The sequence below is a fragment of the Trematomus bernacchii genome, unplaced genomic scaffold (genome assembly GCF_902827165.1).
Source record: "Trematomus bernacchii unplaced genomic scaffold, fTreBer1.1, whole genome shotgun sequence".
Classification (NCBI taxonomy): Eukaryota; Metazoa; Chordata; class Actinopteri; order Perciformes; family Nototheniidae; genus Trematomus; species Trematomus bernacchii.
In genome coordinates, this window is record NW_022987567.1 from 1,665,569 (window position 1) to 1,737,657 (window position 72,089).

The following is a 72,089-nucleotide window of genomic DNA, read 5'->3' on the forward strand; positions in this document are numbered from 1 at the left end:
AGGACATATACTGTAATACAGAAAAAAAGAGAAACACATGATTTAAGGAAGTCAGTGCAGGATAGAATACCGTGAAACAAAACAGAATGAAATGGAAGGCAAACCAACCTCATTTCATTTTCATTTCATTTCAATCTTTATTTCGAACAGATTAAAAAAAAATTTTTTTTTTAAAATAACAAATGTGAAAAACAGAATACCGTATTGTTAAAATACAGTATTTATCCACATTCACGATAATATTTATATAAAATATACCTCCTATACATTATATTTATTACACAACTCATTCAAAACATGTTTGAAAGATATGCAATAAGCCTACAATACTTCTGTAATTGCAATTGTAATCTATGTTCTTTGGAAATGTACTTTGTTCATGCAGTGAATCATTATAGGGATGGAAGACCACATTAACTGTTCATCATATTACTAGATACTGATTTAGGAGACCTTTGGTGGTGTCAGTTAGTTGGTAATCTCAGCCATGAAGCTATGGATGGCCTGCTGAATGCTTTAATACATTGCTGACTTTAACTTTTTGGGCTTTTTGTCATTTTTGATGGACACAACAAAGAAGTGTTGCTACAGGCTTTGTTTGCTTCAAAAATGCCTTGGGGCTTCTGAAAAACAGCATGGTGCAAAACCAGGCAAAAGTGTGGTAAGTGGAAACAAATGTCGTTTCTCTCTCTTTGTCTTTCAAGGACATCAGCTTACATGACACTATCAGGGCATGAAGTATGAATTATACCTTCCCTTTCACACACTTCCACAGCAAACAAGCCTCCTCACATTCAAACGGCCAACAAGCTAGCTACCCCTCCAATATTTACCATTGTTGAGACAGGAAAAAAGTGGTTAAGAAGCAAATCATGCCTCTTGCTTGATTTGAATTGCTGCCTTGACCAATTCTGACATCAAACTGGTTGATTTTGTTCCTTGCACTGAAAGGTTGGTCATGTTTTAACCTCTTTGCGCTTTTTCAAATCGCTGGAAATATACGACGAGTGGCACAGGAGGAGAGCGCATGCCAGACGAACGGTACCGTATGATAACAATGGCTATGCTAACAGAACAGAACGGAGTGTACGACAAAGTAGGATTTGCGGTAAGCGAGGTAACTTCAGGTTTTCGGTCCTACGATGCTGGTTAATTCTTACCGGGGTAGATCTCCATGTTAACTTATGCTGAACACTTAACCTGCTCCGGAGCATAGCCGGTCAGAGAAACCCTTGGTTGATTTGCCAAGTTCATAACCAGTGTCGTAGGATCGCTTAGCAAGGTTGCATTTGTTAGGGTTAGTTAAGCCAGATAACTCAAACATATCCAGGGTTTGTTGAACTGGCTTCATCGTAAAAGCCACTTAGCTTCACTAAAAACAGCAATTCTACAATGGCTAAAGGGAAAAGCAGGACTTTTCCGGTAACAACCTTGCCTGTTGATGAAGTCAGAGTAAGTGTTCAATTGAAGTCGGTGCAATGGCATTGAGTTGTTTCCTTCTAAAATGTTTGCTGATTTAAATTGTTTGTCATGGACAAACGTCAGTCAAGGCTAGATTAATATTTGGTTGTGCTTATTGCATCTGCGATTAAGGTAAGGCTTGTGCAAATATTATGTATCCCTCTGGATTTACTAAAGCTGCTTTAATCAATAATTTGTATTTAACAAACAACTTTGTTTATGTCACAGGGTCAGAAAGACCAACTCACATATAATCAACATTACATAACAATGGAGCAATGGTTATTAATGAACACAACATGTGATCATTGGAAATAGTAAACAGGTTCTGCATCTTATGTTGATGTTAGCTACTGTACTCTTCTTTCTTTTGAGAAGGCTTTTACCCTGAGTGTTTGCATTTAACTCAGTATTGACATCAGTCATGTCAACACCCTCCCCACCTCCACCTGACCCTGTCTCAGCCGCTCAACCTGCTCCTCCATCCCTCTCTCAAAAATCAATAAAAACTCACAATGCACATTTTTGCTAACCCATTTAGTAAATCCTGATGGTGTGTATATCCATTTCTTTGTTGACCTTTCTACTATATGTCAGATAGTTGGGAGTGTAACTAAATATATTGTGATTGAATTGTCAATCCAAGAATCCAATATGTTTGGAGAACATCAAAACCATTGCAAATACAGAACAATGCTGGAAGTCTGCCATTATCTGTATGTAAAGCAGAAAAGAGGAACAATGTAACAATACAGGTCACGTTCTTCCTTCCATCTGAAAAAAAACTATCATAATCCAAGGATTTAAGTAAATTGGCACATTTTTGATTTTTACTTAGAGCAGCAGCAATACACATACAACTGTTAAGAAACTATTATGCTTGTTGGGGTTTTCACTTTCCTGTAATGTGTTATATAGCTTTTTGTGCATCTAAATGTTCTGCAAAGGCTAAAATCCCAAAGTTCCCACCAGAGGGAGTTTCTCTCCCAAACACTCCGCCCCTGAAACGCCTCCATTGGACTCCATGGCTGTATAACGAGAATTGGATACAGTGTGTGAGGCGGGACCCCGTTCATTCCTAGTTAAGTTGCTCAGTGGGGCATAAAGCAAAAATGGCCTGACTCTCGAGAGCAAAAGTACCGCACTTGAGTGGTCCTGAAGCTCCGCCTACGATCAGGGTTCAGCTTTTAGACCCTAATGATTCAAATAAGGGTTATACATTGTAAGTGGGTATTAGATTTAATTCGAAAAAATATCCACTGATTTACAGATGTCTTTTTCCCAATTTAAATGAATGGGAGAAAGGTATTTTTGGGCCCCTTGACGTCACAGACTAACACAGAAGTTGTAGCACCGCTGGCCACTACGAAAACATACAGCAAACTTCCTTGGGGCTTGTTGTTTACTTATTTACTTACTTATATAATGACATATATACAAATACATTTCATTTACCTGACGCTTTTATCCAAAGGGACTTATAATAAGTGCATTCAACCATGAGGAAACAAACTCAGGAATCCTGCAGGTACATTTCCTATCCATAATCCCAAACACATTAGTGCAACTGCATTAGCTCCACTTCAAGCCAAACCTTTATAAGTGCTAGGTACAGAAGAGTTTTTTCATTTTTCATTTCTCTAACAAAGATGCAGTCGAAACAGGTGAGTTTTCAGTCTGCACTATTTTGGAGCCAGGAGAGCAAACGGGCGTGTTTTTGTTGAGCAGTACAAGCCGGCCAGCTACCAATCAGAGTGGGCTCTGGTTTCAGACAGAGGGTGAAAAGAGGTGCTGCAGTACAGGCAGTATGAGAAAAATAAAGACATGTTGAACATTGAAACATGTCACAGTAGAAGCACAAATATGAAACCCGAAAATTAGCATGATAGGGCCCCTTTAACTAAATGAACCTGCAAGCAAATTTCCCTTTTTGTCATTTATAATGCTTACTGAGGCAGAAACTTCTATTACATGGAATCCGTTACTCCTCAAGCCTGCCTATGAGCCTACACCAATCTCCAACCACTAAAGCGTGTGATCAGCTCTAAAAATAATCACTATGCTTTTTTCTTTCAACGGCCCCTGAATGATACAAAATAATGGGAATATATTTTTTGTTGTGGAGACCTTAGGGAATCAATAGAATGGAATTCAAATCTGAAGCAAACATCCCTTAAAAACAGCATGTAAGTTGGAAGCATCGATCCCATTCCCCCATGCTATGAAGTAAAACTTGAGCAGGTTTCCGATCCTATTTTCATCTCAGACGATGAACTGAGCTGAGGACAAAGAGCAACAAATCGATACCTCCTGCATTTACAACATGAACATTACCTGTGAGGAGAAAAAGAGAGAAGGGGGGAGGGTTTCGAAAAACAAACCAATATTCTTCCCACTGTCATTCCCCTTATGCAAGAGAAAATCAATCACTAGTTTAATTTTATACGATTTGCACCTTTGGAAATCACAATAATACATCACAAAATGTACATTCCAGAAGTGGAGCATGATGGAAACACACGAGCAACAACAGCGGACACACAATCATTTTATTTTTGTTATTTTGTTCGGTATTGACTTTCTGAAAACGTGACTTGGAGAGAAACACCTGCACATTCCTGCTGTCATGAAAACGCTGTTCATCTTAATAAAAATGAACAGATATTTCTTATTTTGAACAACAACGAGATGGATTGTTCGGAGTTTATTACTGTTTGTATTTAATATGAAAATAGGCCCAAATCTAATAAAAAGGATTTGATATGGAAATGTACTTGAAAGTTTGATATTAAAAATAACATTTCTCACTATCAGATGAATATTACGCAGCTTATTTGAACCCTCTCTGCATATCTTTCTCCTGCTTTTTATTATGCAAGGCCAGTACCTGCACTTTCTGAGCTCAAACTGAACCCTTCCAATAAAACGTATTCCAACAAGACTGAATTCAAAGGCTTTATTTGCCTCATGCCCAATAGCCACAGTGTCTCAGTCTCTTACAACAATGCAATATACAATACACTTAACATACAAGACAAATACATAAAATAGTGCAATAAACATAACTGTTTCATTAGTTGTAGGAATAAGACCATTTTATACATATAAAAAACGAGATAAAATAGAAATTAAAATTAAAAACTACATTAGAATAAATACTGAATTATGTCATAACAGAGGTGGGGACTCGAGTCACATGACTTGACTCGAGTCAGACTCAAGTCGCATATTTTTGGACTTGAGACTTGCTTGACTAACATTGATAAAAGACTTGACTTGACTTTGACTTGGTATTCATGACTTGAGACTTGACTTAAGCTTGAGACAGATGACTTGAAAGGACTTGACTGTTTAAAATTAAATATTTGCGTTTGTTTTTGTAGTGAGATATTACGTTTAGTTTTTTCGAAAAACGTGATTGGGTGATTATAGCGCCGTGCGCGCAAACCTGGCAACCCACTAGACGGCAGGAACCCTTCAAAACCTCTCTTAAAGAGCACCTTCGGGGGAGAGCATTGCAAAACTGGCCCCGGTAATGGTACAAATCTCAACCTGTCGTACAATGGACAGCTTCCCCCCCCCATCTATGTATATACTCGCATTTTAGACTCTGTTACTAACTGTATATCTGTAGACTTGGTATGTCTTAAATGTCCGGTTAGGATGTATTAGAATGAAATCTAAAATGAAAATTGTAAATAAGCCATCTGTATGTAAAAAACCAACTGTATGTAAATTGTAAATAAGCCATCTGTATGTAAAATATGTCTTATATGTCTTAAATGATATGATGAATTGGAAATGGGGGACCCTGATGTAAACAAGACGAAAGTCTTTCTCTGGTCTGCATCCCCTTAACAATTGTATGTTTTGAGCTGTACTGTACTGTACCCAATATACAAGCTGTTAATAAACTTTTCAATCAATCAATCAAACACGACCACCACAACATCCAACTTCATTCGTCACTACAAAAAAACCCACAGAGAAAGGTGCGTGAATGTGTTGTGTTAGCTAGAAAGCTAACGTTAAGTTTGAGCTACGTTAGACTTGGTTTCAAATCGATTAAGCATTGCAAAGAGAAGACAAAACGGTAAATGAACACTAGAACCGCCAAGGGATTCATTTGTACTAACCCTGATACTGACGGGCTGTGGAGAGAGAGAGAGAGAGAGAGAGATGAGAGAGAGGAGAGAGAGGAGAGGGCGAGAGTGAGAGAGAGAGGAGAGAGAGAGAGAGAGGAGAGGGGAGAGAGAGAGGGGACGAGAGATGAGGGACGAGAGAGAGAGAGAGAGAGAGAGAGAGGAAAGAGAGAGAGAGAAGAGAGAGAAGAGGGCGAGAAGGGAGAGAGAGGAGAGAGAGAGGGAGAGAGGAGGCGAGAGAGAGAGAGAGAGGGAGAAGAGAGAGAGAGAGAGAGAAGAGAGGAGAGAGAGAGAGAGAGAGAGAGAGAGGGGAGAGAGGAGAGAGAGAGAGAGAGGGAGAGAGAGAGAGAGGAGAGAGAGAGAGAGAGAGAGAGAGAGAGGAGAGAAGAGAGAGAGAGAAGAGAGAGAGAGAGAGAGAGAGAAGGAGAGAGGAGAGAGAGAGAGAGAGAAAAGAGATGCCTCGTTATTTCCCCTTATTATCAGAAGTTACTGTAAACTGTTGAGTAATGTAGTTCATCTACTTTTAGTAGTTTGTTTAAATGTTTTAATTATGATGTTTTTGTTTGTAGAAGTGCATCATTCCTTGATTTATTGTAAAATGAATCTGAACTTTTTGATCTGTTATGATGATAAACTGAAGCAATTTCTAAATTAACCCAATTAAGTGAGTTTTAAATCGTCCTACTTAGTTTATAAGGAAATTATGAAGAGGAACAAATTAAACGATTTGAAAATGATATCTATGTAGGTGCTGATGCTGTTGGCGGTTCTAGTGTTAACAGACATTTAAATTAAATATGTGTAATGGCAAATGCCATATATGATTTTCTTACCTGGAATTCTGCCTTTTTGAACAGACTGTTTGATTGAGTCCTAGCTTTATTGTCTGCAGTTCTAGGGTTAATATGAATCTAATATGATTGTCATCGGTCTAAATTAGATTTCAAATGATTAACTGTGTATGTAATGAAGATCATAGTGTGGGTTGAATCCATTTTCATAACCACTGTCTTTTAACTGATTTAAATGCGGAAACTGGGCTTATTCATCAGAATTTCGTATGACTTGACTTGACTTGCTTGACCTGAGCAATGACTTGACTTGACTTGCTTGACTCTCATCACAGTGACTTGGGACTTGCTTGATACTTGTAGGTCAAGACTTGAGACTTGCTCATGACTTGCACATGTAGGACTTACTCCCACCTCTGTGTCATAATAATAATAATAATAATAATAATAATAATAATAATAATAATAATAATAATAATAATAATAATAATAATAATAATAATAATAATAATAATAATGATAATGATAATGATAATAATCACAACAATATTAATAATAGTAATAATACAAATAAAAAAATAACAACAATAAAAAAGAATTGGGACCCAAATGCCAATAAAAAGAAAATAAGTCTGCATTTTTGCAAATGTTACAATGAACAGAAAGAAGGAAAAGACCCTGCACACATAATTAAACCACCATATTTCCTTGCTTCGTGTTCGGAGGTGTTTGTATGAGTGAGTGTGTGTGTGTGTGTATGAGATCTCATCTCACTGTCGCCCTTTGCACCATGACTCAGAGTCATCCAGTGTCAAGACTTTGCCTCTGGGCCCGATGTCATGTGCAGAGCCAGAAGAATAGATGTGGCACTCCAGCATCATGCACCTCCCACTCATCATGCTTCACTGCTATCTCATCTTAGCTTCCCCCTACGGATAATAACCGTGCCGTGTGTATGTTTCTATATGTGTATGTGCCCACACACACAGGAGGAGACGGAGAGAAAATGAGACAGCAAAGTAGCAGGAAGGCCATATAGTCTGCGCTGTGTCTTTAAGAAGTGATACAGATCAGTCAGATGCAGGAGCCAATCGCTTTTACGACTCACAAAAAAAGCTTTATTCATTACGTCCAAAGTTCAGTAACTCGTCCTTATCCCATACCTGTTAGTAATTCTCATTTTAGGGAGAAAAAAAATAAAGGTAATGAAATCATTGAAGTCCCTGAGAAGATTGCAGGATATAAAATGACAGTGCTAGTGGGATTTGTGACACTTCTAGTTGTTTGCTCATAATTTATACAATGGTAAGGCACATAAAAAATGTAGTAACATTAAAACAGATATACCAAAAACAAATGGTGTGGTTGAATAGTATTTTTATTCTGCCAAGAAAGGTTCCTAACTGAGTTAAATTACCAGGATGTATATAAGCGGCAGCCTTGATCTGATCGATTTAGCTAAATGCTAACGAAAGGTTCTTCATTGATTCCTTTGTTATCTCTTTTAGCACATGCTCCACTGGACTAGCCTTGAGGAACGGAGATAATGCCGTCCCACAATTCTTTGCGCAAGCAACAGCGATTCGCACCAATGACATCCATTGCTATTGTTTGAACTAATTAGCACTGCTGTTGTATTTTCCTAAGCCCTTATGAATTATTTTTCACATGTTAAAGACCCATGGTGAGGCGTCTTTTTATTGTTATGGTTCTCGATGGTGGATAAGTCTCCAAGACCTGGCGGCACAGGGCATTCAAATTACGCGTCTTTCTTATAATTACATTTTAATATACAGTAATACTTGTTTTTCATTTTTATTATATAATATATATTTATTTGTATTCCCTGTTACTTGGTTTTTATTGTTTGGAAAGGGGGGGTTAGTATTATTTTTATTTCATTTTTTGGTTGGTAAAGCACTTGTGTAACCTTTTGTGTATAAACATGCTATTTAAATAACGTTTGATTGATGGATTTCCTTGAAATCATGCATATGTTATTTATTCCAGTTTTTTAAAAAGTGGTATGGAAATGATATACAAAAATATTTTTGTTGGAGAATTCGATCACTCAGAAGGATGAATAAAACAACCAAATAACTCAGTATGCTTTTTAATTCCAACCGCAGCTTCTTTAAAAAAAAACCTACAACCTGTTTATTCTTGTAACAAGCACAATGAAAATAGTAATTGCAACACAAACCACAAAATTCCCCATTTACAGCAAAGTGCTAATTGGAACCAAAACCGTGTAATTTAACAGATGACATCCACCGGCTGATTGGGGTGTCAGAGAGCATATAAATCTATCTGTGTGTGCCTTGTTCTTACCTTTTCCTTTCTGCTGTTTCACATCCTGTCAGCGTCTCCTCTGCACAAACAGGAATCTCTCTCTGATGGTATTTGCTGAACAAACACAGTGACTCTGACACTCAGCCTTTCTGTGGCCTGCCCTCTATTTTGTGTTTAACAAGGCAAGTTTGAGATATCCACTCCCCGCTGCGCTCGGAAAGCCGCGCCGAGGAAGCGGTTCACGGGGGCTGGCGAAGATAAGATGACACGCGGGGCTGGCAAAACAGATGACAACGGAGATAGCGTGTGGTGTGAAAATGAATAATTGCATACAAAGAGTTGTCAGAGCCTTCACAAAACTAGGTTGCTTGTGTCTGTTATGGCCATTTGTGCTTTTATGGGATGAGATTATCAACAAGAACGTTATGGATAGAGAGGAAATGATTTTGTTTTTATTGTAACGTTTCCAAAGATCAGCGTCAGGAAGATAAATCTGACTTGACATTTAGATGACATTTCAAGTTATTATGATATCATTATACAGTATGGTTATATTTCATCCTCCCTAGAGAATAATGCGAAATTGCAAGAGCAGTGCAGAGTCAGGCCTAATCATTCATTGGATGTATATTTGTAACTCCAGTTGAATATTCCAATCAATCTTCTTCTTTGTTGTACACTTCTATGCCCACATATTTAAAATCTTGACTACATGTTTTCATATAAAGCTTTAGTTGTTTAGCTTGTTGCTAATGTCTTCATCTCATGACCAACATACTGTAATGTATAACACCCTCTCGTGTCACTTCTGGTTGCTAAAACCAAGTTGCTGACGGCCAAAGACGAAAATGGTGACTACCAAAATGTCCAAAGACTTCAAAGCCATTGTCCATAAACCATTGGGTGATATCAAATGACAATATGTTCTTATTTAATACAATCTATATGGTTGGCATCCCTGTTTCACACTACTCCTCTTATCAACAGCTGACAATAACACGGGAAAAGCAGCTGGAGAAGACAGCTAGGTTGTAAACAATGTTGGATGTAAGATACTATTACATAGTGTTAGGGATAAAGGATACACAACATGTCTTTTAATTAAGTTAGTTCCATCTGTTTAAACTTCTTGTAAAACATCATATCCCTTCTTTTACGAAAAACAGCAGGAATATAACCTCCAGGTAAGCACTGTACTCTCCATTCCTGCGCGGATCACATTTCATCCCCTTACATCCCCGCTAAGCCTTTTTTCCACCTGGAGTTCCCCATCGAGCTAACTTAAAATGTCAAACAGAGTAAACTCTCACTTGGAAATGAGAACTTCCTTGAGAGTGACAGTAGAACATGATTTTTGAAACTCAGGGGAGCTAAATGTCATGATGCATATCTAAAGACTGCCTGACTGCCTTTATCATTCCATCAATCTCCCGCTTCCTTTGATTTGCAACAAAATTCCTTTTGTCAAAACTATAATCCCTCTATGGCTTGTCAATTTTAACTCCTAGAAATGCTACGATTACTTTCACCCCCTGGTTTTAAGCCTAAAGAAAATACATTGAAATGAATGTAATTAAAGGAGTCAGCCCAGGAGTTTTCATGTGTGGCAAACCAATTATTCATACAGCGTGTTCTTGCTTTCATCAGCAAAGTGAAATAAACACACATTAACTTATGTTAAGTTACCATTTTATGTGACATTTTCTTGTTTTTTCATATGCTAATTGTTTTTAACCCATGGAATCGCTCATTAAATACTTTAATTTACCAACTGGAGTACATCCCCCCCCCCCCCCTCTCATCAAAAATCATTAATCCTAAGTTTATGTTTATGCCGTTACCTCGTTTCTGCTTGCTGTGCTGGACAGTGGACATGGTGAGAGGGCTGAAACAAATCAGCTTTACAGTGTCCTGTAACTCACACAAGTATGCAGCACACCATGTAGCGGCTTAAGAGATTTTTGGTCCAATACACTGAAATTAGAATTTGCAAGATGCTTGCTTGCACTTACACTTCAATTTATAGTGTCATATCAAGCCAAACCGCTGCCCCCGCTGTTGTACTTAGCCCATCTGAAGACTTTTAAAGCCTTAAATGGAGAGGGATGCGAGAGTTAATCATGTTCATTAAGTCTGCTTGAATTCTTGTGCGGAATCGTGCTCTGCGGCGGCCTACAGGAATGGTGTGGCGTGAAGCTGAGTAGATGTGAAATGTGGGCACAAGCTGTGGGCGAGATCCACTTCCTCTGTCTCCATAGAGATGACAGGGAGACAGGAAGGCCTTCTGCACGCTAAGCCGTCACTAATTCAAGACGGCAGCCACAGTCAGAGGAGCTAGCATCTAATGATAATGTGTCTGAGGAGGTCATTGCTGGTGACAACGGAGCAAAACATCTGTTTGTAGCGACTATGTGAAATACCTTGTATCATTTTCCGCTTGATGGAACTTTGTCCGCTGCCATCTGCCTGCAATGTAACATTTATCAGTGGCATAGATTTATAAAAAAAGGCACCATCTGCTTATGAGGGTAGGTCATTTTCCTATATTTGTTCTGTGTGACAATGCAGTCTCGCTGCATTAGTCTACCGAATCTGTTCCCACGGCGGATGGCCATGTAATACGTTCGAAAGCTCCAGAACTAATGGGCTAGAATGGTGGTATTATTTGGTCACGATCTAGGTTCATATTCAAATAAAACCAAAATCTTGTGGTGTGCAGTTGGTAAAGGACGAAGTGAAAGTGCTTGTCGGATCATCGAACAGTGTGAGTAACCACATATCCACTTTCAAATGTTGGAACTGGGAGGCTGTGTTCAACATTTTGAATTTGTACAAACTGTTAGCAGTGCACTGTTCCCCGTTTAATGTTTGATTGGTTACGAGTTTAGCGATATAATGCTGTGTTCAGATCCGATTTAACTGCTATCAGTCTAATATTAGGGTAAGGGCTAGGTTTAGGGTTAGGGTTAGGGTGAAATGGTCGTTATCAGCCCCATAGTTGTGGGTCAGAAGGGGCCTGCTATATACAATGTGTTATCATTCATTCAAATGGTTGGTCACCAAAACAAAGAATTAAAGAAGATGATAATGACTTCTAGGGACCGTAGTTATTACAGGAGCAAGGCAGAAATCAGCGGACAGAGGAGTTCAACAAGGATTGAAGTTCGGGGACAATGGATGGAAAGCAAAGCACATGAAACTCAGGAATTGGTTTGCATTCTTTGGGAGACCAATTCAATATTGTTGATTTGTGTTTCACTTCCACAGTACAAACATTTTAATTTGAAACCACAATTGTTTGCCTGTTTAACACAATAGAATGACAACTACTGATAACATTCATTTAAACACCTGATACATTTTAAAATGGTTGTCATGTTTGAAAGTTAGATACAGAAGATTTCTGTCTTTGCTGTTTGTTCAAAGTCCATGGCTCATTTGTGGAAAATATAAATGTGTCCCTTTTAGTGGCTGGATTTTGGACATGGAACACATTTCTAAGAAAACTGCAGTCTCTGAAGTGAGAACACATCATTAGTATACAGTAGCTTTTAACTTATACTTCAACGTTTTTTTATGTACAATCTGAAATGTCCGACCACCCACTCACACACCCACCTCTGAAGTCCACCATGAATCTGTCTTGGGGAACACTAAGACCGCAACACATATACTGCACAGATTTTCACTTAGATGTATCATGAATCATTGCAAATATGCTCATATGGGCCATTCTGAAAGGCACTGACGAGATGACCTATTTTCAGTATGACAGCTTCATGTCTAATCTTACCCTAAACCTCTTTTTCTGGTTGAATTAACAGCGCAAATCCAATGCGATGTAACCTGGATGGAGCTAATAAAAAAGGTTATGCAGTATACCATTTTTATACTGCAGGTCTGTGAATATCTTGCAGATACCGCCTAGGATTGGAACTAATTCAGGAAATGTGAAAGCAAGTTTCAATCACACGGCAGCTGTTTGACTCAGAGGCAAAGTGCGACATTGAGAGGCGGACACCCTGCAGTGAACCTCACTCATTGCGAACCTGTGTTGAATGATTGGCTGTATGTTTTTATAAATTGGCTTATCCACTCTCACATTTGCACTGCCAACTGTTCTCACTAAGCTCTACTAGTCTTTGTCTCCAAACATCAATTGGGTACAGTTGTCTCTATATGACAACATCAGTCCGCGCATGAGTTGCTTTGATCTTATTGTGATTCCAGCAGGGAATAAAGCCTGTCGCTCACATTGCCTATCACCATGTCAGAGAAGTATATATTTATGTGCTTGACCTTAATAGCTGTGATTGGCTAACCTCCATTTAGCCCTCTTCCAGCACCCTGTCGATAAGTCAAGAGTCAAAAAAGATAATGGTTTGACTGTTCTCGTCCAAAGTGATCCGCAACGAGGGAATAGAGGAATGGAAATGCTCTGTGAGTGACACATCTTTTTACAAATCCTTTTAGTCAAAAAAGCGCTTTAACGTGAGTCAACAGAGTGCGTGACGGATTCAGTCGATAGTGAGCCAACATCACTGCGAACTGGATGAGCCATGTTTTCAACGCTGCTGTCACTATCATGAAAGAACAAATTCGGGGGCACATGGATGGGAACAGAAAATACGAGTGAGACGACAGAAAAAGTACAAGAGTACGGGAACAAAGTAGGAAAGAAAGTAGAATAGAGACCCAGAAAAGCGGCTGATGATGCTCGTTTTGAACTCAAATCCACCTCTGTTAATCTAATAAAAAGGACAGACAAGGGATGATTAAATCAACTCCTCAGTTATATCACAAACTGAATCAAGGCTGAGGGTCTCTTATTCCCTTTCTTTTAAAACTCAACAGTGTGAATTTAATGAACTTTTTAATTGCGTTGGTGGTCTTTGGGACGTCTCAAAGAAGTGTACAAGCTTCAATAGCTGTTCAATGCCAACATGCTTCTCCTTTTCTTGTACCATCTTTGCTTTCTGGTTCAAATGCTTGGTAAATACCCTTTTATTATGTTTTGTGAAAAAATGAAAAAGGTTTCTAAGAACTAAAGTTACAAGGACATCATATTGTGACACCCAACAGCTTCATAACACAAACTAATTTATAACTGATGTTTCTGACATGAGCTCTGGGGCTATGAGCTTATTACATTTTTAGTTAGTCTTGAGACTATTGTGTCTTTTAGATTGCCAGCTCCATCAGAATAGTTTAATATTAGTATGTTTATGTACATTTTAGCTACTTTGATCTTGATGCGTGACGAAATGGGTTCCTTTACATCCTTTGTGGGCTTTTTTACTTAAATTGCATTCATTTCCACATATAGACCTCAAATGGAGGGGTATATTGTTTTTTAACAGCAGATACTTGCAATATAAAATGTATACCTGGTAATAATATAGATGATTATTTCAGCACACAAGGCCAAAACAATGTTATTTTTCTATGATTAGAACTTGTATTTATTATATGTTTGTCAGGTAACATATCAAATGAAACCCCAGTTTTAACAGTTAAAGGAAGGGTAGGTAAGTTTGAGAAACCGGCTCGAGATCGCTAGAATTTGAAAATACACAACCGGAGAAAATCTGCCACTTCCTTACAGAGCCCCTCCTCCTCCAACACACATGAACGCGCACATGACCAATGAGGGCACGAGATAAGTTTGTGCACAGATGGAAGGCTGACAGGCAGGTAGGCCATCCAGTTATTTTAGCCGGGCCGGCTAAAATGATTGGTCGTGCTTTTTACAGTACTACGGCTTCCACAGATGACATTTTTTTATGGATTTTTTGTCAAAGCACTTAATATATTCATTGCTATCGGGATGTTAAGAGCATTCCATGGAATATAACAAAAAGTGTATCTCGAGCCGGTTTCTCAAACTTACCTACCCTACCTTTAAACCAGAAGTATTATTATCTTTTAACCGTAGTTTTGGAAAAAGTACTACTGGTTTTTTAACCATTTGTCACAGTGAAATGCAGTTCAAATGTAGTTGTATTTGAACATTTTGTAAAATGTACAAAAGACCAATCCTAAAATATGTTTAATCCTCATGAAATCATAGAAGAGTGGGCCAGTTTTTCGGAGGGTTGCATTGTTTAATCCTGAAGGCAAAGCTATGGTTCTGCTTCTTAATTATACAAAATATTTTTTCGTCTAAACCATTAATCAAAATTTGGAGAAACTGAAAAAGGTTTATTCCTTTTTACTCCTTGTGTTATCTTTTCATGGCCTTTATTATGCTGTAAAAAAAATGAAAACACACCAACCATAAAAGAGAAAAGATCTTTCGCCAAAGAGCTTCTGCAAAGTGAATGCAATTGTCAGACAAAATGTGGCGTAGCTCATGTTGAGACCTTTAAATTACCGAGTGTAACCGTCAAAATATAAGGTTCACTGTCATCTAAATTCCATTACTGCCGCATGCCCGAGTTTGTGGAAAATATTGACAAAGAAAATTGGAAATGCAATTGAATGCCAGGACCCAGTTTTGCAGATGTTCTTTTCCACGATGATTTGCAACAGGATCTTCGAGAGAAAGAGAGACGGAGCGAGTGTGTCCCATAAGGATAGCCTTTTCTGTTCTCTTTCCCTTTGTCTCTGTCTTCTATTCCCACACATCTCTCTTCTTCTAACAAACTCCCCTTTGCGCCACAGAGAAGAAGTGGAAGAGAAAAGCACAGAGAGGATGCCACACAGCGACATTTCTATCTGTGTTCTGCTGACTCGGCTGAACTCTCCCTCTGAGAGGCTGATGGGGAGGAATGGCCTTGTGGATGAACCAACCGAGTGCATCCGTAGCTGTCATCATCATCTGACTCCAGGACTGCTGAGTCTGCAGCTTTGGCCCCCTACATGGATGGGAAATGACCTGTCTGTGCGCGCCTGACATGCTCTCTGTCTAAAAACCTCCGAAACCCCTCCCAACGCTACAACGAGCTCAACACTGTCAACACGGGTCAACAAGTTCTTTTTTTAACGTATAGACTGACGGGGTTTCTGCTTTAAACTTGTGACTTCATTTGTCATCGATGTGTGAAAGAAGGGAGGAATACATATATGTCTGTGTTTCTTCACTGGCTATTTATTCTTTTCTGGGGACTTATAATACCCCCTTCATGCTGGATAGAAGTAGATGAGTATTTGTACTAAGGGCCAGAAATCCGTGTTTTTTCAAGATCTTTTAGTTATCTGAATGCTGAGCACCATAAAGCCAAGAACAGATGTATCATAGGCACACCTTAAAAGACAAGACCAAAGAGAAAAGCAACACTCTGCAACACATATTTTACAAATAGTCCTTGCTGGAGGTTTTTACAGCCCAGTTAACTATAAATACTGGTGTGGAAATTGGCCTTCTCCTTGTCAGGCACCCTGCCACACAGTGCAGAGCACGGTTTGCCTTTGGCTTTCTCACTGGCAAAACCTCTAACCAGCTTAGAGATTAAGCCTTTCACCTGGCTATTAGCCTACGCTCCTGAGTCGGCTTAATGAGCCAAAACACATCTGCATACCTGACATTGAAACCCGGATGGCGTTGCAAGAACTTTCACAATTTATAGCTATCAGAGAATGGAATTACCATTTATCTCCAGCTCTATTTATCTTTCAGCAGCTGCTGAGTTTGCGTTAAATCAGCGAATATTACACATATAACACTGTTGTATTTAACAGAGATACATATCTTATTTCAATGTTTTATTTGATTTTAAGCTGACTTACAGAATGCTTAAGATTTGTCCAATACATTCTGCATCATAGAATTAGTGATTCATATTTGGAAGGCGCAGGGGGCAGAATGCATTGCCGATATGAGTCAGATTTCCATTGTCAGCTTCTAGCTGTCATCACTCTTGAAAGCGGGGATACAACTGTTGGTTAGCCTGAGAAGAGTCTACTTGCAGTCTGCAGATCTGCATTGCAGTTTCAATCATGTCACTAGACATTGTCAGACATGGCCCAAGTCCAGGTTCTGTAAGCCTGGTTAGTTGCTAGATAAGGTTTGAGACTCAAAAAAGTCTCCTAGAATCATGGGAATCCAAACTAGCCCCGTTGAAATTACAGTTATATAAGGCTTAATTGTTTTGCCAATACTTTTTTTAAAGAAAAGTTTGAAGGAAAAGGAAATGGTCCTTTATCATTCTTTACTCTTTTACCAAATGTGGTGTAAGCCTTAACGTAACACTAACAGAGTTCAATCATTAGGAATGTCACAACTTTGATTCCAAATTGAAAATCCATTGAGGGGAGTCTTCAATGTCGACTGCAAAACAAAAGCAGGATCATATTCTCCCAAAAAAATGTGTTTTTCTCCTCCCCGCCAAAGACAACAAAGTAAAATCTGAGGTTTAATCAAATCATCTATATATCTAGAAATCCCTTTTAATAATGCCTGAGTTGCTGAATTGGGAATTTGTTTTGCATATTTTGGGAATATCGTAAATCGTGGCTGGTTGCAAATCAGTAGTGTTGTCCAGCAGAGGACATCAAAGATCTGCCATTACGCAAATGACTGTCATTAGTTGTAATGAGGATACACATGGGATCAGTTTGTGAGTCCAAGCCAAAACAACAAACAATCATCTGTCCAATCGAAGCTTAGGGGCGGGACGATGGTTGGACAATCCCTCTAAGTGTCTCTTTGTATAGCTTACTGCTGCACAATGCACACAGTCAATCAGAAACGTAACTAAATGTACAATCAATACAGTGTCCCTCAGGCTGGCTAGCTCACACTTAACTGACCTTATGTGAAAAGGCTGTCAAACCATGCTCCTGTCCCTCAACTCGGATTGGACAGTCAATCGTTTCTTTCAATTGGAAACAGTGATAACCAACATAAAATGGAAATAAACAAAAGGTGTGTTTGTTTTTATTTGGGCATTCTTTATCTTCCATAGAAGACAGCAAGTTATCTGATAACACTTGCATGTGTTATATAACATTAAATATATTTAATTTGAATTTGCATGACACTCCATGATCATACTACTAACTATAACTAAGTAGTTTGTTGCCTTTGTTCCACTTGCACTACTTGCACAAATTAATCCAATACCATAATATCATACCACTTGATACCACTTGACTTCTGACCTCAGTAGACACTTTCTTTTCAAAATGTATTTTCTAAATCACAAAAGCAATCACTGCTTATGCTTCAGGGTGGGGTTACCTTGTGATTGGCATGTCGCTACCCTGTGATCCTGGGACTGGGTGCTTTTAGTGTTTTAGTGTTTTAAAATTGTAACATTATTGTCACCACATATCTATTTTGGCGTTCAGTTGTACTTTGTTCCAGCCTTTTATCTCCTTTCTGTTTCCAAAAAAACAAGATGGCAATGGGCAAAAGCCAAGATGGCGAAAAGCTGAACTTAACCGTTTAACACTGTAGTCCATATACTAATGGTTGAGGCCATGGTGACTACATCTACTCCTTTATATAGTCTCCGGTTTCTCAATGATATCCACATGACAGAAACTTTTTCCCACAATTATTGTGTGACCGCAACTTTGAAAATGTTTTTGTACCAATTCATTACCCAAAAGGCTGCCAAATGTTGATTTCTGCCGACGCAGCACCAAATGATAAGGAGGGATTAGATAATGTCATGCACAAACAAGTGTGTTTCATCTTTTCTGACTAAGGTACATGTTAGTCGTGCAAGTTTCTAGCACTTCCGGCTCTGAATTACAGGCTGTGAGCAAAACTTTCAAACTTATCGTTGAGATATTTAGCACACTGTCTGTTCGGAAAAACTCCTCGCTCCATTGCTGCAAATCTCGAGGGTTACACCCAATTGAACTCATTGTTTCCCCCTCTGTAGTCATTCATCTTTCATAGCCATATTCAAGGATCATGCTCTTGCTTTTGAATGCTTTGTCTTGTTTACTACATTTGATTTGAAAAGCTTGCTGCAGGCAGCTTTGTTACTAGCTGACATCGCTTGTGTGCTGCGGTGCTTTCATTTGCTCTTTGAAAAACGAGTTTCCAGGACTTGAGGGTTGGTTGCTGAATGGCAACTTTTTTAAATTAAGGAAGCTAAAAATCCTCGGAGTCTTTGTCATCACATTACAATAAGTTTTTGCTTCTTGTCTCCCAAGTTTGACACTCAGAAGCCGACAGAAGCAAAATGTCTGTTACTCAAAAAAATCTCCACTGCAAGGGCTTTGCATTTGATATCAATCTGAATACGACACGTTCAACTCAGTCCGACACTTGCGGTATTATCTGCTTATTTAAATACTTTATTTCCTTTTTCTGCTTGCACAGGTATCCCCAGACTTCTGCTTTTGATCCATGGAGCTTTCATAAACCCAGTTGGACTGAGCCTGTCGAAGCCTTCCATCTGCTGTGGGCCGCCGAGCTGGCATCGACCTGACATCCGTGGCAAAGCAGGAGGAAGAGGAGGTGGCTGCTTTCTCACCTTCATAAGTGTGTGTGTGTGTGTGTGTGCATGTGTGTTTGTGTGTGTATTGCAGAGAGAAGACATGCATATATAGTGATATCTATGAATGCGTCTTCTGTGCCAGCTCTCAAATGTGTGTCTGGGTGATGATATAACAGCTTATTTTGCAGAAAAATGAAAAGCGTTGGACTAAAAGCAGACTTTTTAAACCACAGATAAAAATCTAAAGCTCATGGCCTTTCAACTGGTCTGAAAGACTTTGAGAAGTAAAATTCCGTGAAGTCTTGCATATACATCGTGCACATATGTATTGACAGCAGGAAAATATAAATCTATGATTTGTGAAACCTTTGATTGCGGTTTGAGTGCCCTATCCATATTTATGGGTAGCTGTCAGCACTCCCTGCCTTCAGTACTTTCTGCAGAACTGTAAATCAAATCCTGTCATGTTGGCGCTCTTTGACAGAAAGCTAAGTAAGTGAAAGGCTCTACATTTCATTGAACTGTGCTTCAATGATTGCAGAGAATTATGAATATGAATGCATAGTCAGCGGCTGGCTCTATTAAAGCCACACCAAGTATATCTTTGTCAGGATAATAAAGCTCCACAATGAACTTTTTTTTCCCTCGATGTCAATTTAAGGTTAGTAGTTTATTATCCATAAGAAAATAGGTTTCCACCCAGAACATGTTTTTGAAGAAATCTTTTTTTTTTTCAACTTCTCACACAGTTTTTAATTATGAGCTTCTAAAAAACTCTAAAGAATCTTTATGGTGGTACATTTCCAATTGCAGTACATTTTTAACAAATTGCACTAGTATTTTTCTATTACACTTAAATAAATTGCCTTCTCCAGTTCCACTCTTGTTTTATGGACATGCAAAAGCAATATCTAAAACCCAATAAATACACATCTCTAAAAAATAAACATTGCTTTTTTTTAAAGGAGGATAAAAAGAAAATTAATATACAACATCAATATGAAACTTATTTCTAATTGAATGGACAAATATAGCTTTAAATCATATTTATACACCGAAACAGTGGGTACATATACATATTATATCACACCCACTCACTACTTGAGTTTTCATTTACAAGATTGTTTTAATCGGTATAATTATAAATAATTATGCCAATGTGTTTTACTGGGTGTAACTGATGACTGTATTTTAATTGAAAGTCTAAGAATCTTGGTGGCCTGATAACTGCAATCAATAAACAATGCAATGATCTGTCAGCACTATTATGGAGAAATAAATGCTGGTAAGATTTGTACAACACTTGAGGGGAAGAAGAAGCCAGGAAAGGACATACTAACTAGATGTTGGTGCTACATGCAATACTTTATACTATTGTTAGTATTGTGATATAAGACATTGCCTTGGCAGAATTTGGCGGAGATCCTATGAAAACTCCACCACAATGCAAAGAGTGAAATTGCTGTCATGACTTCCTGGTAGGAAACCATCTCATAAGGTTTGTTTAAAAAAAAGAATCACATTACCAATACTTATCCTAGTCTAACTTATTTGATGGACAGGTTTGGCATCACTAATTAAATTGGATAACAAACACAGACGGTCTCTCTTTTTTATTTAAATAAGATATTCTACTACTTAACCAAATTAGCATTTCATATCAAAATTGCATTTTAATAATGTGAGTTAATGAGCTCTTGAATGCCATTCATAATCAAAATCATGTTATGAGAACATCAATACCATTTAAATATTTGATTTACCTTTCACCTCACACTATTTGTATTTATTAAAGTTGTAACGGCGCTGTAGAATGATAATAATCTATTTAAAATATCACTGCACTGAGTCACTGTTTTTTCTCTGTAAATGGCAACACATCTTTGAATTCCAAATATAGAGCACAATTCATAAACTGAAAGAAAACAGGAATCTGTAACTGAGTAACAAAGCAATTATGAGTTTCCCATACCCACAAAAATGACCAAAGATTTTCTGTCATCACTAAGTTTTATTCCTCTTTCTTACTATAGATCGATTTACAATTAAGATAAATTATTCAGAGCTTTGCTTGAAGCAATAATTGAAGAGCTGGAAATGAGCTGGAAATGATATTGATCTCAGACTTCCACATGAATCCTTATCAATCCCTTCAATTACTCAGCAAATCCTTTCATAGCTGAAAAAAGACTTGCGTCATCATGTGCAAAATATCATTTGGGCTGAGAAGACAGGTGTTATGCAAATTCAAATGTAGAATGAGGTCAAATGAATAAAACATAGCTATCCAATTGTTGTTTTATTTCGGAAAATACACAAAAGGAGTTGTTTTTGCATGCGCTGTTCATTTTTCTTAGAGTTGAACATAGTCCATAGCTGGTGTTCTTTTAGACCAATGAAAGTTCCACATTTAGGTGTTAATATAACTACCCTTTTTTATTTGTGTCTACAATTCTCTGCAAAAATACCAATGCTTCATTGGCATAGTATAACACATGATTTTGGAAAAAAACGGTTTTATGGTGATATCTATATCAAAGTGGTTCCAGGGCCGGTTGGGGCCGATGCCCGGTTGTGATCCAGCTTTATCTGTTTGCACTGCAGTGGTGCTGGCTCTAGGCAGGAGCGTGTCAAGACCCTCTGGGGGCCCCACGCAGAAGAGACCTGCCCCCCCAACATATCCACCACCAATATCATCAATAACTGGAGTGCATTGGGAGCCAACAAATGCTGCTCTGCAACCGAGAACAGTAAGAGGGAAGCGTCACGAGGCTGGGGCGTGATTGACCTGAGCAATACAGTTCATGGTGAGCACGGTGAAGAGAAGACATTTAGTTAATAAACTGGTTCGCCATTGGCTCAACATTTCAAACCAATTGCGAACCAAACTAGCATCAGCAAGGAATTAGATAGAAACTAATTTCAGTGAAAAAGGGGTATTCCCCTGTGGTTTCATGCAAAATGTCTGGACACAAAATGATATTTGTAATCCTTCTCTTAACTTTCCTACACCAAATGTTCTAGATCAGACGTGTCAAACTCAAGGCCCGCGGGCCAAATGTGGCCCGCCACGTCATTTTATGTGGCCCGCGAGAGCTTAAAAGGTCTGATTGTCTCAAAATAAATAAGTCAAATGCGTGCAGTGACCAAAAACTACATTTCCCACAATACATGCCGATTATGTTACCCGCGAAGTGACGGCATCCCGCCACTAGACTGCAGTGTTTCCACATGCGATTTTCCCAACAAGTGGAATTGAGAAATACAAATAATGATCCCAAAATGTCCAGGAAGAGAAAAATTGATGCAGATGGAAGGGTGTTTCAAGAAAGATGGGAAGGCGAATACATGTTTGTGCTTCAAGGAGAAAAACCGGTATGTCTTTTGTGTTATGAGGCGGTGGCGGTTGTCAAAGAGTACAATCTACGTCGTCATTTTGAGACCAAACACGGAGCTAAGTATGCCAAAATTAGCCATCAAGAAAAACAACAAATTGCCCAAGAATTAAAAGGCAAACTGCGATCGCAGCAGAATGTGTTCGCGAAAGCCACAACCAAAAACAACGCGGCAGTGAAAGCTAGCTTTGTTGTGGCTGAAGAAATCGCCCGTGCTTCAAAGTCTTTTTCAGAGGGAGCGTTTTTGAAGCAGTGCATGCTGAAGGTCTGTGAGCAGGTGTGTCCCAACCAGATACAGACTTTTAAAAATGTCAGTTTATCAAGAAACACTATCGCGGACCGAGTTAAGGAACTAGCAGGAAACCTGGCAACACAGCTGGCCGAAGAGACACGCAGCTACATAGCTTTTTCATTAGCTGTTGATGAAAGCACAGACAACACGGACACAGCGCAGCTATCTATTTTTATTAGAGGCGTGAAGTCGGACCTCTCTGTCACTGAGGAGCTGTTGGATGTGGCTGCCATGCATGGGACCACAACGGGACGGGACATTTTTGATGCGGTGGAGAAGTCCGTCAGTAAAAACGCATTGCCCTGGGAAAACTTGGTGGGATTAACTACAGACGGTGCACCTGCAATGTGTGGAAGAAAAGTGGGCTTGGTTGGACTAATGAAGGAGAAAATGCAAGAAAGTAACTGTCACACGCCTCTGATAACGTATCATTGCATTATCCATCAAGAAGCTTTGTGCGGGAAGGTACTGGGGATGGATGATATAGTGACCACGGTCACGAAGACAGTGAACTTCATTCGGGCGCGTGGCCTGAATCATCGTCAGTTCCAGCTGTTCTTGCAGGAGATGGGCTCGGAGCACGGAGACGTGCCGTACCATACAGAAGTAAGGTGGCTGAGTAGGAGCAAAGTCCTCAAACGATTTTTTGAGCTTAGGGAAGACATTGCTCTTTTCATGCAGAGTAAAGGGAAACCCTTGTCTGAACTGTCAGATCCAAACTGGCTGTGTGACTTTGCTATGTTGTGTGACATAACCGAGCATCTCGCCCAACTGAATCAGAAGCTGCAGGGACGCAAACAAGTCATCACGCAGATGTCCGACACGATCACGGCTTTCCAGCGTAAACTTGACCTATGGATGTGCCAAGTGAAACAGGACAATCTTGCCCACTTTCCTGTTTGTCAGAGCATCTCAGCCTCATGTCCCGGTACTTTCTCATGTGCTCAGTTAGCTACCAAACTGAGCCTGTTGATGAATGAGTTTGATCGGCGCTTCTCTGACTTCAGAGCACAGCACTCTGGATTTGCCATCTTTGCTAGTCCTTTCACCACCGACGTGTGCACTGCACCCCAACACCTTCAGATGGAGTTAATAGAGCTTCAAAGCGATAGTGGCCTGAGAGCAAAGTTCCAGGATGCTACAATCCAGGACTTTTACCGTCTACTGCCCCCTGCTTTCATGCCACAGCTTCGACTTCATGCTGCCCGTGTTCTGTCTATGTTTGGGAGCACCTATCTGTGCGAACAGATGTTTTCAATAATGAATCTAAACAAAAACAAGTACAGATCACGCATCACTGACGACAACCTCCACGCTGTTCTACGGATTGCTACAGCACAGGACCTAAAACCAGACATTGACACACTGGCCACGGAAAAACGGTGTCAGACATCTGGTCAGAAAACACATTGGTAAGCATTTGAAAAAACCTAATAAAATATAATAAAATGCAATTCAACCAAGAAGAAGAATAGTTAAACTATGTGCAATGTAATGATTGTGCTTGCATTTTGTTTTGTGTTTGTTATTTTCAGAACATGATCAATGGATGTGTTCAAGGACAGGCAGCATCTCCTCATCAAAAACTAACCTAAAAACTTGACCAATATAGTTGTGGACTGAGACAACCCTTATTTTGTTATTTTGAGTTTATTACATATACTACTTTATATGTGTAGCAATGTATTTAGTGTTTGCAGGTTTTATGTGTTTATGCAGACAAATGTTTACTGTAATCAAACCATCTCTCATTAGTTGGATGTATGCCCCCTGCAAGGCTGTGTGCAGCCATTTGTTTTTGTAAAATGCTACATCTGTCACACATGTTCTTAGCAGCTCACAATTGTTGGTTTTACAGTTATTTGTTATTTCAAGTTTTGAACAAAGTTAATGTCATAACTTGTGTTTGATGTTATTTTTCTTTATTCACTTGGATAGTTTGATCGTTGATTGATGGAGTAATGTGGGTTTCATAACCTGACAAATTAAAAGGATTTATGTTATAATAACAGAGCAACAAGCAAACATATTTTTGACATCTATGCAAATATATATGTAATATTTGTAACTTGAATAAGTAATACATTCAGAGTTATTTAACATTAAGGAGTAGTTACATTTATTTTACATTGCATTTAGTTACATTGCATTTAGTTACATTTATAAGTTACATCTGGCCCTTTGAGGGCAACGATTATGCTGATGTGGCCCTCGGTGAAAATGAGTTTGACACCCCTGTTCTAGATGATTTGCTATCCATCTGAATTTGTTTACTGTGGCTATTGTTGATATATCATTCATAGCCTGATTTAGATGAAAACAAATCAGATTTTTTGAGTGATACAAAGACAACATTTCCTCTAACACACTTTTGATTCTAGTACGTCTAAGGAAAGGAAAGAAGAATTTGAACTAGGATCACGGTTTCTCTCTCTCTGGCACCGGCAGGAAATGCACTAAAAAGCATGACTGAAAAAAAGGTTCAAGTGACAGTTTACCTAAAAAAGGCAAAATATAAACAGGAAGCTGTCGAAAATGAAACATAACTTTAACATAAAACAACACATTAATTAGCTACATATTATTCAATTATAACTTTAAAGTAGATTATAGGGGGTGTTCATGAAGTTTGAGAATGTAAACAGGTATCAAAGGCTAATATTGGTGCAAGTGATGATGTGTTTTTGTAGCCTGATCCAGAAATCCAATGTGATTTTTCCATTGGATTTTGGCACATCGCAGACAATTGAATCTGTGGCAAACACACGTTCATGATTCTTATTCTGATTTTGATAAGCAAGATAATCCCAACATGTTAATATCACTTGTATCATAGTTCAAGCATAAATGCCAGAATAAATGGCTAAAGTAACACTATAAAGGAACTACTTGACGGTTGCAGGATTTAACGTGAACATGGAATGGCTAAAGGAAGACTCAGGTTTGGCACAATGATATTTAGTGGTACAATTAAGTGGCAACATTTTATGTCTGCCACAAACCTATTCCATACAAAGCTCTATTGTTTGCAGGCTGAGAAAAAGTGTTTCCACCAGAGACAAAAGGAAAGACTTTTGATTCACTAAGCATACTCTTTAAAAGTTTTCTTTTCCTATTTCATTTTCCACATATTTATTCTCAAAGCGCTCTTCTCAGAACCCCAATTCAATCTTTTACAAAAGTAGCTTTGATGAAAATTCTATTTGCACAGGATACAAAGAACAGAGCCATTGCCTCAGGTTGCTACAGCAAAAGAGATAAAGGCTTTTGTCATTGTTTGTGTTGCATTCACACACACTATCTGCCACGGTGCATTTGCAGCTACATCGTCAAAGAAGTAGTACCCTATTGCTCCTGACAAAACATGTACAAGCGAGGGCTGAGCAGCTAAAGGGGGAATACTTGGGAGGCGTCACCTCAGATGTATGGCAAAAATAAAAATGATGACAGCCTAGCCTGGGAGAACCTGGCGTAGAAGAAGAGCCAGCCCTCATCAGTTTCTATTACTGCAGTTTGCTTTGCTGCGTGTTGTCACCGGTGTTTGGATCCAAGCTGCAGGGTAATTAATGGCTCGGGTTAGACAGGAGCAGACGGAAGGCCAGCCAGATGAATAAAAGGTGAGGGATTGGCTCTCTGACGCTGCGAGATCGAACTGGCTTAAACGGTTATCAGCCCACAGATATTGATATATTTCGCCTGGGCACAACTGACGTGAGATGCTTCACTGAGAGCTGCACTGGAGGGGAGGCACACAGCGAGTGTACGTCACTGGGGCTTCACGGACCACGAAACTAAAGATTTCAGAAGATTAACATATCTATATAGGCTCTGAAACAACAGACATATTTTTTTACTGCAATGAATAAATAAAGGTGTGAATGAGTCAGAATGTGCTCTAAGTTTTCCCTTCGGTTTTAAAACAAACTGAGTGACTTTCTCTTCACACATAAGTATGAACAAAATCACATTTTGTTGTCTCTATTTGCTGAGCAGAAATGCTTACTTCTGACCTCAATTTGTTCACTCTGAGATTATTTAGTTTTTTCAGGAATGTTCGGCTGTTTTTAGTAACAATACATTGTTGTGAATGATGGGATGCCAGTGAGAGTATAGTGCTTGAGGACAGAATGCTGTGGACACACGGTTGGTTATGATTAATGACAATCATACAAAAGTAGTGACTCATCTGAAACTGGTAGCTATCCCGGACTGAGCAGCCTATCAGGGAGCAGACATTTTGTATCTGACTTTGTTCAAGGTAGTTGTTTATGTATACTCATCACTTTATTTGTGTTTTTGAATTAATTTGTTCACTTAAGGATTGGTTACCACCTGCTTTAACCCTTGTATGGTGTTCAGGTCTGTGGGACCCATTTTTATTATTTATCTAAAGAAAAATGATATGAAACATTATTTTTTCAAACCCACACTCAATGGCCTTGGCTTATTTTCTGTGAAGAACATATATCAGAACACATTTTCAATGACCACCCACCGTACACCCCCCCTACACATTTATATTACATACAGGATGTTCGGGTCACTGGACCTGGGGGCTAACTAAAGTGTGGAAATTATAGGTCCTGTGTGTGTGTGTGTGTGTGTGTGTGTGTGTGTGTGTGTGTGTGTGTGTGTGTGTGTGTGTGTGTGTGTGTGTGTGTGTGTGTGTGTGTGTGTGTGTGTGTGTGTGTGTGTGTGTGTGTGTGTGTGTGTGTGTGTGTGTGTGTGTGTGTGTGTGTGTAGTGGGTTGTCCGTAGGTGTTGGGATCAGGGGGTCACAGGTTCAAACCCCACTGCAGTCAGCATGTCGTTGTGTCCCTGGGCAAGACACTTCACCCCAAATTGCTCCTGTGGGGATTGTCCACAGTATTGAGTATGTAAGTCGCTTTGGATAAAAGCGTCTAACAAGTAACATGTAATGTAATGTAATGTGTGACTTTTATGTTTCTGCCATTCCCGCACAAGGTTGCAACATTGTTGATACATTCAAGCACCGACACCTGTCTTCTCTCACATTACCGCATTGTTTCTTGCGGGAACCAATTTTTATTTTTTTCACATTCTATCCCAGCTCCAAATTTGGGGCGGGACACAATAAATAAAGCTTCGAGATGGCCACAGAAAAATGACTGTATTAGTACAGAAAAATTAAGACTTATTTTAAATATGAAATAATATGATTAAATTACATCAGCTATATATCATTTAATTGTTAACTTACTAATGTAACATTACTGGGGGCTAAAGTAACAGCTTAATCTTATTTACCTGGCCATGGTCCTCTTTATTTCATCGCCGTCGGTGATCTCCAAAAAATGGTTAAAGTAAAAAAGTATAAGTAAAGTTTCTGGATCCTTTTCATCTGAGTTAGCTTGTAAGCTAATTTGCAGCTAAGGCTACTGGAGCAGCGTAACCGAACAGCGCGTATCACGTGATGTAAATACGAAGCGCTCCGTAGGCTAGACCGTCTCATTTCGTAGGCCGCTCGGTCCAGCCTACCCGGTCTACGTGGGCTGGGTCCTCCGTGGACCGCGTAGGCTGCATACTCCAAAGGGTGCAGCCCCTGAATTGAGACACGGCCCCTATGTTTTTATGAGTAGCAACCATTAGCTACTCGCCATGGTAGACCTGAGGCCTACAAAACACGATTTGGCGTTAGCGAGGTAACTTCGAAGTAGGTTATGTTCAAGATTAGAGATCAACTCAGGTGAAAGCACTGCCTACTGACCAATCAGAGCTCAGTGCACAGAGTTTAAAGCTATTAAGTCAATACTGTATACACTATCTGCAGACATTTTATTTTGCTACTTCCATGTATGCAGTGAGTGATTTTAAGATATGAAAAAAGTTTTACAAATATGTTTTAAAGTCTGCACATGTATTATCAAACTGTTTAACTCTATACAGTATCTTTAGGGATCACAGCACATACAGTTTCAGAAAAGGGTATTAAAATGTAAGGGTTTAAATAAAATAGTCTGCCTCAGGCCAGTCACACTGACACTCTGTATTTCACTTGAATGTACTGACTGGTTGGAAATGAACAATATGATTAATTAATGAATAACAGTTATAAAGTGGACGGACCGTTTCGCTTTCTTTCTCCCTCGGTGCTGGAGTGATGGGAACAGATAAAGATTTGATAGAAAGTGTTTTACCAGGGTTGGGATTTTAATGGAACAAAAATAACTGGTTGGTCTTGACAGATTGGAAATTAAGAAACGTTTTTTCTAGATGTACATTCTGCACAAAACATTTTTCTCACTATGAATACTGTTGTTTCTTCTTTCAACATGTGGGAGGGAGTCTAGCAGGGGTATGATGGTGGGAGGCCGCAGTGGAGATGGAGAGGGAAGCAGCAGATGGTGAAGATTTCTCAGGGTTTATTTCAGGGAGAGTTCAGTCTTTACGGCTCATATACTGACTTAATTATGAGACAGGGGGAGAGTGAACCCCTGGAAGAGGGATTTAAAGAGGCATGGAAATCTTCATTAGGCCCACAAGGAGAAAGCAGCACTGAAGGAAATGAGTATAGACAGAATATAGGATTGGAGTATGAGAATAGGAAAAGCAGTTCATTTAAGTTCTTTATTTCATGAGCAGAACAATTACAAAGAAGCAGTGGTTGGCAGTGAACATCTTAGTTCTCAGGCTCCCTTCAAACATGCTCAATTAAATCTGTATAGAAAAAAGAAAAATCTAAAAGAAAAACCGAGAAAAGAATACTTAAAATAGTTCTGTGTACATACGACAGATATCAAATAAAGTATTAAACAAATATTGGATTTTTTGTATACAGTATTTGCAGAATGAATAGAGTTGATGTAAACAGAAAACTATTTTTGCATTTTTTAGCAAGTGTATATGTACACAACCACTATTTGCCAAAAAAAAAACATCAAGAAAGAGTCTGCATACAAATACCATCTCAAACCACATGGCTAGAAACCAATCCATATTTTTGAGTTTGAATATTTAACATTTCCTTGCTCTTTCATTTCAACATTTTGGAGGAATGCTTTCTGAAGCCGCTGTAACATTTCCCAGATTATAGGTATGCAGTCACGCATTTGGATTTTGTTGATGCTTGTGGCTTGTTCTGCAAAACGATTAAGTGTAGAGGCATTTGCAATTGAAAATATAACAGGAAACCAACTTAAGCTAAATTGGCACCTGAAGTAAAGGTCTATAAAAATCGAAATTCCCTAGTAAACATTTTATTTGATACCCTCTGCTGTGCAATGGATGTTGGATCTAACTTCAAAAGTCCACAAGCATATAGAACGTTGAATAAGCACGAGGCAACTAGGAGGAAGTTCAGTAACAACAGTTAAAAAATGATCAGTAAACCATCCTTGATGTACAGATTAAATGGTATACACATTACATCTGTTAGAGTAGCGAAAAATAGCAAGGCAATCATTTCTCTCATGTTGCAGCAGGAACATCAGGCAGTATGCAGTAATCCTCCTTTGAACTTATAGATATATTTCCTTTGCTTTGAATTCCTGCAATTCAATATATTTATTAGAAAGGAATTGAAGAAAATACCAGTCGGGGACAGTGTCAGATGCTGCCAAAACTTTGCGCTCCCTTGAACCATCTCAAATGCAGTTCTCGCCTCAGATGGGGAATTTAGTTTATCGCCCCTCCTGTTCTACTCATGATAACAGCTCATGCTTTATTTTCTCATCAAGAGAAGATACTGTTTGTTCATAGGGAAGGAAGGTAAGGGGCAGCCAGATGCTTCCAAGCCAGCATCTGCAATTTGATAAAAGCTCTGTGCCTTTTTTATATTGGGCAGTAAATACAGTCTATTTGCAGCTTCTTGGTTTGGCAACGTAGCATAAAAGACCTAACAGAGCTTGAACTGGAAAGGTTGACATATGTGACCCGCTCTATCGAAATCAGTCGGAAGTCGCAGCGGCTCATTTCAAAATAAACGTGGATTTGCGTATAAAACTAGTTTTCCAGGGTTCGGGTGTTTTTTTAAATTTTAAATAAACAAAGTCTTGGCTTTCAGAATATGAAACTTTTATTTCCAAAATCACACGATAAATACATTTTTGAAGCTTGTAAAGGGAAGATGACAGGCACCTCTCACTCGCAATCTGCTCTTCCGTAGCGCCGCCCCCCCTCCCTCCAGCTGAAATTATGAATGTAAGGCGTATAGTAATCATAGATAACACGGCAGGGTCCGTTACAGTTTGTTTTCATCTGATTTCAAATAAACAAAGTATTGGCTTTCAGAATATTAAACTTGTTTCGGCAAATTTAGATGATAAATACAACGTTGAAGCTTGTAATGGCATAATTACAAGCGGACAACGGAGTAATTTAACGTCACAGCAGGCATAAAAACAGCCGGCGTTTCTCGTGAGTGTTTTCCCCGGGAAACAAACACAATACACAGAAACGCAAAAATACACAAACACACACACACACATACATACACACACACACTCGCGAGCTTCCCCCAGACCAGTAATCCAAACAAAAATATTTTCCCTCCGTACTATTTTGATCATTTGCTCCGCTAATAACCAATCAGATCGATGGATTCCAGAGAAGAGGAAACTTTGAAGGCCTTTTTCTCAAAATGATGACTCGGTGATAGTCATTATAAAATGTGACATATTTTGCTTAATATTTGGAGTACAACAACAATCCTGATATCATTAGAAAGCTAGGAATCTCCTCTTTCCAACGGTGTACAGTATACAACTCAAAATGTGTCTTCGGGTCAATGCGACTGATTTCGATAGAGCAGGTCACATAGTACTAGTCCAATGGGTCTGATCAACTTGCTGTGTCTGGCTTGGCTCTCGCGTGGTCTTACTTATCTGAAAGAACGGTTTGTTTCCAATAATAAAAATACATACAAAAAATCGGCTGCAAACTACGTAATACCCCAGGGCTCTGCTCTTGGCCCTCTGCCTTTCTCTTTTTATAATTCACATATTGGCCAAATTATACAGCCATTACATTCATTTCTATTGCTATGTTATGATACTCAGCTGAAGGAACCTGTAGGCTGCATTCACACCGAATAAGGCTGGATTGTGCTGTTGTGTGAGTGTCACCTAAGCGGTTGATTTTCACCAAGTGACTGCACAACTCCTAATGTCTTTGTAGTCCGTCATAGAAGATTTGTTCAGCTCTATTGTTGGTTTCGTGATTATTCATTTTGATGTGGGGTTTTGTTTCCCCGAAAGGGTATAACACACTTTCAATTGAATAGGAGGACTAGGTTTTCGCCTGATTTGGTACAAATAGAGCCTAAAAGTGAATGACCATTCGTCCAAGGCTGCTGATATACTTTAAGTTGAATCCCTCCAACCCTCATTTATTTTTCCCACAACCACCTTGTTCTCTCTATCCAGTTTCTCCTCATTGTCCTACCTTTTTTCTCCTGGGACTTACTGTCCAGGGCTGTCGGTGCCTCATTCCAGATGTCTTGAATCTGGACCTTTTGTCCTCCAGGAGACTCAGCCTCTGCTCTCGTCTGTCTCTCAGTCCCCTGTGTGCATCTTGTCCTTGTTTATCTCTCCCACTCTGGGTTTGCTTCTTTTCTCCTATCTCTGAATGGTGAACTTTTATTTTTGGCTCTTGTGGGATAGTTTGTCTGTCCTCTCCAGGACTCTATGGCTGAAGTCCTATATGTTATGTAACATCTGAAGGTTCCTCAATTGTACTCCTGGACTCATATACTTTTAAATAATCTATTGTGTTGTCTTGTCAATACTATCATTTTAAAATGTTTCACTCTTAGATGATGGAACTCTCTTCTGTTGTGCCTAAGTTTTCCTCTCTTTTTTAGAGGGTTACTGGGTCAGATTTTTTTAACCAATAAGAGTCAAATACATTATTGGTGATACTAGCCTGTGTAATTAAAACTAAATGTACTCAACACTTACGACTCCTAAAATATGCAGCGCTTCCTGAGTTTGAGACATGACTTGAGACAATTGAGAGTAGACGTATGCAATTTATTTAATTGAAGATGAGTGCAATAACTTGAAACTACTGACAGTTTAATTCAATAACTTGTCTCATGCTCAGAGATAAAAAAGTAAATATTTTATCATACCAAAAAAAAGAAAATCAAAAAATCAACCACAAAAACCTAAATTGTATTGAGTCTTCAGTCCTTGAAAATAAAATAATAAACACCTCATTGTGAAGGTTGTTATTGCTATCAGAATTAGAATTATGCAAGGCTGGTAGAAGTGCCACAGGGCTTTTGGTTGCACAAACACTTCAAAGGTTCAAGGAAGCTTGGGTCAAGGGTCCATGGAGGAGGATAATCCAAATATCGATGCAAAAAAACAACAGACTGGAAGGTGTTGAAGAAAAGGCAAGCCAGCATGCATATCCTGAGTAGTGGCTGTGCAAATTGGCAAGTTGTTTGGGTGCTGCTTGTCCTGAGTCTGCAGTATTTTAGCTCTCTACACATAGCTTCTCAGTTTTCCTAAGGAGAAATCAAGATGCTAAACCTTGCTTTAGTGCTACTTTGGACAATTTGCCAAGAATCAAATGCCAAGATCAAATGTCATTGGTCAGGCAGGGTTTCACAACAGGACCTAAATGCTTATAGGATGGGCCTAGAAACTGGTTTTGCTCCAGAACTTGTACGGAGTTGACTCAACTAAGCCATGCTTGCCCCGTAGCTTGTCCATTTGTCCTCCAGTGCCAGAATAACTATCGATAAATCCTCCTCAAGGGAGTTCAATTTCGCCTGGTCCTTCCCCGAGATGGTGACCTTAACCGAAATGCCACAAACATGGTCAATCCTAACTGAGTCTTCAAGACACAAACTAAACTGGGACCCAAGTACAGAGAATCCACAGAGACATACTGTTAGTTCAAGAAATGATTTGCTGAAAACCACACAGCGGGGTACAGAGGGAAATAACAAACACTGGTGCCAAGGCGAGACTAACAAGACTAATTGTGGCTCTGCAGAACTGTCACACTCACAAGAACAAAACTACCAGACACTGACCTTACTGAGCATGTATGAACATTTACTGAAGAAGTGGTCAGAAAAGGTCACAATATCTTTATCTCTTTTTCTTTGAATTTGTTCTAAAACTGAACACATGCTGTTAAATAAGGGGCATAGTTAGTGCCAACATGTGCTGTTGATATACCACAAAAATGAACACAAAATATACAATTGACATGCATTCATTTAGTATCCATCCTTTAGAAACTTGGGTAAAATGAAGACCTGATCTTTAGGTGGTAGTACAACTATAAATCATCACTATAAACGCATAAAGTGTTTTCGAAACCTAATCAAGTGCTTTTGCCTGAATTCTAAATGTTCAACATGTGTTTAAAACGTGGATCTTTATGGAGCGTCATCATTTGAATCGTAGGGATACCAAATATCTCAGTGAGGGTTATTGTTTCTAAATGATTGTGACTGAAATGATTATTTTTAGTGTAGTGTCGAGGGGGCCTTGCTTGAAGCTCTTAATGATTTGTAAGTATCGTTTATTTGTATTAAGCAAAATTGAAGTAAAAATTACACATTGTGTGAATACATTAGATCTAATGTAAATTAAGCCACTTCAACGCCTTAAGGTAACTGACCTATGTATTCATTCATCATTCAGGTTTTACTTTCCCTCCGTCACTGACTCACAACTAATGTTAATATAAAATAACATGCTATTTTGTTCGCCAGCAGGCACAATCAGTGATGGTACACAGACGATTCCTAAATTCTGCCCTCCCCCCACTCAAAGTGAAGAGCACATAGCCTCTGGTCTCTATTGCATCGCCAGTCTACGTCAGATAGCTCCCTAAAAAGTGCTGAGCCCAACTGCCGGAGACAATTACTGTAAGTTATTAACAATGAAAATAAATGGCTGCCTAAAGGAAATTGGGATGATGAGCTGAAGGACAGAAGAAAAGGAAGCTAGAAGGGGAGAGGAGAAAGATAAGATGGGACTTATTGGATGGAAAGATTAATTCAGAGTACTCACAGAAAAGTACTTGAACTATGAAGTACCCTTGTCAAAATGTGATTGAGATTTATAAATGGCAAGGATTAACCCTTGTATGGTATTCGGGTCTGTGGGACCCGTTTTCATTATTTATCTAAAGAAAAATGATATGATAAATAATCTTTTCAAACCCACACTCAATGGCCTTGGCTCATTTTCTGTGAAGAACATATATCAGATCACATTTTCAATGACCACCCACTGTACCCCCCCTACACATTTACATTACATACATGGACACCTGTCTGCTCTCACATTACCGCATTATGTCTTGGAGGAACCAATCTTTATTTTTTTCAAACTCTATCCAAGCTGCAAATTTGGGGCGAGACACAATAAATAAAGCTTCTTCAGTTTAGGTCCTTATCACAACTGATCAAGATGGTCAAAAGATTCTCTGCTCAGAGGGCCTTGCAAATGATTCTGGAAGAGAGAGAACCATTTGATGATGATGTAGAGGAAGAGGAAGAGGCTTCAGAATGTGAGGATCACATTTCTGGGAATTCTGAGTCTGACAGTGACTTTGAAGAAGAGGATGAGATTAAGCATCAGCTAGATGCAAAAATAAAACGAGCCACGGGACCAGCCGGTCAGCGGGCAAAAAAACAAGTAGCATTTTACCATATATGCTGCTTATATTGCTTGTAATTGAGATGAAGTAAACATCTGTTAACATAAAATAGTTTGATTGTGTTGAATTGAAGCCCAAAAAGGCAGCAGTTCCACCAGACCCACGAACACTGGCTGAGTAACAGAAATATGAACACCGCACAAGGGTTAAAAACGCAGCAAACTATTTTAATGAAACTGGAATGCAACTCTTCCATTTGGGAAAGAGAAGAGAGTCAATACTAACGGCAGGTGAATTGTTAAGAATAACTGGTGAAAAATATATTATCAACAATTTTACTATAACCAACAGCCTAAAGGTTGTTTGAATGCAAGAAAAACATATTACATATTCCACACTTTAGTTCTTTAAATTTGGATTTCACTGGTTTTTAAATAAATGATGCAGCAGTATGTTCCTGAAGGTGTTTGCTTTCACTGCTTTTATGCGTAAGCAGCGTGGTCCTCACGGTGGCTGTTGTACTTGTACACAGAGGTCAGTAGGGTGTTATAAATATTTCTATTATCATAACCTCCCATAACAATGTTGTGCCGAGAGCCGTTCTGCATGATGAACGGCCTCTGGAAGACATGGCTCTGTGTTACACTCCGTCCCACCTAGGGCCCGGATAGTAATCATACTCCCTTTCCAAGCCATTAAAACTAGAAAGTGACGTTTATTAGACAGCAGAGGAAAATAAACAAGCTCTAATTGGCTCATGCAGAGAGCGCTGCACTCTCCCCTTGGCCCCTTTTTGTCGGAGAATCAACCTGCCGGGGAGTGAAGGTGCAAAGCTCAAGAGCGGATTGACCTTTGGAGACTCACGTTTTTTTTCAAGTGGATCTGCTATGCCAATAAAGGCTCTAATAAACGGAAAGCCAAGCATATTATTTACACATATGCAGACAATATTGACACCTTACATCCGTGAGGGGTGTGAAATGGGTCACATTATGTTACAAATTAGATGGGAGGAGATTCTTTCATTTGCAGCCTAAAGCCTTCCAATTATATTGAAATACAATGTACTGACACTGTTATTCTTAAGGAGCCTTGCAAAGGAAGCTGTGTGAAACATAAATCATTGATACAAAGCCATTCAAATTGAGGACCCTGTCTTTTAGCATTATTTCACACTATTAAACTCCATGAGGAGGTGGTACACAACATGCCAACAGGGAACAGTACTCTGCCACCAGGTAGTGAAGCATTAGAACAATATTTGCGAACACATTTGACAATAATGTGTGACACTTTGATTGCAATAGAATGAAGTGCTACTATCACACATAACACTTGCTCTTAAACTGCTGTTGGGATTATTGTATTTTTATCTCCTGTGTTTTCTCAAGGGGGTGAACATCTCATTCACTTGAAATTACATGATTATGAACCTAATAAACCCAAAAGGTAACACCAGGGATTCTGGTTGTAACATTTTTTTTATGTGTGTTTCTTTTTTATTTCAGGTATATTTATTCATTCAAAATCATTGCTATTATTCATTTACATACAGTACAATTACGGCAACCTAGTTTAATATGCATTAAGGTTAAATGGGTCAGTTGGTTTAAATTCAATCCAAGAAGGAATTAAATAGAAGTTGTAACAGGCTATTTTTTATTTATTGCCCTACTGATAGTAAGCAGTTATTATCAATATTTAAAGTGATGAAGGGAAGTTATATTCTAATGAGTCTGCATTGGACATTGAATGAAATCAAATATAAATGGGTTGTTGAATCCTGTGTTTCCTTTTTTCAAAGTTTGTGGGTACCTCAGATATGCAAATGTGTGCGCACAATGACTGATAAAAGGGACCAAAATGTTAACAGCGGGCAATTTGAATATGTTTGATTGTGAAAGGGAAAACTCAATATCTGGGCCTTAAAAATTATCTGGATTTAAAGGAAATGATCACCTTGGTCTGTAGAAATTGGCATACACTAATAAAGACGTCTTTATTTAAAGGGCAGTTGCTGTTTTTGGCCGCTCCAGTCATCTGCACTGTAACTATATTGGAAAACAAAAAATAAAAATATCCTCATTGCTTCCACTAGTACCGTTGTGGTGCAGACAGACATTCTTTTTTGTAAAAGAAAAACAGAATTAGAAACTAGAGAATTCTCCTACTATTCTCCTACTAGAGAAAGGCTCCTATTCTTGATTACAAATATTTTTGTCAATCATTTTATCGAGCGTCTTTTACAATTTTGTCGGTTAGCAAAGGCGCTAACTGGCAATCTGGGCAGACCTTAATAATAAAAAAATAACTTCACATGCAGAACTGCACTCTTGGGACCTCAGTAACAAACATGGCAAGCGTTAATTAAATATGTCTAAGCGAGATAATCAAAACTAAGATAAACATGTAAACATTCAAACATATGTCTGTCATTATATCTGTAAATGTTAGGGGACAAAAGTTCCTTAATTTTGCATTTCTCTGCTTCTTTAAATTGCATTTTGAATCAATGTGTTGTCGATAAGAATGATTTGTTTCTGTTTTCATGTTCAAATGGTCCTTTCAGTATAGCAGTTGTTATAATGCAATGACGCTCTGAGTGATGATTATCTAATGTGAACCTTCTCTCTCTCCGTCTCCTGCACGTCCCCCGCCTATACTGTTCCTACAGTAAACCATCCCTATAACAATACATCACAGCAATAGGCCATCCAGCAGCCGTAGCTTTAAGGAATAGCACTATCATGTTCTTATATCCTCTCCCCGCACTTGAAACTAGACATGATGCATAGAGCGGATTGCCACAGTTGACATGAAATTCAGTATATCAAATAAGCTCAGTGCGGCAGCCCAGCAGCGTGTCTCCAGGTAACAGTACTTCAAACAGGGTAAGAGATGTATCTTACTGATCCTCTGTAAGGCACGAACAGAGATGAAAGAAAATGATTCCTGTTCAGTTAAGTAAGTAAATGTATCATAACTGCCAAAGTGTCCCGTGAGAATAAAGGTAGGTATTACTTTTCCTCCTCTCCTGGAGGACCTTCACAGGCTTTGTTAGCATACTGCCTTTTTTTCCCCCCCATATTTTTCCGAGACAACTACAATGACAAGCTGTTAAAAGTGTGTGTTTTGTTTGATCAGCCTAGTGTAGTATGAATCAGACCTCTTCTTTAGTTGTCAATGAATATCTGCTTGTCGTGTGTTGATGCAGTCCAATTCTGACAGCTTTTTACCAACTTTAAGATAAAGAACCTTCTGTTGTTGAGAATAGTCAAATACAGAGCTTGTTAGCATTTATTTAACAAGCACATAGGCAATTCCCTAGACTTAAACTGACTGTACAAAGCTCTATAAAGAAGATCACACAATATATCACAGGTATATTGAAACATATTCGGAATGGCTCCTGGCTTGAAATATCAGATATTTACCCGATCAATCATGTTGAATGTACGTATTATTTAATCTTATTTCAAGTCAGCAAGGGGGTAATTCATTATTGGACAGAACCAAATATGCCCAGTCTCTGTAATAGGGTTAGGTTCTAGGGTTAGGGTTAGGCATCCCCTAATAAACCATAAAGAATAGAAGCGAGATTACTCTTATTTTTATTACTAGCTTTATGTATGAAAGCCAACAATGACAATAATGACATATGTTGAGATATAATAGATTGTGCTTCAAATACAATGATTTACTTTCTAAGGAACTGTAATGCTTTATCTTAATCCAAGAGAGCTGTTGACTTTACTGGAAGATTATTACCACTACTTGAGGTGAATTGGTGGGCAGTTGGATTTTAGGAATGTGTGCAATCTTTTCACACACATGCGTTTTTATACAAGTACATACAGTACACACTTTTTACAACATGCACACACATATACACATACACACACAGTTATATGCACATGCAGGTCAGAGCGGAGGCTAGTGGAGCACGCTCATGAACTGTTCGCCGGAGCCTCGCAGCGGAGTTACTGCGGAGCGCATAAAGCAGATCCTTCACGTGATAGCAGAGCGAACAGGTACAGGAAGGGTAGTTAATCAATCGCACATGGCGTCGTGCTCGCGGACGGATAAAAAAAGATTAAATGGATTGCGAAATATACTTTGGCGGACTTAAATATACCTGCACATGAGACACACTACATTTCTTTTTCCACGGCTTTGTGCCATAAATTAATTTTCCTGGACGATTATACTTGGTGGTACAGTAGATGAAATTGCAAAAATGAAAGCATGGCTAATGGGAAAGAAATCCAAAAGCCTGTTATTATTCTATTACCATTACATTTTGCAATCAACATTTACTCCATAATGATAAGTTGAAGCAAACTATAGTCAATTGCCACTTAAAAACAAACATGTTCTAGTTGTTAGCATTTTCACAGAGGGAATTGCCTCTTTTTATAGATATCATTTTCAAATCATTGACAGTCAACTTACCCCAATTAGTTTGCGATTCTCAGTACCCATATTGGCAAGTGCTGAAACATAACACCTACTTGTGTATTTCCATCATTACGCCGATGCATATGGCCCACTGGGGTAATGAGATGAAATGATGTTATATATAAACTCCACATGTAGGAGGGGATCATGCTGGAGGTGGGACATTTCACACCCATAATCAGGAGGTAGTTTGCTTAATGATAACACTGACATGCGAAGGGAGTCTCATTACCCACCAGGACAAATCATTCTATAATAAAAATAATAATATCCATTTTTACCAAAACTCTGGTTCTTATTTTCTTTTAATGGAAGCTCATAATGACATCTGACTTGCCTCTGTGTTTTTCCCTTCCTCCGTTTGCGTTGTAAGGACACAGTTGACTGCAGGCGACCACTGTGGATACATTTTTCTTGTTTCTTTGTTTGGTAATATGGCAGGAAAACAGACTCGGAAATGGCAGACAAAGAGTCAAAAAGTAGCCCTGCATCCGGTTACAAAGAAGAGTGGGTCACCCTAGGCATTGTTCTGTGGCTTTTGAGAACCTCATCTGCAGAGGGTTCAGCTCTATTGGTAGCATGATAGCTCAGACTAATTAATAACATTATGTTCTGTAATTACCTTCTATGTGTCCCCCATGGCTCAAGGGAAAAGAACTGCAGCTAATGGGAGTCATACTTTAGGTTTACAAAGCAGCCACGGTGACCAAGAGTCTACAACTGACCCAATTATGTTACGGAGGAAAAATAATTTGCTTTCTGTATTTAAAAAAATCCAGATGAAAAAAAAAAACAAGTGTTCCAAGTGTGTGGATTTATATTGTAGTGTGTGTGTGAGAGAGTGGTAATTAATATGTACTACCATTGCTCTGTGACGCAGATAAAGTTCCTCGGGAGGAAAATGCTTAACCAATCAGTTCCTCTCCCCAATGTATTTGTCTGGCTCCCTCCATCTTCATAAAAGGGACACAGATAGCTTTGGGAGTTTGCCTTCCCCTAGTCTCATCATTAGTGCAGCAGTTCAGCCAAGCAGCACAATATGGAGAGACCAAAGTATTCTAGTCACCTTGTTGGTTTAATTGAATAGATCATATTAGGTTGTTTTTACATTCCCATGGTCATTAAATTACAAGAGGTATGTAGGTTGCTTATATATTTGAGAAAATAAATCAGTCTCACATCCAAATGTGTAAAAGCTACATTGGTCCACAACCAGAAATGCATTAGTTTCACAAAAACAACAATATAAATTTGTAATAGTTTCAAAATAACAAAGATATAAAAAAATAAAAAACCCAAAAGCATAATAATTCAGCTTTAATCATAGAGAATAGGCCAAATAAATCTCACAATTTTAAAGCGGTTCTTGTGAAATTAATTTGTGTTGCTCATTGGGCCCATGTAGCTATTACACATTTTGATGTGAGACTGGGTTGGAGAAAGCCATTGTGAAATATTGTTCTGTTTTTACTTTCTTTTTGATCACCATTTCAACCAAAAACAAGGTAATTTCAAAGCTCATTATCATTCCTTTATGTAAAATAATTATAATCAGTGTTAATCACAATGGTGTTCATAGCATGTCATTATCCCTGCAAGTGCAACCAGTTTCAAAAAAGGTCAAGTTAATCAATTGTTCCAATGTTAAATTAATTAGGGATTTGAACTTTTCTTAGTACAATTTTATAATGAGGAGATTGTTAGATTTTCTGTTGCAAAGAAAGAGGCATTTCTAGAACTTATTACAGGATTGAAACAACTCGCTCTCCATCCAGAAAGAGATAACCATTGACTGGAGTCGCATTATGGATGTCACATACAATTAACCCCAAGAAAAGTGCTTGGCTGTTGGGATCTTTTTCTCAGATGGAGGGAGAGCTGAGGCTCGCTCCAGCAGGATACAGTGAGGGCAAAGGCGGTCTGTCTTTGTTCAAAATGTAATGTATTTGAACTCTTTGGCTGATACCTTAACTCCAAAGGACCTTTCCTCTAAATTAATTTGAAAGTACACCAACACTTCTATCCACTGAGTGAAACACTGGTATACTGTGAGGCTGAACTGCAAAGGGTTAGCAGAATTCTTAACAAACTTAATTAGATAAATGATCTCCGAAAAGGATACTGAGAAGCATTCAGTCAGCATGTTAAATCATTGCACCGTATCCGCCCTACCACATATTCTGTATAAATAGTGTTCGCAGCTCTGTTCATTAGTGTGCTTATGTTCCATTTGATTTACTGCTAATGACCTAGCAAAGGAAACCGTTGCACCCTATGACATTGCCAGGGATGGTAATGATAGAGAATCATTTAATATTTCCATATTTGTTGGGATGCTTAAAGACAGAGCAATGGAAGCACTGCAGACCACCTGGGATGAAATGATATGCATGGGAATTGATGATGCCCCTGAACCATAAAGCTACTCTAAATAAAACAAAATGCATTCACAACAACTATGATATTAAGGGCTCTTAATGCTTTCAAGTGCTCTATCCTCTTTGTGTATGCGCTGCCCTTGGTGAGGGTTTTTATTTTTACGAGGACCCTAACTGAGGTGATCGCCCTCAATAACAAGTCTGTATAGAACAGAATGATGTTCGAGGTACGAGCTCATTAAAGGGCAGTTTGTGCACATCTTATCTCACCTTGGTCAGGCTGGATCCAATTAAGCTTTGGTTATAGATAACATCTAATGCCTTTGCTATAGTAGTAAGGTTGTAGAAAAGCTCAGTTTGGGATTTTAGGTAAACACTACTGTATTTATCTTGTAGAATAATAAATTGCCTACATTAACCCCAACGTAGTTCAGATATGTTCATGCAGTTGATAATACGTTGGTACTACCGTTCAAGATTTATAGCATTATTTAACCTGTTTTTCTTTAAGAAACATAATCTAAAAAAAGTTGGCCACCTAAATGAAAAACTGATAATGCATTTTAAAAAGTGAATGTATGTATGCTTAGGCTATGTACACACATTACAAGCTGATGTGGCTGAAATCAAATTGTGGCTCTCATTTGACAAGGAACAGATTTCTTTAGAGTAAGTTGGACACAGAAATCCTTTCTTTCCCAATCAGATTTGGGTCCTAAATTAAATCAAATGTTCGATCTAGGCCAACAAAGAAAATCATAATGAATCACTATGACCTATAAGGTAATACTAAACTGCTTTAGTTATTCTGAATATTGTGTGGTAGTGTACATTTTTATTTTATGTATTACTAATCTAAAGAAACTCGAGAAAAAACCTTTTGTTCTTCCAGTAACCTCTTATCCTCCATCAGTCCATAACACATACATTAAACAAGCTTCCTCTTTAAAAAAATGTAGGCATCTATGTTGATGTTGCTTATCTTGTAGTTGGTCATAGAGAATATATCTGTAGCAAGATACTAAAAAGTGTTGGACTTTTCTTCTGAGACTGGGGTCATTTATAGCAAGTAAACAAGTCTGGTTATTATTTTCTAATCTATAATACAAAGTGTTGTGCAGCGTGGAATCACTGCATGGTAGAGTTTTCATCTCCACTGGCTAGATGTCAAAATATAAAATGAAGGTTTCAAACCGCATACTCTAAAAGAATGTTGTCTCAAGCTGGCGATATTACATCAGATTTTTCTCATATTTACTTAAAGAATGTCAGCTTTTGCCAGAAAAAAAGTAGATTTTGAAACAGATTGCAGTACTATGCTGTTCCTAATTATGTCAATTTGTCAAATCAGACGAGAACAAAGATCATGGTTTAAAATAACATATTCTACGGACACATTTTTTTTTAACTCAGAGTCCTAGCGTTGCATAACATACTATCAGTAAACATAACATTTGTTTACACATGGGACTCAAACAGCAGTATTTTGGGTATAATCTTATATTCTAGCAGAGGCTTAACTCTGGAGAAAAGAGCAAGGTGGACCGACTGACTAACCTTTATATACCCAACTGCTAAAGAATGTTGAAAAGGATCAAATCATGCCTTTTCATCCGGAGAAGGTACAGCCTAATCCCTTAATCAATTGGCAAGCATGTAAATGACATACTGATCTAAAAATAATTAACACTATTAGTGGGCAGGATCATCCAACACGTGCAGAGCCATCAGAAAGGCTGCATTATTCACCAACCAGGTGTGCAAGTAACAGATGTTTTAGCACATTCTGACACTGAGCAATCTGCTTTCCTCCCACTCAACACCAAACACAACTCTTGCCACCTACACTACTCCTGCCTTGTTTGAACACTAGCCAACAAACGCACTAACCTTTTCAGAAAGCCCGCACGGTATATGTATGCATATTTCATATGTGTGGGCACACCAGCATTGAAGAACTGAGGTTGACAGTGACACCGCTGGCACATGTATAGATTAATGTATTTCTAGCATATATTCAAGAAGAGATAACTGAGGGGGATAGCTGTATTGAAGAACCTTTATTTTGGGCAACTGGTACACAGGTGCATGCATTTTGTATCTTCTGGCTGAGGGCAGGGATTGCTTGGCAGGAGCCCGTCTCACACAGTGAGGTTATTTTGCCTTGGAAATAAATCGAATCCGTAGAACTGGTTGTCTTAAATGTGGGGGATATTCAGTGGAGGAAATGTTAAGCCTTGAGGTGCCTTCGGCACCTAGGTGTCCAACCCTATTCTGCCTTTGTCGTTTTGTGTTCTCTATGGCAGTGCCAATGTCAAAAAGTGGTAAATTGAGGTTTGTTTTTGGATGTCATTTCCAAGCGATCACCATTTGAGATTTATGCCATAAACCACGTTTGTTAAATACTCCACAGGCAAATGCTTTCATTATTGGGCTCCAGGCTCAATTGCTATTCTATAACCCTATTTGGCGACCATTTTCAGATACTTTAAACAAATGTATTTAAATAAAAACCTTCAAGATTATTTATTTCCGTAAGAACGGAAAACATTTAGAAAGTCATGATCCTAATCTTTGAAGAATTGTTCAGCTTTTTTACAAAATGTTGGATACAATTGTGTTGTCTTAAATGATACGCAATTTGCTCTTTGCTCAACGCAAGGTTGGGTGCAGTGAGAGCATAGAATATATGGGTGAGTTTTGTTTCTATGGTTACGTTCTCTGCTGGCTTGTGGCACTACAAAAGGCTCTTATCTGATTGGTTGCGCATGAAAAGTTCAGCTTTAAACAATTGGTAAAAGTTAAAATAATTGGAACTGGGCAGTGCTAAGCAGCGCTACAATTTCGAGCTGTGCCTGTCACCGTGTGCATTACTTCCGCTTAGTCAGGCGTCACTACTCTGACCATCAAAAAGCAACAGCAAAGTTGGCGCAGAGCTGTTTTACAATTTCACATTCATGTAGCTATGCATAGTTCTGGCAATGGATTCACGCAATTACGCTGAGCTACAGGTGGCAGGGGTTAGGGTTACACACAAACAGTTACTAATGAGCCAATGAAGATAAACACTGCTAGCAAGCAAGCATGGATGTAATATTGTTCTCTTTGAACATTGTTAAGACGGACATGCATTGGACACATTTGTGGTATAGAAACTATGCCTTTAGGGGACAAACACTTAGTGCAAACATACATTTAGTTTACAATGAAACTCCAGAGCTTGTCTCAAGGTTTAGAAGTTACAACTCACGTGTTCAATATAGAAAGTTATATAATGTAAATGATGTTTCTATCTTTTATGAATAGCACACACCACAGGTTTAGAAAACATGCTGCTACTCTGTTGTTTTGCAAAAAAGGACCACATTTCTCACTCTGTTACTAATGATGCACCCTAAAACGTATCACACACTCAAACCAAAAAGTAATGAGCCATTCAACAAATGAATCAACACAGAGACTGGGGATAAATGTATCTGACTTTGAGCACTAATTGCTAATAATTGTGTAACGTGACAAGAGATGAATCAAAAAGCACCATTTGTATCAAGATTTTCCTTATAAAACAAAGAGAGCTCTCGTGATATTCGTCAGTGTTTGTTCTGTAACAATTCCGCACTGGATTTGACACTTCACTTTTAGCAGATGGTTAAAAGACAGACACTCCTTTGCCAACTGCTCGGGGTAATACATATCCAGATTGATTTTGACTGTAGTGTCTTTGTAAAAAAACACTACAAAAAGCCAAGAAAAACCACATTTTTGGATTGCTAACCTGATCATATCTTCACTCATGATTTTTGCTAAAGTGGTGGTTTGCTAAAGATAATATATATCTCCATTCATGACAATGCTCTCAGTGAACGTTTAAAATACATATTGGCCGGCCCTGACATATTCTCTCTCCAAGTTTCTTGCTTTCAAAGTTTGCTGAAGAGATAAAAATGACTCCTCAGAGTTGTCCCTTGTATTTCCTCACGTGCTGGGTACATTAAGAAGAAAGCATACAGCAGTGTATACATTCTCTGATCCTCTTGGTAATGGCTCAATTTCAGCACAGCACAAAGATGCCTGTGTATACACTAGATTATGTAGCAAGAATGCACTGTCATAAGATACAGCATAATGCTGCATTTACCAATTCCCCTAGCTCCAAGCTTGAGCCTGAATGAGGAAATGGATGCTTTGGAGGGAAAAATGAGGTTGGCATTATCTATAAGCAACACCCATCACACCTCTGAGGACTGAACTGGAAATAATGTGAAACAGGACCATTTTTCTCGTTGCTGCCACCGTCTTTTGTAAGGGGGTCTCTGTGATCTTTTCTTGTGCCAAGTTTTCAAGACCTCAATGTTGGTTTCCAATAATATCCCCTCTTTAGCCTGCAGTGGCCGACAGGTGCAAACGGCTCACACATTCCATAAGCAGAAACATGCGGCATTTTCAAACACGATGCACATAAAAAAACACAAATGTGCCAAAACACATGCAAATGTGGTTTATTTGAACAATATGATTGCATCATTCCTTCCAATATTATCGGATGCATCACTTTTTAGTGTCACCGTTTCCGTTTTGTTTTGAACTTTTTGTATATTCTTATTAGCATTGTTTTGTATTTGCAGGGTTTTGTTTATGCAGTGCTTTTAGTTAAGCTGTGCTTGTTTCATACCATTGGTGAATGTTTTCTAAATATAGGGCATGTGTTGTCAAGTTGAGGCAGATGTTTTTAATGAGTACGTGTTTTGGCACATTTATTTTTTCATTTGCATTGTTTCTGAAGCTGCCGCGCGTTTCTCCTCATGGAACTATTTAGGGTCGTTGTAGCACGTTTGCCACCGTAGTTTAATTAAATACATGTTTGTCTCAAAAACAAGTTTTACATTTCCATAAAACACAACAGATATAAATGCTGCAAACTACACAACCTTCAATAGTTTGAACACAGGCAGTAAAGGCAGTGAGAACCAAGCAATATAAAAAAACATGAGCAAATATAAAGTATATGCTTATTGAACAGTTTCACCACGGAACAAGATGAAAGCTGTCCTAAAACCCCTTTACTGTATGTTTATTTACATATCCCAAGGTGGTATCATGAGCGAACACCTGCAGCGCTTGGAAAAGAAATGCAGCAAAATTGAGAGAGGGTTCAAAACTTCAAAAGGAATGAGGGGATTTATGTCAAGGATTCCAATCAAAAAGGACGTTATCCTTGCTGCAGGCGTCTATCTTTGAACTTGCTCATCGGGAATCCAGCGCACAGCAAAAAAAATAAAGAAACAGCCTTTAAAGGATCCTGACATACAATAAGTGAAAGTCAATAAAGCCATTTACACAACATTTGAATATATTTAGTTGATGAAATCCATTGAAAATAACTTGACCCAATCAAACTGTTGTATTATGTGTGATATTCTTGATATGTTCATACAGTATGATAAACTCATTATGACTTTTTAAGGACAATGTATTTTTTTCTTGTTACTGCAATTATACAGTGCTTAAATAGTTATGGCCCATTTCATCAAATATTAACTAGAATCAATGAATCATTAATAATGACAGTAGTAAGTTTAGCTTTCTTTACTTTGATAATTATCTATCAGAATCAGAATCAGAAAACCTTTATTCATCCCACAGAGGGGACATTTACATTTGTTACAGCAGAAAAGAGCCAAAGACAGCCTAATGTTTAACAAGAAGTATGCATAAAAAACAAAATAAATATTAAAGGTAACAATGTTTTTTGTTTTAAATAATTACACAATCTAGAAAATACACAGCCTGTAACAGTTCTGAAGATGTAGCAGCCATATTGCACAGTTATTCACGGAAAATATATATATATATTACACATATTGCATCGATTAAAAGGCAAACAAATGTAAAGAATGACTCAGCAGAAAAAGCAGCAATTATTTAGCAGGTACTTGGACACAAGGTTTCATGCTAGCTCACTAGTTACAATCGTTTTTATTTATATTTACGGTAAAAAGTTTGGTGCAAATAACAATTTTGACCTTTGCTTTGGAAACATAGACAGTTGGTTGAATTTACCAATCAGCTATTCAGGCTAATTCATAACATGGAGGCACCTACTGTAAAGCCGCATTTATTTTTCAAGAATGTTTGATGACGTCTCAATGCACTGCAGTATAGGTATTCAAAGCTAGCCAAAGACATCAGTGCTTCACTGTAAAGCTTGCAGTTTGGTAGAAAAGGGCATGTGAAGGAAGAGATGTATTCCTTTACTTTAAATAACACCTGAAGTAACTCGGTTAAAAATATGCCATATGTCATCACCTGCAGACTAGTAGGAGACATGATACAAAGTCCAGGAATTTGACTTCCACCAAGTCAAACCTCGTTCCAATTAAACCAAGGAAACCAACAGTAAACTATTCTTATATACCCAAGCTATCACACTTTTTGTCACACTGTTCAATTCTATACTAACTTTACCACATATTCTTCAATTTGAATGTACTACCTAGCTGAGGAGGGCATGGACTATAATTGTAGTCTGAGGTATGTGTCAGAATTGCTTGCCGTTTGACAGGAACATTAACTGCCTAGCTAGTGTCATATACACACTTTTCTGTAAGAGGGACTCATTAATCCTAGCAGTCAATGGCAATTTCTCACATGGGAAGGCAAAGACTTATGCGACTGTCTTCATGGACTTGTTCTGGACTCTCAACCGTACAGTATGTCTCATTACCGGCTCTGAAACTTCTGTCCCTTCCGAAGATCCTCCTGGCCCCAAGGTGAGGGTGTTGATGGGAGAAAACAAAGCACCTTGCCCTGCTGACACCAGATAAACTGACATCAGATGGAGCTTCATGTACCCGCCTCGGGCCGGCTGGGCTGAACAGCTGTCAGTCGAATGCAGGACAGAGCCACGGGAGCCCGAGGTTTACACACAAAGACGTGAACAAACAAGCAATCATTGCCACACTGCTTTTGATGCTTGCTTATTTGAATACTTAGCAGAGACAACTTAGCAGTAGCAACATCTGCTTTGTGTTAACATGTAACATGTTTAGTGACAAGCAGGCATTTGTTAGTGGTTATTTATTCGTACTTAGCACAAAAACTGTATAGGAAAAAGACGTCGTAACCGTGAAGTCAACCATCAGTTTATGGGCTAAAGTTGTGAAGCCTCCATTTTAGCATTTTTTCTGGTATCAGCTTGGTTTTGTATGTCGGCATCTTGGTTTTTTGGAACTAGAAGTTCAGTAAAGTACACAAGAGGTTAAAGGTATCATGCACTGTTTTGATGGAAAAATATTCCACTTTTGTATTTTTTTGTCGTGCTGTGTATAGTTTGTGTTGTCTAAAATGCAAAAGCTTAACATACATTTCCATTTCATGCATATTTGGACGATAGAGTAATCTGGTTTTGATCCTGATTCTAAAAACAACATGGCATAGGGTTATATTCCTAAAACAAAAACATGCTCAAAACCTAGACCAGACAACAGCATGAAAAAGGGAGCCATGGCCAAAAGCATACGCCGCTCTAGCATCAATTTTACATCAAATGAGACCATTATGTTGAAAATGTACATGCAATATTGAAGAAGACTTAAAACTAGCAATAAAGAAAATCAATGTGTCAGAAAATGTTTAGTGAGTTAAAGGTCCTATGTCATGGTTTTCCGGTTATAACCGTCCCCTTGTGTGTTATGAAGGTTTTTCTGCATGTAAACGGTCTGCAGAGTCACAAACCCTCAAAGTACACCCTGTAGCGAGTAAAACTCTAACACAGAAAATACCTGTCTATGCTGCCCCAGAACGCCTCGTTGGAGATTTATCTTTTTCTTCCTGGGTACAGTGACGTGCCCACACCCAAATGGACCCATTGGTCCAAATGGACCAATCCGTGGAGCCGTTACGTTACGTGCGCGGAGCCGTCTTTTCTCAGCTGCAGCTGCGCCAATTTCTCCTCCCTGAGACGGCGGGATGCGGCGAGGCTGTGAGTCGGTGTGTGAGCACACACACAAACTCCCAGCCAGGCTGCGGGTGTGTGTGTGTGTTCGGGCTGGTTTCGGGCAGGGTTTAGCTGTGTCTCGCTGTCCCGCAGACGGCCATAGGGAGGGGGGGGGCAGGAGCTCCAACAAGCCGTGTAGGACAGAGAGTGAATACACATACTATACAGACATGCTGTATGAGAAACCAATGTGATTTTGGAAAATTGCACAATATAAATCTATTTTAGTATACCTCAACAATGGAATTATTACCAGTAGAAATGGCCATGACATGGGACCTTTAATAAATAAAATGAAAAGTTGGGTACATTTTTTTCATAGTCTTCTATAAAACTGGCATTTAAAGACAATTCACTCTTTAGACCTGCTTGGTTTGTTAAAGGGGCATTTGGAAAGCAATTATGATGAACAGGAAGGTCTATAAATTCAGTTGTAAGCCCTTTTCACGCAATCAAGACAGGCCCATTCACTTTTGGGATGTAATACAATCTGAACGGTTAACATTTTTCATTCATCACTCTCTCGCACTAATAGGTTTGAGTTTATCAGTGTTATAGCTGACTATTGTCTCACAATATTGTGCAAGCTCTGGGTATATTTCCACAATCTTAATGACTCAAACATGGCATTATCATGCTGCATGTGACTGCATTAAATGTATTTTAAACCGTGCTAATTACTCACAAAACTAAAAGAGAACACTGCGCAGCTGTTTCCGAGACAAAGCTCATGTGCTCCCCTCCAGCAATCCAGCAGAATGCAGGTGGAACCACATGTTTCTATACTTATGAGTTGGTGTTCTTTTATTATTTGTCCTACATGGGGAAGTAGGTCATTTTTCAAAGCCTTTCAAAGTAACTCAAATAATGTTCTTCTTATCTGCTGCCTATATAATAAAGATGTTATCAGGTTTAGTCAACAAAAACACTTATCCTTGGCCTTGATGTTTGAATGTGTGTTTGTGTGTGTGCACATATTTGTGTTTGTGTTCAGATATATCGTTCCTAGGTTCACCAACTTTATGTCTCTACTTTTGAAAAATACAAGAAAGCTTCATCACATTAATACCTTCCTCCGATTATTCATGGTCGTATCATAAAACATTTACCATGACCTCTTCACCAAAAGACTGAGAAAGGGGAACAAAATAAACACTACCTGCAGGTGTAATGGGCTGGCCTTTGGGAGAAAGTGACCGTAGTGTTTGCCGTGCACTATTGCAAACCAGAGTGGAGAAAACGGGAGAAAAAAACTGCCAGGGCTGTGATTTCCCCTTTGAAATGTTATGCCGTGTTGAATGTCAGGCTGCCTGCTTTGATTGATTATGTTGCCTTTTACCAGACTGTCCCAATGTCCCATCACTATCCAGAGGGGCATTGAAATATGACGAGGTGGGTGGTGGTCTGTGACATCCTGGGGATTGCCACTGGCTGTTGGCTCTGTTGTTTCTATCCTCATCACCATAAGCCACTCTTTGCATAATGATGGTTTGCATCTGCTCTTTTCCCATCCCTCCCTGCCCACCTCCCCTGCAGACAGACACATGTGTATACACGGTCTCCCCGCTGAGATCAGACATGCTGAACATTGCGTGAAGATTCTCCCCAAAGACCTCCATCGAACCGCCCTTGGGAGCGCACATAGGATGCCTCTGAACTTCTGCACAGTCGTCCCCCCCCACACACTCAAACTGTGGAATCTCCAATGACTCAGCCCTTGCCTGCTCACGTATCGACCTCAGGAGGCTCTAATAGTTACTCAGCAGGTAGCGCGCAGAGGACAAGATTCTCTTCTACCATTTCTGTTCCTGAGGCGTATGGTTTGGAATCAGAAACACTCAAGGTGAAGCAGTGCAACCCAAGGGTATTTCGCCAACATCTTACAGCAGTTTTTGCCCCTTTCAAGGTCAGCAGTTGACACACGTTTCATATTTAATTACATTTATATGACAAACTGCTATATTCATTACCGCCACAACAACATCAATTACTCCCATTGATTGTGCTGCAGTCCATGAATAATTCTACATGTTTGCCAGATGAGCTGTTCTTGGTTCAATATTATACAGGATGATAGCACTGAAAGGGAATGAGACAATGCACGATGGTGCGGTACGTCATACGTAGGTAATTGTAGGCCAGAGGCAGACAGTTAAAGGTGCTTATTGTCACAATAACACAGCAGAGCAAATCATTATGCTGCCGAAACTAATTCCCTAAGCTAGGCTAACAGTTTGAGTAGCAGCCAAAGCATCACAAAACCCTTGTTTATCCTAAATTGCCTTTAGGTATCGCGATCCTACAGCTTCTAATTTAAGTGAATGATTAGTAAATGTGTGATAAATCATAGGGGGTCGAAACCAATGTTCTTTAGATACATTATACAGTAATAGTTAAGCAGCACTTACATTTTTGCATATTCATAGAAATAACAGCCCATGAGCCAAAACAAATTCAAAAAGTAGTTGCATCACAGTTATTAATTATCCACATTTTTTATGAAGCAGAATGATTAAAAACCAATGAAGGAACTTGTGATCAAAGTACCAAAGGAAGCGCATAACAATATCTATTGAGGTTAGCAACACACTTTAGCAAACACAGAGCACAATGGACTCAGAGCATTTTATTAAGCGTAGGCCAAAAAAAAAAACGGAATAAAAACAAGCTCCCCCTGAAACTAAAGGTCCTCCAGAGAGACATCCACGGACAAGAACACAACTAGGAAACTTAGGATCTAACCTCTCTGTTGAATGTCCACACACAACCCGAAGGCAGCCACTCATTTCACCACTTTCCTCACTTGCTAATGGGGAGTGTAACTACTTTCTAAAAAATAGTTCTTGCCAAACAATGCTACATTGCTGTATTTTCCTTTTTCTTTTTAAGAAAAAAGGCCTAAGAAATTGTTATTTATATTTCTCCATTACCTTGCCAGATCTTGCTTATTGACATATTTTTAGTTGGGGAACATTAAAGCAAGAAGAAATATGCACTGGATGTTATTATACATGTTCCTTAATGTTTAATATCTTCTGTTGTACATTCAAAATGGAATTGGCTCTAAAACGTTGGCAGAAATATAATTTATAAGGCGTGGAAGAAGAGGGACTTTGTAGTGTGTTCAAAGTAAGTGATGGGGAGGATCAGAGCTGGACAAGATGGCTGATATTCTGGTCCCTGTTTTACTTATTTGTACAGAAGGGTTCTACCACAGCCAGTATATATATATATTATTCAAAACATACATTATTGCCAATGTTTTCGTGCTCTTCAAATGATTCACAGTCGGTAAAAAAGAGAATGCCACAGCAGAGAAGATTGTGATGGAGATGTAAACAATGTACAAATAAAACAACAGGAAGGACACACATTCTGGGAATATTGTGTTATTTATTCAATAATTCCCCATGGCACCAGGACGATATGTTTCTCCTACTAATGCGCACAAAACTGTATGTGTATAAACTATATAGCGAGGTTTACCTAGGATAGTTTACTTTAAATCCAGCCTTTCCATTTCTACCGGTTTCCTGTAAATAATTGAATCATGCTTCTATTGAAACTAATGGCCTTTTCATTATGCATGTATATTTATTCAATTATTAATCTTTTTATTGCCTGAGGCAGCTGTGTTTGTCCCTGCGGGGATGCTTCCCACCATTTCACCTGATGGAGACTGTCCTGTCTGTCCTGTCTGTCATGTCGCATTTCAGAGCCTGCAATTTAATTCAGAAGTACTTGAGCATCAGCCAACCTCTATCGTGCAGAACTGTCTTTAGAGAGAGACTCTATCTAAGCCAGCACATATAAGCAACCTCAGCACATAATGGCTCCTATTTCCCATTATGTCGTCTGGGATCAAATACGTCATGGTAAATGACAATACTTTTTAGAGGACCAAAAAAACATATCTATCTGCTGATATTCCCCCACCAAAATAGCACAGCTCTCAAAGGAAATCAAACAGGAGCAACACGTTATTGAAATAGAGTGTTTATCCAGTGCTATATACATGCATTTTTTTACATAAAACATGATCAACAAAGGTCGTATATCTTGCAAATAAGTTCCACACCCTTTTTGTTGCCTGCACTGATGTGCTATATTAACAGCACGATGTATACTTTCCCCATTGACCTTTCTCATAAAAATTCAGATCATTTTTGCAGAAGCATAAAGAAGATACAATGTCTTGCTCCATTGTATTTCACACATGCTTTACACTCGAACAAAGCCCTATAAAGTCCATAGGCACATTTTTACACATCCACTCATGCAGAATTTGCATAAAAGTCGTTAGCCAATCAAGATATGCCTATGATGAGCCTTTTTATGCTATCTATGCTCTATCTTTGGCAGTGCTGACTTCATTCTCCATCTTCTTTCTGCTGGTCTCTATACAGCTTGCCAAATATGAATCCTTGTGTGAATGTAACAATGCTGTCTTGTCCTTCAGTATCTCTGGCTTTTTGGAAACTTTTCAATAACTATGAGAGAAAACAATAAAGGGACATTAATTGTAACATTAAATATGCTTGCTCTGCTTCCTACACATGGAGAACACCAAGTTGTGCAGCACATATTCACTGGATATAGCTGGTGGATGTAAAAAATCTAACCTGCCATCAAGGTAAACAACACTTATTACTGTCTGATGGAAATCCACACATGCTGTGCTTGCATCAGAACATCTGATTACTGCTCCTAGCTTGGTACAGCCTTTTGTACTCTTTTGAAAAAGCTGCATCTTTCATATTTACAGCTATGTTTGAAGATATGTCCTATAGACTGCTTTTGAGAGAATGCGGGAGTCTTTTATTCCGACTATACGGAATAAAAGACTCCCGATACGGATACAGCCTAGAACAGAACTGCAGGGCCTTTTCTGTTGTGGTCAGGAAAAACATATTGCATACACCAGGCCAGTACTGAAGAGCTCTGGGTCAATATAGGATCCTACATGAGGTCAATACCTAAGGCCCTGTGTCAACTGACAGGGCAGTTGGCAGAGGTTCCTTCCAGCTTTTCATCAGAAAAACACTCCCAGCGCTTTTTTATTGTTTCTATGCCAACGATATCTTGACAACGTATTACGGCTGTTTTATGTCAGACTAGCTTTGATATTATTATCTGTTTGTGCTACTTTATGTTTATCTGTTTGTGCTGCTATATATTTGTTTGACCACCATGAACACCAGGACTGCCGGAAGGTGCTTGCTCTCACTCTCTGTATGAATGAGCTTCTCAGCCCTCAGTCTGACAGCCGTAAGGCAAAGAGGACAATCTGCGTATGAAATAAAAGTCCCTCACTCACCAGCAGCAACAGTCATCCCGGACTACCTGCTAAATAAATGGGCTTTTTAATCTTTGTTATGATAGTGTCTATCTATTAAAAAACAAGCCTCTCCTCTAATGTCTGCAGTGACATCACTACTAGGCAACGGCATGCGACAGCATGTGCTCAGTTGTCATTGGAATCCACTGAAAAGAGATGCTGGTACTCAAACAAAGGCACTATGTGGACATGGGCCCTAAGACTTCCAACAGTTACAATTTCTGAATAAATCAAATACAAAATGTCCTAATGTGAAGTTGGAATTGGACATCCGACATACAATAATTTGACTTGGAGCCATAGTGGTTCCATTTCTGGCAACATGGACAACCACATGACAAAATAGCTATGGAAATTCTCCAAAATGGCGATGCATTAACACGACAGACTATAGAGCCCTAATGATTCTGGCATGGAGTCACTCATTATTACATATGAAGAGAGAGAGGGAGTCGAGGGTCTTGTAAGGAAGCAGAGTTGAAGGAAGCTGACAGCACAGCCTGAGGCAAAGAGGATGTCAAGCCTGGTCAGCAGCTCCACGCACTGCTGAATAGAGGAGTCAGGTTCATGCAGAGATGGACGATCCACCTCTTGCAGGGTCTTATACTTTTTTCCCTCTAACTGGAGAACCCCTGGTGTTGAAAAATGGGTGGGATGTCTTTGCCAAGAGACTAAGGCCCAGCCTAATAGGCAAATACAGGGGGACATTGGTACTGGAGAGCCCTAAGGTACAGTTGGTTACAAGATCGTGCCAAACGTCAAACTGAGTGACAGATCCGGGGTCAATATCAGATAGTGAGACAAGAACCAGTTCAGACAGAGAAGAGGGAAAAACTGGAAATTCCAAGACATGTTGACTGTGTGACTGAAACTTGGGTGCGCGTCCCGATGCTAACATTACCCCAGCTGAGTAATTATTAATAGCATTAGTAGTATTGTTAAGGTACAACAAAGAATATCCATTAATTTTAGCTCACTTTTAGCTGACTATTTTAACTGTTTATCTATGACATTTTTGGATTCTTGTACCACATTCCTGCATTGTTTCTGAACATCTTTAGATTACCACTGGATTTAGTTAATGACTGACTACTAGACCATAGTCTCAAGAACCGTTCAAACTTGTAATTGTTGTTCTACGTTAAAGTATGCGTAATCTGTATGGGGTCAAAGTGGGGTGTTTTTGAGCTCTGTTCAAATGGATTTCCAATTCATTCCTATGGGGCAAATGATCGCAGTTTTCTGTGATTTGCGTGAAAACGGCTAGGCGAATCTCTTATAAAAGACATAGCAACCCGATCCCGGTCAGTCTGCACGTTTTTATGTGTTTTTTGTGTGTTTCGTGTCAACACTGCCGGACATGTACAAGGACAACATTTGGGGCCGAAGAAGGAGAATAAGATGCGATAAGTATGTCGAATAATTTACTGTGTTTGGCTTCGCCAGTCACACAGAATAACAAGACTGTGGCTTCGTTAGAAAGAGTTTTGCTAACAAAGTTCAACTGTAAGTGGGTTTAATAGTGCACAAAGATGGTTTTGTGCTTCGTTTGATAGATGCAGGTCCCTTTTCGGAAGATCTATCAAATTATAAACATGCTACTTGACCTCTATGTAATTAAGTGCTGTGCGCCTTCTCAAAATAGCGACGGCAGATGGAGCGCACATATCCCCCTGATGTATGAGGGATATAGGTTTCTAATTAACTAAAAGGAAAGGAGGAAAAAGGGTTGACCAACAGAGGCATTTAGATGTCTCTTATTCATTATACCTGTAACTTTGGTTTTGAAAGGAGGGATACAAAAAGTAGTTGTATTATTAGCGGGAGAAGTTCTGTTCTCTTTCTTTCTCTGTCTTCCTTCCTGGCTGTGGCAGCTGGATACCGTTTCTGTTGGTAATTAATCAAGACAAGCTCTGGAATAGGCACAGGAGTGTGTTCTGTTAGGGGTGCAGTGTGTAGTGACCCATCGACTAATAAGGTCCCTCGAGGTGAAACTGCATCAGAGCGTTAGAAGCTTGAAATTTGAAATCCCACACCCTCTCCACCTTCCTCTGGGAGGAAGTACAAAGACTTGTGTGCCTGTGATTTCATGCACATAATTTATTCATTTAATCTAATCTATCTGTCAGTCTATCTTCTTGGCTTGCCGTCTATCCTTCGGTCTCATGGAATCAGACAACGCGTCGTTAAGGGAAGAGAGGTGAGGGTATAATGGGAACATGTTGGCTCTCAACATACTAACACTATTTAAAAAGTTATTTGAAAATGTGTGAGCCCTGTATCACACATTTGAAATACACTCACTGTCCACACCTCTGAATCTGTGTCATTGTTAAAGGAGCAAAACAATTGGCCCTAGACTTAATTGTGCTTTTTGGTATAAAATCAAACTCTTATCATGACCTTAAAAAAGACAGTCACTACTGGTTGTGTTTCTAGGGAAGTAATCTCCAGCACTTCAGTATGTGATCGTCCCCACTGCAATGCATTTCATTGTGTTCCATCATCTAAGGATGAAACATTTCTCGGGTGCAAAGAATGAAAAAACAAAACATAGCTGCTTCTTGCCTTACAAAAGAGTTTAAAGGATTTTAAAAACTGCACAAGAAATTGCAATAATCAATTATGTGAAGTTGGTTAATGTGTCTTGTTAGGCCTTTGAATGTATAAGAGTCCCATATCACTCCTATGGTTAGTCTCTGCTCTGAGACCAGATAAAAACACCCCTGAGACCTCTGTATTTTAGCTGTCTCTGAAACTACATTGATTCCATACAGCTACAGAAGCTTCAAACATACTGATTTAAAGTGGTACATCTCCTAAGGGTTTCAAAATAATCTAAAGAAACTAGTTATATGTTATTGTGCTGCGTAACCAATGGTTACTATTCATGAGGTTTGCAAGAACATTTTTTCCCTCACAGACAGTTGTTCCACAGAGTAATCTTCTTTCTTCTCAAATAAAAAGAAACAACTACTGTAAAAGTCTCACCCATGAAGGTCTTCAGGCAGGAAGTCATTTTGATGTTAAAATGTTTGACACGGAACAACAGAGTATGGGAATGAACCCTATTAAGATTGGGAACTAAGGCGAAATTACACTAAATATTGTGGCATTTATTTGAGAAAACTAAGAGTCTTCAGCCATGCTAGCAGCTCTGTGAGGCTATATGGTGCTTTGAGCTAAATGCTAACGTTAAGAGCTCGTAATGACAATTAATAACTAATGTCCATAGCTGCATGCTTACCATATTAACCCTCTTATTATAGAATGTTAGCATGCTAAAATGCTAATTACCACTTAACATAACCTAAAGCTGATTGGAACGTCATTAGTTTTGTCAGGTGTTAAGTTAAAACATATATTTCACATATGTGACTGACTGATGGACGGACCAACATTGCTATGCCTGGATTAATAAATATTAAACACTGGTCAGATGACCACATTAATCAATAACTAGTTCATAATCAGTATTTATGTTGGACTTGGGCGATGGGACCTCAGTAACCTGACATCAGCTTCATAAATTTCAATCCTCTCTGTCTGGGGTTTAAGAGTCACACAGACTCAGAAATCCATTTTGATTTCCAACCCAGCAGCAGAGAATAAATCAATATATACACTCATACTTATCTTGTAGAAGGGCATCGGTTGCAGGCTCATAAATCTGCCTTAAGTTTGCATTGGTTTTTCCCCCTACCATCGGGGTAAGTCCGGGATAAAGAAACGGATCCTCGCACTTCTTCACTCAAACATTCTTTACCCCTGTGCCGCGGACTCTTTGATGTGTGTGCAGCAGCTGTTTACCAAGCCAATTGTGCAAAACCACAAACCCCAGCACGGCATCCACTGACACCGCAGTCTTTGATTTTGTTTTTTGCTCTCTTTCTTCACTGTCACATGGTTGACTCTGTCACAGCTCATTCATGTCTTGAAATAGGTTGTTGATCTGAACAAGAACACACTTGCATGAACAACTGATGAACGGATGACATGACTTATCCATAGTTGTTATTGTGAATATGGATGATATAGCTTGAGAAAAGAAAGAACATTATTTTCTTTGTTTTTTCACAAAACACATCTGCTCAGTGGGGTTTATGAATGATAGGGTTAGGGTTGACCTGTTACAGTGATGAACAACCATTTAAAATTAAGACACGGAAGAAAAGAGCAAATGCTGACTGGAAACAATCAACCATTTTCATTGAAGGTAATGGAATATGTCATCAACAGTTCACATAATGTTTACATGTACATTAATTGTCCTATTTAGTTTTGTTATTATTAGTTTAATCTTCAAAAGTACCTCTATTCTAACTGCTATAATATAGAAGTTCAGACCTACCACAAAGTAATGGTCTGACCTTGAAAAGATGGGAAGTATTGGACATGGCAGAGGAAAAGTTTTAGGGCAGTCATTAAAACAACAACGCTCCTCAGGAGAATTTGAGCAAGGAGAGGTGATCCACACTGCAGATTAGATTGTGCCGCTCCAAGCTTCTACGGGGGATGAACCGCAGACACAAATCTTAGCATATGTTGGCTTGTGGGCACAAGGGAACAGCAAACTCCCGTCTTTATCCTGGGAGAGGCAGGAAGGAGAAGTCACCTTGATTAAATTAGTTGGATATGAAAATGGGGTTATGCCTATTGGGAGTATGTGACAAGGGTTTATAAACCTCGCCTTTCACAACCATGTGAGAATGACTTTTTAATTTCCTCCCTTTTTTTGCATCAAGTTATATTCCACCCTCTGTCTTTTGTGCCACAAGGGCTTTATGTGTCAGGGTCAATGTAGGAATCTCATTTGGTTACTGTCCCCTCCACTCATTCACAATGTGAGATTCTATTAGCGTCTTCCAAAACAGATCCTCCCTGGGTTTTTCTTCCCTCGCTTTCCTCTTTCTCAGTGCATGTATAGCCTATCCCTCACACCATTTTGCTTTTTGTCCCTGTGCTATTGTATGATATTCCGTCGGTACATTGAATCCACAAGGGAATGCCGCATTCACCGTGCCCCATTCAAGTCTGAAATAAATCAATCCATCCTAGTTAGATGTCATGTTCGTGTAAACCGACCTAAGTGATTTCTTCATTTTTCAAACAAACTCAAATGATTACAGATGGTGAATTCTTAAGTGGGACAAAATTACCACCATGGCAGTATAATAGATGAATAGAAGCAATGATTTACAGGGGAAAAGGCATGTGTGTGTGTCATCTATGTTCAATCTGATGATTTATATTCTCACACGCAGGCATTTCCCTAACTATTTTGATCTTCTGTAGCACCCATGCTGGGATGTATTTGCCTGCGCTGTGGTGTTCCAATGCTCTTTATTTTAAAAAATATTACTGCTGCTCATAAGCAAAGCACCTGCCAACACATTATGATTACATTTGCAAGCCATTCCCAATCACTGCCAGCATTTTATAACTGAGCCTGTCAGCTATTCCTTTGTCACCTGTTAGTATTTAGATGTGAGGAAAAACAAACACAAACTGTTTTATAACTCACAATGAAGAGCTTGTTCAAAGCTTGCTAACATTCATTCAGGCTTGTATCAGATTGTTGAATCCAACTAAACATTGTTCAGCAGGGTGTCTAAATGATAGGGTTAGGTTTCAGATGTTAAACAACTTATTTTGAGTTACTTGGATCTTCCCTCGGTGCCAGTCTCTATCAATTTTCATTTCCTGCAGCAGAAAAGAAAAACAGTTTGACCTTGCTTGTTAAACCCAGTCAGGACTCGAAGCTCGAAAATTCTTGGCAATTGGTTTATCCTGGAATTAAATTATCCTACCCAGAGAAAATGGAAATATTACACTCATCAGCAACAAGGCAACTATTTTGTAGGTCACTCCAATGCCATTTGCCTCCTTAATTCTGTATTTTGTAAGATATGAAATGCATTGTAGTGTACTGGTGTGTAGCCTGAATGATCCACAAACAACATTATCAGCAGAAAACTAGTGTTGACAATTAGAATACATTAGATTTTTAGTATGCTAATTGTTTTGTAATTTAATGCAAACAATCTTCTTGTTTGCACTGCAAAAACGTATTTAAAGATTAATATGAGTATTCAAAATCCTTTGCCGGTGTTATCAACCAATTTCCTTCATTTGTTTCTTTGTCTCGGTCTTACTCCTTCGCTTTTATTTCTCCATTACTATTATATTATTACATAACAGGGACCCTCTTATGCTCATTTTCAGGTTTTGAAATTGTTTTTTGTGCTTCTACTGTGACATGTTTACATGCTTTGATGTTCAAAAAGCTCTTTATTTTTCTCATACTGCCTGCACCTCTTTCCACCCTCTGTCTGAAACCAGAGCCCAGTCTGCTCTGATTGGTTAGCTGGCCAGCTCTTTTGTGATTGGTCAACCGCTAAGAGATGTCCCGCCCCTTAGCGTGCAAGATGTTAGAATGCTAGGCAATAGAAGTGCGTTTTGACTTTTTCACGGAAGTATCCAGAGGACTACAATCCAGGCATTTCAGGCAGGGGGGGAGAGTGTGGGAGAAAAACTCCCTCTTGGGGTATCTTGGGATTTTAGCCTTTGAAGACCATACTGTACATGCACAACAAACCTGTATAACCTACTACAGGAAAGGGAAAACTCCAAAAAGCATATTTGGGCTCCTTTAGATCCAAAGGGTTGTTCAACTGTATTGGATCAAATGTCAAAAATTCTCTGGTGGACATTAAGACAGATATGTATTAATATAATACATGTATATGGCTTTATTTTACATTTTTTTATTTACTTTTTTCGTTCCACGCCTTCCTGTCCTTTTCTTTAATTGAGATGCTGATTCATGCAAGCCGTGTTGAAAAGCACTGTGATCAACTAAGATGGTCACCTTATTAAAATTCATATGTGATGCAAATAAAGTTAAAGCAAATGTAACCAGGTGAACGTCTTACCTACAATAACTGTATAACTTCAAAGGATTCCCTTTCGCTCAGTGAATATAAATGTAACATTATACCATCAAAGGGATGGCATCCCCATTTGTCCACATACAGTATCCTCAACACTCTCTTTAGCACAGTAGCCAGCTAGCGGTCTGGTTAGTGAGTGGTGCTTAAAAAGACAGTCTGAGATAAAGTTTTGTTTTCTCCCCTCCTGCTTCTCAAGGGAGGCTGAGGAGGTGTTCTTTTATTGTTGATGTGCATTGTGCAACCCCTGTTTTTTTTCTCCGCTTGCACATTTGGCAGGCAGGCAGAAATGTTTGCTTTCAGTACAGTAGGTGGAAGTGCTAAGGAATTTACAACAACACGGGAAAAAAAACGAACCCACTCTCCAAGCCGGGCTGGTCTTTGGAGATTTAGTTTCTCCTGCTATTCTGGCACTGTGGGACAAAGTCTGAGCAGGAAAAAAAACTGTTTTTGCCTTTCACTAGTCGAAAAGAACACAGAATTGTGGCAGATAATTTGTGGTAAATATGAATATATACATTTTTTTTCTGATGCAATCAACACATAGATCCATTTGCATTTAGCTGCACTGTGATAATCAAATGCATCCGACTGCCGTGCGTGTCATGACGATGTGCCGAGGAAGGATTTAATACATTTGCAAAAATAAAATAGAAATTATCTGCACGTGCCATGATTGAGAGCCAAATTGACCTTCATTATTCCAAGGATGGAACATGTGGTTAGCATCAGATACAAAAAAAAAAAAAAACTTGCTTATAAAATATGGATATTAAACATCATGTGAGGAGAGTGGAGAGTAATACATACATAACAGTAGACCTTTTTAATTGTAGGTATTTTGACTTGAACGACAGTAATATGAAATACGCAGGAGCTTCTTATATCAATAACAAAGGTTTCTCCTCTAATGTCCACATCATTCATTTAAGGGTGTGCACCTGTGTTTATCCCACTGTGACACGATAATACGTTTTCTGTGAACAGAAGATACAGGGCAAAGCAGAACATTGAACACAGTAATAAGAAGCATGTGTTACTATGATATCCTATATACCTGCCAAATGTTATTTAAAGGGGACACATCTTTCTAATTTGTTGGTTTCTATTAGTGAACAAAAAACACAACTTGAACATGTTTAAATGCATTAATGTTTAGAAAAAAACATAATTTTGTATCATACTGTCTGACTAAGTATACCACCCACTGTAAATATGACATATTAGGACATTCTTTTCTGGTTTTATAATTGTCTTTTGTGCCTCTACTGTAACATTTTGACATGTTATAATGTTCAAAAGGTGCTTTATTTTTCTTGTACTGCCTGTGCTGCAGCACCTCTTTTCACCCTCTGTCTGAAATCAGAGCCCAGTCTGCTCTGAACTCCCTCTGGGGTGAACTTTTGGATTTTAGACTTTGCAGTCGATTTACACTCTACAGGAAAGGGAACACCCCAAACGCATAATAGGGCCTCTTTAAACACCCTCAAACAACTGACTTGTCCAATTGTACAGGTAGTGGGGTTTATATTTTGGACTAGATACCCCTATGTATGTGCACAATCATAAAGGGACTCTTTCGTACTGAGCCTCCTACAAAATGACCAAACACAACAAATAAATGTCAATTATTTTGCCATTCTGTGGGTCTACCTCGCTGCAGCCAATCCATTAGCGGACCCTCGCAAACATGATTCTTTAGGCCCTTTAAAATCTCCTGATAGGTGCAGGCATTAACACAAACTGAGAACACAAAGGCCACAGCCTCCTGCATTATCTCCCTCTCACAGAGAGCGGACGCAGGACATTAATCACTGCAAAGTCACACCTCAACACACACACACACACACACACACACACACACACACACACACACACACACACACACACACACACACACACACACACACACACACACACACACACACACACACCACACACACACACACACACACACACACACACACACACACACACACACACACACACACACACACACACACACACACACATGCAGTGCTTTATAGCCAGGCCTGATTCAGTGAAACATATATAACCAGAGTCTTGGTCACTATTAGTATTTGCTCAATTGATTTGACCTTCTTGACAGAACAGTATAACCCCAAGCTGTAATGACTGCTAGTTAAAAAATACTAAATTAATATTTCAGTGGGCACGTAATTACTAATGAAACAAGGACAAAGGGTTAGGGCAAAGTCATCAACTCCACAGGGGGAACCTCATGCATGCATTCCAGGTTTATTATTAAAAGTCCTTTTATTTTCAATTTGTGCTTACAGAAAATGTGTCACAAGGATAATTGTCTTCTCTATGAAAGATGAAAACAATGGCGTGTTACATTGTAAAGACAGGTGTAGGCATACATGGATTTTGGTGGCCATTAAAGAGTATTTTACATAGAAGATGTATGCCGCTTTCATAATTTATTACAATTCTACATAATGACACTATTTCATGTTTAATGCAGTGGAGAGTTTTTCTTCACTTTCGTATTCTCTGCAGCCGCCGTTCCTTTGTCACAGATCAACCGAGTGATTCTTTTTCTCGGAACCACTTATTGTGCAAAATAACTCAACAATGGAGAGCGAGCACGGGGGTTCCTTGAGATGCATTCACTAAAGCCCGGTGTAATTATACAGGCAGACTGCTGACTTTAGGTAAAATTATGAGAAATGAGCTTCTGACTAAGACCTTGCCTGGAGCGGCACGGTGAATTTATGTCCTCTTCCAGTCCCCCAACTCCCCTGTAGTCTAGGTGGAGGGAGAGAACAGAGGGAAAAACAGAAAGAGAAGGAGAGATGAGGGGAGGGGAGTGAGAAAAAGGACAAACGCATTAGATTTTAATAAGGAGTTGTCACAGCAGATAGCCTGGCCCTATATCAACCATGCAGAAGCTTTGGGATATCTGCCAACGGGCCCTGAACACAGCTCTGCTCAACTGCGGTTCCCTCGGGACCCAAAGGCACAAAATAAAACTTCATAGCTGGACAGTACTGTCCTGTACAACAAAAGCAAGCGATTTATCTCCGAGCTGACCCTGTCCAGCATAGCCGTAATAATGCTACATGACCCCTGACATCCTGGAAAGAAACCCCTAACCCCTCGTCCCCAAACCTAAGCACCATCTTTTATTGTCGATTTCATAAATCCATAGAAATCCCTCATAACTCACCTTTGACAACAAGAACGCTTCTATGGCTTTCGTTATTTGTTTTTATACACTTCTATTTCATTTTAGATGCAGGATTTATGACTGACCAGTTTCAAATTGACAGATATTACTAACAAATCTGACAATAAAGCAAGAAATCTGTCTTTGTGTGGAAATGTTCTTTGCATATCTAATAAACAGTTTGTCTGATCTACTTCAGAGCTTGGAGCTGGTGTTATTTTTTTCAAACCACAAACCGCATGCTATTTCAACACCACGTGCTGTCCACCTTATTATTGATCCACTATCAGCGTCAGTGCACCCCGCTGCCAGATTGTGCCTGTGCTGTGGGTCATTCACTCTCAACATGGATAAAAGTACAATAAGCATTCTTCAGGTGTAGGTAGATTCTCTATTCGGACATTATAGCCTATATGTGCGACTGTCGGTCCGATATTGTAAAAAAAAATAATCTCCAAATAATCTTTTATTTTTATTCTCAAAATAATTTTCCGGGCCAAATATTATTGCTGGCGGGGCACCAATGGCCCGCGGGCCGCCTATTGCCGACCCATGGCTTATATCGACAACCCACCGCTAGGGTGCGTTGCCAGGTGGCTGAGGTGCAGGTAGGGGGGGAGGGCAAGGCGCCAGCTGCTAATGGATGGCCTCGACTTTCGCCTGGAAGAAGTCAAGGAATTTGGAGGACAGATACAAAAGCCAAAATGGCTGTGTGCACAAGTGGGAAGGGGCTTCGGCCAAAGGCTATTTCCAAATGGTCATGAGTTCCCAACAGCAATGCTTTCTGAACACGTATGTCCCAAACCAATGAATTGCTCTTTTTCAAAAGGGGCACAACAGTCACTGCACTAGTATCGGTAGTCATGGCTTCTGCACTGAATGTTAGCAGTTGAGAATGTAAAGGCTTTTTGATTATTTAATCAAAACATTTTTTACAATGTCTGATTAAACAAATGTTTGTGGATATAAGTCTCCACACAATACTCCTGCTGCCACAAATAAACATTTGTTAACTGTAAACACTGTCAGCATGTACACACATGTAAATGGAGTCCAGACATAGCAAATGTTAAATTAAAATACAATTGTTTGATTAGAAGACGTTTGAAAATCAAACAAATCAACTTTTTTTTTTTTACTAAATAAAAAACGAGTTTATTTTCTTTGTTTTGTCTCCCTCCATGTGAAGTTTAGCCGCATTTCCTAATCACATACTTTTGCTTTCTGCTTCCCATTGTGGATTGCCACGGGAAATCACTGTCACTGTGAATGCATAATACAAAGAGTCCTTCATAATAAGGAAAATAAAGTTACGGGTGGAATTGACTGATGTGCAATGTGTGATTTGCCTTCCCACAACGCCTCTGCACTACAAAGAAAAATGCTAAATGGATGTGTTTGTGCTGCATATATAACCCAGTCTCACGGCATTTTGCATTATAGTCACAACATTTAATCTATTGATTCGTGTTCACCAACACGATTTTCCCCTTTTTTTCGTGTCACACAGAACGATTTTAAAAGCAATGTATTTCTATTGGTAGTGTGTTTCGTGCCTGCAACACGTCTTTGTGTCCGGGTCTTGGAAGACCGGAAGCTGTGTGGTTCATAAAAACATGTTCTTACTCAATATCAAGCCAATATTATTGTTTTTCATTTTAAATCGTATAATGTCTGACTTTTTTTGCCGTCCGTGAGGAAAGGCAATGGGGCTTGGGAAAATCGTGTTGGTGAGCACGAATCAATAGATTAAATGTCGTGACTATAACAAGAAATGCCATGAGACTGGGTTGGCATATACTACGTTGTATTTCACTATACCAGAGCATAATGTGTAGGTGTAAATGGATGTCGACTACTTAGCATGTTGTTCATGTGAACATTTGTATTGACATAAAACGCTAAAAATACAGTCAAAGATAGACTGGAAAGGAAAAGAAAGACAATGGCATCGAACAAAGGGCCGTAGTTGGACCACACTCTTCGGTAAAGGACTTTTTGTACATGTGGCGCCCATTCTGTGTGTAAAATAAACACTAAATATCCATATTTATTTACTAATATATTAAATAACAGCGTTAACACTTTAAACTCAGTGGCATTTAGGCCATTTCCCTTGTAGAAGAAAGATTTATTGACATATGATGATATCCTGAGTCTGAATTGTGAGAGGAGTTATCAACACCATTATTCAACAATATTGAACCGAGTTTTTCAAATCGTTAGCTTGTTTAACAAATGGCTTTGAGGTACAAAAGAGAAAGGACTGTGTTATCGCTCAGCAAATAATTGACCTTACTGACACTAATATGGCTTTTATTCTTACTTTGCCTTAACTAGAGTGACATATTATAGTTTTGGACATAATGGTGAATGGGGCATTTGCATGGAAGCCAATGTTGCCTAGCCACAGAGCTGCTTTGTTCGAAAAGCAGATTGGCCACGTCTGTCCAGCCAAGTTCCTCAGGCTCAGACATATCTATTTAGCAATCCCACAGAAATATATCATTGCACATCCTCCTCAGTGCAACATATAAGAGAGACCATGAAGTCAGTCTACTGTGTGTCGACCGACCTCTTTTACATACGGTTCTCTCTTCCATATTCCACATTTGTCTCTATAATTAGCCCCCACAAGACAACAAAATTGTAAAGCAAATACAAATAGTTTATTTAGGTGTTCCTCGCAACATATTGGAATGATTATATGGGTTGTTCATAATAATACACTGACATAATGAACAAATTATGTGGAATCCGGACAGATGTTTAATGTAGCCACTAATTGTCAATCAAGAGCATCGTTTTCAATCCGGGCGTACCTGACACAACATTGAACTCCCGCTGTTGGCATATTGCCAATTGCTTTGTGTAAGATAGGTGTGTAATACAAATGATAAAAGAAAAAAAAAAGGCATTTAAAGGCTATTTAGAAAAGGTGCCAGACTCCAACAGCAGCTATTCCCCGAGTAATATGATTTAGGCACGTAGGTGCCAACTGGGAGTTCAATTGATGTTGTAATTTCAGATCTTCAAGCTTAAAGAAGTAAAAAGTATCTTTCTATCTTCTGTTACCTAAAACTACCAGCTTAGTACATTTCTGTTTTGGTCTTAGACTAACAAGTGTTGTTTATTGTACGAGAAAGTGTAATACAAAGTGAGTCTGTAGCTAAGAGTCGCATCATAGATCTTTGTTAAGTTTACTGTGAGTTATTATACTTAAGCTCATGCTTTCAGCGGGGCAGAGGCCTGGTGCTAGATCCTGCTATAAATCAGAAAGCCCTGAAGGCCATAGCAAAAACTGCATATTGTTAAAAATCAGGTGCATTATTTATGATGTAGTATTCTTCAGTGTTAATAATCCACAGAGTGTGATCATTCAACCCTAGTTATTTTCTCTCAGAAACCACAGTGCAGTACAAGAGTCATTCTGTGTATACCATCTATCAAAGCAAACAAATTAAAATATAACCGTCCCAATTACACTGCTTGTGTTAGCGTTAGCCTCCACTGGCCCAAATGCAAACCTCCATGGGTCGCGAATGCATCATCATAAGGTATATTTGTCTGTTTGGTTATAGCTGCTTTAAGCATGTTGTACTAAACATTTCTTATGATATGTGAGTGCTGTTTTCACCAAATAGCTGAAAATGCTGGATCCCAAGTGAACCAGCTGGGGCTGTGGCCTCATTGATAGACCTGTTACTGCTTCTTCTGTTTGTCTTGCTAGTGCTGAGTCCGTATCTTTTTACTGGGACTTAGCCAGTGTTACAGGCATGGTATATTATGGGCCAGGGGGAATTGGGGCATGATAATAAGATGGAGCACTGATTATCAGTCAGCCATTAGGTTCCGCTTTTTTGAAATCAGGGCAGAGCAAGAAGACAACTGATAAATGATAACAATATGTGGCACAATGGCTTTCATTGAATGCATGGATTACCTGAAACAGGACCAATAAACATACATGTTAAGGTGTTAATCCGTCATCCACATTTGAGTTGAAATAGACTCAAGAATGTACCATTAATCTTATAAGGGTTGTATCAGTCAACTACGGAAGCTCCCAATTTCAAATAACTAAATATTGTTAAGGACTTCAAATGCTGTTCCACACTTTCAATTAAATGACTAGCAACAACCAAAACCTAAACAATGACAAAGAAACCAAATGAGTGCAACAAAAAGAAAAACAGTGCCCCCCTTTCCCGCAAAATAAAGAAACTTGGTACAGGCCAATGAGACTAATTACAGTAGCAGCAGCAGCTGTAATTTCCATTGCAATTGAAAACCCTTGAAGACAAGTGTGTTCAAGAATGTTTTATTCAAACTGTTCCCAAGGAAGGGAAAATAAAGTCATTTATTTGACAACATAGAATGTTGATGCACATTTAATTTGTCCTGGTTTTCCAACCCTTTACCTCCCTCTCTTGGCTCTGAATTTGTCTTCTTTCTTAACTGCATGGGAAAAGTGTTGAATACATCAAAGGTTAGTTGGATAACAACCTTATAAACCCTAATGAGATCCAGTTTGAGAATATCTAGTCTTAACTCCACTGAAGCATATCTATGTCCCCAGGGCTTCTTTGTTCCCAGGCCCAATATGACTCTTAGTATGACACATTAAGGAGACCTTTCGAAGATCTTATGTTCTCAGCAATGTTTTCTCCGCCCGGGTAAAATGTTCAATGTATGTTTTTCCTGGGTCAAAATGACAACATTGCACACCAGTCATTTAAAGGCGAGACAGTTTTTATGTCTTTAGGTATTCCACATGGATGGAATGGATATTTGAAATGATTTTGAACTGTACTTCCTTTGTTATTTTGCAATTTGAAGGAAAATCCCTTACCGATCTCTTAAAATAAAGACCTTTGGGGATGACTTCTACTCTGTCCAGTTGCGACAAAGAACAACATACACTTTTATAGTGTTTGCCTATCTTAAACAGCTCCCAGTGCATTTCACCATTGATTTTAAGAGGTGTTTTGAAGGAAAATGCCACCTCATATGTCTTGATCTTTTACCCCACCCCTAGTTCTTAGGTCATTATCTTAATCGGCAGGGAGGTTTGTCTAGGCAATAAAAAAGATGTCTTTCGTGTTTTGCCTCTAGAGAGATTTGGAATTGAGATCAGATGTGCCCTGCTGTTGACACAAAACACATTTGAGTTCTCAATGTGTGGGGTGTGCATGAGAAGCTTTATGCCCTTGTGTCAGCTTGTATATTGGTTTTGTCTGCTGTTTGTTCCGCATGTGATTTTATGAAACAAATTGTCCACCACATTGGTCAACAGTCTCCACAGACAAACCCGGAATTCAATCAACGCCTCTATGACACAGTGTCAACAAAAAACTGAATATGATAAGCCTCATGAAGGCAGGATTTATTGCAGCCCGCTTGTATTGGATGTAGCTCAGTGCATCTAATAAACTGTCAAGAAAATAAACCATGTAAAGTGAAAGTGCAAGGGGGCTGTCCACCTGACAGTTCAGGCAGTAGATTCTGCCTCGGCATATACAACCTAAAGGTCTACAGAGATAACAGCAGTACCAGGATCCGAGGTGTGTGTTTGTGTGGATGTTGGTTAACAACAGTATAGTGAAGCTCTTGGCAGCTGCCAAAGGCTCATATGTACTGACTACTCCCTGACATCATAGTCATAGAAATGTTTTGCTTATATACTAGATTGTATGTCCGCACAATGGCTATCCTTAATATTATACGAAGAGGTGCTTTTCCGAAAACAGGAGGAATTCATTTCTCTCTAAATAAAGCTTTAAAATATATGAGTTATTTACATGTATTTTGATGGACAGCGTAGAAATGTGGAAAAGTAAAAAAGAGTAGTTTGACATCCAACAATGGTACAAAGGCCGGAATCAAACATATTAGATTGCAAAAGACAAGAAAAAAAGTACCTTAAAAACAGTAAGTAATTGTATAGCCATGTAGAAACAAATATAAAAACCCATAAATATGAGATCAATTATTCATCTGATTTCATGGGACCTTTAAGACCCTCCCAACAAATTATTCACAAATGCCTCAAACTCTTTAAAAACACCAAGCATCATCAAATAAATGAACCTTATTTACATAGAGCGCCATATACATTGTTTCACCATATACCCAAACAATCTCCAACCGATGAACACACACAATCCCTTCCACACACACACACACACACACACACACACACACACACACACACACACACACACACACACACACACACACACACACACACACACACACACACACACACACACACACACACACACACACACACACACACACACACACACACACACACACACACACACACACACACACACACACACAAACGCTGTCCTTCATGATCCATTCTGCCGGGTCACCCTCCGCTTGCTGTTATTGGTTTTTGTTTCTTGTTACCC

At 39.0% G+C, this 72,089-nt stretch overlaps 1 protein-coding gene across 1 annotated transcript; it reads left to right on the forward strand.

Moving 5' to 3' along the window:
* Window positions 1–22,186: 22,186 nt before the first annotated feature.
* On the forward strand, window positions 22,187–24,862 carry LOC117479002 (general transcription factor II-I repeat domain-containing protein 2B-like). Its single transcript, XM_034126000.1, has 2 exons — window positions 22,187–24,182; window positions 24,306–24,862. Coding segments are annotated over exons 1-2 (1,869 nt in total). The 5' UTR covers window positions 22,187–22,314; the 3' UTR covers window positions 24,307–24,862.
* Window positions 24,863–72,089: the final 47,227 nt, after the last annotated feature.

Coding starts and splice junctions, on each gene's coding strand:
- LOC117479002 (XM_034126000.1), top strand. CDS start 22,315: ATGCGATTTTCCCAACAAGTGGAATTGAGAAATACAAATAATGATCCC.